The 67,681-nt window shown below is 43.5% G+C and overlaps 1 protein-coding gene across 4 annotated transcripts; it reads left to right on the top strand.

The window, feature by feature from the left end:
- Positions 1–7,224: 7,224 nt before the first annotated feature.
- LOC147891152 (AIG2-like protein D) lies at positions 7,225–56,843 on the top strand. 4 transcript variants are annotated; one of them, XM_087389951.1, is made up of 5 exons: positions 7,225–7,475; positions 29,642–29,714; positions 45,667–45,759; positions 46,812–46,922; positions 55,028–55,174. In XM_087389951.1, exons 1-5 carry the CDS (start codon positions 7,360–7,362, stop codon positions 55,061–55,063), a joined length of 429 nt encoding a protein of 142 aa, XP_087246077.1. In that variant the 5' UTR covers positions 7,225–7,359; the 3' UTR covers positions 55,064–55,174. The 4 variants fall into 4 exon arrangements, with proteins under 4 accessions (XP_087246077.1, XP_087246078.1, XP_087246079.1 ...); XM_087389950.1 differs by lacking the exon at positions 55,028–55,174 and adding an exon at positions 56,456–56,842 and having other exon boundaries at positions 7,227–7,475; XM_087389952.1 differs by lacking the exons at positions 29,642–29,714; positions 55,028–55,174 and adding an exon at positions 56,456–56,843.
- Positions 56,844–67,681: the final 10,838 nt, after the last annotated feature.

The following is a 67,681-nucleotide window of genomic DNA, read 5'->3' as shown; positions in this document are numbered from 1 at the left end:
GGAGTATCCTTCATACCATTTACAAATCATTATCATAGCATTAGATGATAAACCAAACTCAAAAGTATGGGCAACAAGCCATAGGATACTATACCACCTGCCTAGAAGCAATATTTGATAGACTTGTGTAGAATCTGTGGTACACCCAAATGTTGCATGCCAATATGAGGGTTGCATGCTTTATTTGATGCTGTCGATGCAAGATGATGTGATACATGACGGTGCAACATGAGATGATGCATGATGATGCTACATGATAGGATGCAACATGACATGATGCATGATGATTTTACATGATAGCATGCAACATGTAATGATGCATGACAATTCTACATGACATATGCCAATTTTAGGAAAGTAGAATCAAGAGGGTTAAAAAGAGACTCAAATTTTGATTTTATCATATCATTGTAACAAATGTATATACAAAGAATTTGTATGCATAAAGAGTTTGTCTTTTATTTCTACTCGGCAAGCCTTAGAGCAAGATTCATCTTTTGAATGGCCACATAGCCAATTGCCCCTCACAACAAACACTTGGAGTTGTCACATTGCATCTTCATGTGGAAGCCTTTTCGATAGGGGAATCTGTCATCATGTGATCAATGTGCAACTCAATAGACTGCAAAGTGATTGGTTAGGCATAAAAACACCCAAGTTTAAATATTTACAGGCATCAAAGAAATAATTCACCATTTTGGTGATAATCCAACCAAGGACATACACATCAAATTATGGAATTTAGTTTCCTTGTAGTGCAAAATTCCATAGCTTTAATGCAAGAAAATTTTTTTGAGCTTGGTCTTACTCTCATTAGAGAATCTGCTATTCCTAGTCCTCTTCATGTTTGTCCTACCATTGCTTCTTTTTTTGAAGGCTCTTCTATGGTCCTCTGAAATGTCTTGTCCCATTCCCGATTAATTATTCCAACTCTCGACATGCACTATTTAAAATAAAATCAAGCACGATGTTGCCAGGGTGAAGTCTATATGCAACCATTAGTCCAATGAGAAGAGCATGGATTAGATGGTGCACATTGGCACTAAAGAAGTTGATTCTCTACACCATATCACCTCCTTTTATTGCATCCTCTAGCTTGCCTATTGGCTATGCCCTCATTTCTACTCCTCCCTTCAAGTGTGGATCCCCGTAATACCTAAAGGACCCTTGATTGGATGGTAGATTGAGGAGAAAATGCAAAAGGATCCCACCATGAAGTATGGTGTGATGTTCCATAAGGTCTCCTATGAAGTAGAGAAATAACTCAAACGAGGACAGGGTGTGGTCTCTGCGTGCTCCTCATCTAATTGTCCCAGCAGTGCCCTTATACTGCTTGTTAGCATACCTGATGTGTTGTAATAGACCAAGGCACCCTATTAGAGGGACCCGATTGATAGTCCCATATGCTCTAGATCCAATCTATCCACCACTGAGCCAAATCTATTTCTCTTTGATAAATGTCGCAAAAGTAACATTCCTTATGTGGCTAGCTAACTCTTTTTGCTTTTGTGCATCACCTCATTGCTTCTTCCCTTTCACAATTGTAGGGCCTTCTTACTCATCTTGCTTAGCTATCTCCTCTTCCATCTTAAATATTAGTCCTAACTTCTTCTCCCAACTCTCAATTGAGAGGGTCTTCTTGTAAGATCATAGAACTTTAGTTTTATGAAAAGCTCTACTTGGATCCCATCATTCATTCTGCAATGCATAGATGTCATCGACAAATGTCGGTCTTACAAAACATGATACTACAAACCTTGTGTAGACATTGTCGAGGGATTCAATCCAAAGCAATGCATCAGTCTCCTTTTGCACAGTGCTGGCAAGCCCATGGGTTTGGGCATCTATTTCTAGCAATCTCTTTGTGTCCTTTATGACCTCGGAATAAACTTGCTCTTCAACTTGCTCTTCAAATTATGAAAACTATCTGTGCTCTCTATTGTGGCCTACATTTCTCTCTCAAACATGCTATTTACTTGCTCTAGCAACATCTTGACCAAATCAACTAGTTTGCAGTATGCCTTCATTAGCACAGCATGCTTATGCTTAGAGCCAGCAAACCTTACATCTCAAAAAAATATTGTGTTATTGCAATTTGTGTTCTACAAAATGTAATTCATGATATAAAATTTAACAAAAACCACCTCCCCCTTTGAGAGAGTCTAGGCATCTAACCTTAGAAGTAGTCCCATCTAACCCCCATCTTGTGGGCAGAGGGACAAGAAACCACTCCCTCAGCCAGCAGGGCCTGGGAAGGGCTTAGGAGAAGAGAGGAAAATTCTCTCTCATGTCTAAAGCGCATCACCTCATTGCTTCTTCCCTTTCACAATTGTAGGGCCTTCTTAATCATCTTGCTTAGCTCTCTCCTCTTGCATCTTAAATATTAGTCCTAACTTCTTCTCCCAACTCTCAATTGAGAGGGTCTTCTTGTTAGATCATAGAACTTTAGTTTTATGAAAAGCTCTACTTGGATCGCATCATTCATTCTGCAATGCATAGATGTCATCGACAAATGTTGGTCTTATACAACATGATACTACAAACCTTGTATAGAAATTATCGAGGGATTTTGGCAAGCCCATGGGTTTAGGCATCTATTTCTAGCAATCTCTTTGTGCCCTTTATGACCTTGGAATAAACTTGCTCTTCAAATTATGAAAACTATCTGTGCTCTCTATTGTGGCCTACATTTCTCTCTCAAACATGCTATTTACTTGCTCTACCAGCATCTTGACCAAATTAACTAGTTTGCATTATGCCTTCATTAGCACAGCATGCTTATGCTTAGAGCCAGCAAACCTTACATCTCAAAAAAATATTGTGTTATTGCAATTTGTGTTCTACAAAATGTAATTCATGATATAAAATTTAACAAAAACCACCTCCCCCTTTAAGAGAGTCTAGGCATCTAACCTTAGAAGTAGTCCCATCTAACCCCCATCTTGTGGGCAAAGGGACAAGAAACCACTCCCTCAGCCAGCAAGCCCTGGGAAGGGCTTAGGAGAAGAGAGGAAAATTCTCTCTCGTGTCTAAAGTAGCAAAAATGGCCTAATGGGCTCCTTATATAGGTAACGTGTTGAAAAGATCTTGTAGCTATTACCGGTGGTAAAGGCTCTATTGCCGATGGCAAAGTATATATTGCAAGTGGGAGAGTCACCATTACTAGTAATAAACATAACATAATCGTTGGTACTATTTAATTTTTTTATGGTAATGCATGATCTATTGGTAGTAAAAGCCAACAAACATAAATCACACAAAAAGTGCACGTGATCTCAAGAGAATATATAATCCTTTCACCATCCTAGCTTAAAGGTGGATGACGTGAGCTCCTCTGCCACCTTGAATGTGAGTTGCCAATGTCTCTTTCTGAATGCATCCCACCAACACTTGCCTTTTGTGCTAGCTTTTTTTTTTACAGAGACAAGAACTTTGTATCATTGCTTGACAAACCAACCATACAAAATTGTCATAATTGTTTTCCAAAGCTTTGACTCTTTGCTTCTTGCCCGATTGTTATTAAATGATATGTAATGCCTTCAAGCCTAATGAGATAATCTAGACCTATTTCTATTTGGAAAAAACTAGCATTGTTAACTTGGTTATTTAACATAACAATTCTTGACATGTTCTTTGTATTGAATCTATTGTCTAATGCTTTTTAGGCATTAGTATCCAGCTTTTTGTATCTATGTTTAGAATCATCACATATTAGACATTAAAGTTCATCAAATTGAGTGCAAGCTTTCTTTTTCATCCCATGCAACCTACTTTTGCATCACTTCATTGATTTGATCCTATGCTAATGCAAATGTGCTAGTCATATTTCTGGTCTCTCACACTTTTCTAACAATATTCCACATTTTCCCACCTGGAATATGTTCAAAATTTAAACTTCCAATTTCCATAATAAAGTTTATCCATTTTAGTATTTTGATCCAAATACATGATAACCTCATAAGATTTTTCCATAATTATGTAATTGGTGAGAAACGAGGGCAAATCACTTTTTCAAATTTCATAAGTTGATGTGAAACAAGAGCAAATGAGTCTTTTGGATTCATAAATTGTTAAATTCAATGATCGAAAGTTGCAAGGGAAGAAAAACAAAAAAAAAGGTTGCAAATGAGTCCTTTGTATTTCAGTAAATCAAGGTCATGAGGGAAAAAAACCGTTAAAAAAGGTCACAATGATGAGGTTGCCAAAAAATAGTATCTAAGATTAATGCTTGAATAGAGATAGGTAATTACATCCAAATTTTGGAAAAGTGGGTATAGAATCATGCCTGTACTTCGGGCGAGGCACCTCCTTGGTGAGCACGATGAAGGAAACTATAGAGTCGATTCTAACAACCTCCATGCGAACATCTTGCAGCATACCCAAAGGACATACTCTCTGCTGTGATCGGTGGCCATTCGGACCAAAAATGGCACCAGCTCCCATTCCTTCCAGCCTAATTCTTTGCATGTCTGCAGGGCGATGATGTTAACCCCATATCCACCATCGACCAGTACTTATGAAAAGCTTCCTCTATTTATGCTCGTGGAGATAACTGGTATTCACATGTTAGTGAGAGGTATGGCAGCAACTGGCACTGATGGGGCAAGTTGTAACCGTTGACTAAAGGGTTGCGGCCACTTGTTCCCCTTGGGATTTGTGCTAACTCCTTAGGCTATCAATGCCTTAACAAGTCTCAAGGACTTTAATCCCATTGGCAACTAGTACGACATACCTACATCTATGTGTTATCTCCTAAGGAATCAAGACTGTAGGATCAATCAACAAGGGCTATTGCTTTTCTAAGGAGAAATGTTACCTATGCATGAACAAAGCCCCCCTCTAGCCTCCAAGGGCAGGTGATGTGGATCCTTGTCTACTAGCCTACTTTGTGGATCCTTGTCTACTATAAGCATTTAGTCTACTTTGTGGTTGAAATCAACCCATTGGCTCTAGATGCCAAACGTCTTGAAGTCTGTACCTGTCGAATTCAATCCATCAATTGTACTAGATGCCAAACATCTTGAAATCAGAGCTTGTCAAACCATTTAGGGTCTTGCTCTCTTTCTCTTACTCATCATGCCACAAATCTACATCATTGAGCGTTGCAACATCTCTATGCTTTATGGGAGGTTCAAAATGTCCATGATAGACCAAAGGGAACATATTGCCCCCATAGAAATCAATTCTCCAAGAGATCTGCATCATCAATTGCTTATGGGTCGTTGGAAGACCCATTCAAACTTGCTTTCTTAGCTAGGGTGCAAACTTTTGTTCCAAGGCTCCCAAGGCATGGTATCTCTCACAAGGGTGCAGATATCTATCACAAGGCATTGGTATCTCTCAACCTTTGCAATGCTCTACCAAGTCCTAAGATTTGTGACATAAGTAACCTATTTGTTATCTCCCTTGGAATCAAGAGTCTTAGGACCAATCAACAAATAGATTTTCCAAGGAAAACTATTGCTTGTACAAGAACAAAGCGCCCCTTTAGCAAGCGATGTGGATCCTTATCTACTGTTAGCATTCGCCTACTCTGTGGATCCTACTTTGCTAAGAGAATTAGCCTACTCTATGGTTGAAATCAATCCATCAACTTGGTCTGATTTTGGTTCCCGTAGACACTACCATTGTCGGTGGGCAATGTGGAGGGATTGGAGAGAGAGTCAAGGGAGGGAGGAGGATAATTTTGGTTGGGTGGGGGAAGGGGGGGCATTGTATTGATCGAAATGGAGGAGGTAAGGGTGTATCCACCTTTTATTGTTGGAGTACTATCATCCACATGGTTGTGATGCAAGGAGTCATAGCATATATCCTTTATATTCCTCAGGTTGCATCTCTTCGTAGACAAGTGTAACAATGTCCTATTATGCTTCATTGTTCCACTATCTAAGCCATCGAAATTGTCCGTGCATAGAATCTTATTAGTAGGCTTGGGCATTAATTTCAAATTTAGAGCCAATGGTTTGACCAAGAAGTCTAAAGATATTGATGGTGCCTTCCATCCTCCTTGTGCTTTTATCCCACCACTTTAGAAGGCACCTCCATGAAGTTAAGAATCTCCTTATATCCCACTGCATTTGAAGGCACCTCCATGAAGTTAATAATCTCATTGCCATACCACCAGTTACACGGGGTAGAGGTCTCTTCCTTCAAGGTGACAAGGTTTTTCCTAGCCTTGAGCATGCACATATTGGCCCTGTGATAAGTTTAAGGTCCCGTGGCACGACAAACCTTAGCATTGATGTTAGCCCCCTTGAGATGTTTATCAAGGTCCCCCCTTGCCCCCCCCCCTCCCTTCCCTTCCCTTCTGTCACCCCTACGCTATTCTCCCACCCTCGCCATGCTGCCCCCTCTTTCATTATTGCCCTGCCCCCCTTATCACCTCTGTCTCCCTTGTCACCTCTGTCCCCCTTGTCCCTTAGTAAAATGAAGGCCTCCCTTTACCTTTTTAACCCCTCCCCTCTAGCCTCAATTATGATTGGCATAAAATAATTTTGGTTTTTTGTTGAGAATCATATGGGGACATATTATAGTATCAAAAGCAAGCCATGATGGGCCGCATGGCCAACTATGAGGGCACATTTGCCTGTGACAAGAAGCAAGGGACAACCGAAGGGATTTGAATGCGAGCAACTAGCTCAGGTGGGAACATGAGAGTTGCTGCTGCTCTTCAGTCGTCGTTTATGATCGGGGTCGGCGGAATCCAAATCTGGACTATTTGATCTGCCACCATCTATAACCGTAATTCGTCATGCCGCTTAACCAGTTGATTTCCAAAATACATCGACTAACATTAGTTCCAAACCAGTACCCTTAGATGGAATTCCAATTGGATGGTGCACGCGAATCGACTCTTTGCAACCATTAGATCAAACCTGCAATTTGATGGCTCGCACGAGGTGCCTTTATTCAAGCCGTTAACCCCCCCTTGATCCAATGCTACATCCATACCGGTCGTCACACAAACACATGCGCACCCTCCTCGCCCAGCACACTTGGCCCACTGTCAATGAGTCACGCTACACACTCGCTAAATCCACAAATCACATGCTGCCAAGTGTCTCCCCAAGCCACTTGTGGTTGGAAACTGCCAGAGTGGTGTTCGGCACCGTTCGGGGGTGGGGTGGGTTTCTATTGAGGTAGGCTCTCCTCACTGGAGGATGGCCATGAGTAGGGGAACTTGATAGTAAGGGTGTTTACAGACTAGAGCCGCCCATGCCTGCCCATCGTGCATTGAATGCATCTGGGCGGTGGGCTAGACGTGGGCAGGTAGTCCATCATCCGTGGGAGGTGCCCGTGGTGGGCAAGTCTGTATGTGAACAATCTTATGCATATGCATGAAGGCAAAGAGAGAAGCTCATGGGCACATCAGGTGTGCACAACGTCTTCGTGTATGGCAGCCTCCTCGCCGACGAAGTCGTCTCCATTCTTTTGCGTCGTCTGCCACCTTCCTCCCCCGCTTTCCTCCCAAATTTGTGAGTGCCTGCTAATCCCTCTCATTGCTTTCGATGATTTTGCATTCCCACCGAATTTCTTTCATCATAGCACTTATCCAGTCGATTTCTTGGAACCCTTTCCGATTTCGTACGTTCTATGTACCAACCCAGAATTCTAAGAGAGCTCACTCTATCACCAGAAATGTCAGCTGCGCTCTTAACATTGAAATAGATGTTATGATCAACTTGGCACGACGAAAAGAAGATCACTTAGCAATGAACGAAAAATTAGAAAGTAGAAAAAGGAGAGTTGACAAGTGTCTTCAGTCGTGACGGCTATCCTGCTGAACGGGAGAACATTGATGCTTGCTCTTTGGTTTGACTTCCTGATACGGTAGAGCTGGCTGAAAGTGCTAGAAGCGTTAAGTCTAATCTATCCTCATCATTGAGGTTGTGCAGCCATAGGGGACGAAGACAAAGGGTTTCAGTTCCAAATGCTTATGATATGCAGCCGGAGATGTGGGTTATGATGATGAACTGGTGATGTGGCCGGAGCGGTGCATCTAGAGTGGCCAATCGCATTGCACCGCATCAACCCTGAACAAGAAATAAAATTATCGTGCGATACCTGCCTGAATTACCTTATTCATGTTCTATCTCAGCAAGTTGGGGCAAACGTATGGAGGACTCCGTCAGGGAAGGCTGAGAGAGCTTCATGTCCTTTGCTTTTGAAATGTGGACTGCTTGCACAGCTTAGCGCTCAGAGATAGATGTATATCAAGGAATGCTTAGGAACGAGTGGTTACTGTTTGGGGACTTGGGTAAAGCAAACATATTTTGGAAGAAAGAAAGAAGGAAAGTTTGTTAAAAGTCTTGAAAGACGGAAGGTTCTATGAACATGATACAATAAATTAAAAAGGTGAGCCTATCAACACCCATGACGAATACAAAATGGCCGAAGTCGTAAAGACACCAATGCATGAAGAGAAATCTCTGAGCTCATGGAGACAATGGGAGCTGCTAGCAAATGATCATTTGGAAGCTGGCAGAGAGAAGAGGGGGATAGGCTGTCTGCAAAGTTTTTAAGAGTAATATTGGATATTGGAAGACAACAAAAATTCAGATCCAGAGTAATCTGCATGTGTGCAGCCATTTTCTAAATGTACGTGTCCCTATTGATGCCAATGTTGCACTCCGAGGAAGGAAGGACAACGACCAATCTATTGTTCTCAAATTGAAGAGGGAATGATCGTAGGCTTCTATGTCCAAACACTGGTTTTGATGGGCTAGTCATTGAGAAATGGGCCACGTGTCCAAGGATGCACTGCATATGGGGATCCTTAAGCCCCGAGGTCTAGTTGTGCGTGCCATCGGAGCTCTGTTAGAAATAACTATACAGAAGGTACCCGCAGCGGAAGACTGATAGATAGCCCAGGAATTCACATAGAATGTTTGACTGTGGAATTCAAAAATTTTCAACTATATACTCAAAATACATATGTGCAAGCCAGTAAATAGACAATGCTCCAACAGAAGATATAGAACCAACAAAATATATTTCTGTTACCAAAAGGTGTTGGTCCTACTACCTTGGTGGCACTTTTAGATCCCTAAGCCTACGTGCCCCTCCTAGAGCTTCTGTAGACTTTAGTTACCGTGCCTTGATCCCTGCACCTTGCTGCCCTGAATGTCAGCTTAGGTGTGCAGCCTCCTGTGAGCTCTTTGTCTGCATGTCCTTGCCACCTTCCTTGGTCTTGTGGAAGCCCTTCAGGCTGGCTGTGTGCTGCTGCAATCTGTGCTTCAACTGCTGCTCTAGTGGATGTGATATGAGCCCTGAAGGCTCACCTTTTATAGGGCTTGAGGACCCAGCAGCCCTTTACCAGCCCATATGCTGCCCAACCTGGTTGGTCAGCCAACCAGCCAGTCTGGGCCCTTGACAAGGGCAAGGGGACTGCCCATTGCAGCCCCTTTCCCTGCTGTACCTGGCCCATGCCTCTGTTTTCCTGGACGAGGGTCATTTTCTTGCCCTGATCTGCTTCAAGCAGTCTGCCACCTGTGCACCTTCTGTTTCGGGACCTGCTCCAGCCTTTAGACACTTGTGCTAGGCCCGTCTTTAGGCTTCCCTGCTCCATACTGTTGCTGCAGGCCTCCAAACAGCCGCGTGGCAGCTCCATACTGTCCTGGGCCTCCAAAGGAACCCTGCCTTGCCAAGTAAGATCTCCTTTGTGCTGCACACATGGCAGCCCATGTGCTTCCCCATGGGGCAGCTCCGTGTGCATTCTTTTTCTTACTTGTATGCTGCCCATACAGTAGCCAATGCGCTGCCCATGTGGCAGCCACCTAAGCCCACCTCCCCCATGCTCTCCTCATAGGGGGGCTTACAGATGGGGAGGTGACTTTTTCAAGACTCCCTCTCACTGACACATTTTGGCCCGATGCCATCTCGTCAATGAAGATGCTCTAGTAGTTCCCATGTCATAGCTCTCTGGAACATTGCAGTGTCGATGTTGATTCCTAGCTTTTCAACCAGTGGCTCCTCCTCTATCAGGTCCGGCCCCGTGGGACCAAACCACCCTGTTAAACAGGTCTATCGGGCAGTGCCAGATGGCACCACCTCCTTCAGTCACGTTCCCACCTTCGAACTCGAGCAATCTAGATACCAACATCCTCCAACTGCACCCTCACCACATTAGCTGTATTCTTTGACGACTCTAAATCTGAGCTGGCCCCGTTCTTCTTCTGATTTGCCTTCTTCTTTCTACAATCCTTTGCAAAATGACCTAGTGTATCACAATAGAAGCACTTTTTCTTCTGCTTCCTCTTCTTCTTGTTTTCTTCATCTGAACAGTCCCCTCCATCATCAGACTTGGTCTTTTGCTTGGGTACTGCTGAGAACATAAGGGTAGCTTTGCTTACTAAGTCATTTTTCACTTTTACTTTAGCTTTGTTCCATGCCTTTTCTAAATTGCTTTCTTCACCTTGTCTCTTTTCCTCTCGCCTCCCTCTCCTCTCTCTTTTTCTTATTGTTCTTTCATTCATTACAAAAAACTAATTTGTAAGTTTGGATATATTTTAGCCTACATAAATATATATTTATTTTTAGAGCCATTCCACCAAGTGGGTCGAGAATCTTACAAAGCGGAAGCCACACAATAAGCTTACCAGGGCTGACTCCATCTATCTTGTTGCCTCATCCAGCTGATGCTCAAGCTAACACCTAAGAGTGGGCAGCTCTGTCTTCCGTGCAACCTGTATTACTCAAGCTGAGATTTAGTCCACCTAAAGATCCTCCCTCAGCATAAAAAACAGCAGTTTGATTCTTTGCTATTTCTGTCCACCCTTTGGTGGCCATCTTGATTTTGTTTGCATTCTTCTGAGTTTGTTTGGCCAGCTTTCTTTTCCTTTTGCATTGCATTGGGGAACACCACTTCAATTTTCCTTGTTTATAATCTGAAATGTTGGTCTGCATAGTCATCTTGCTGGCTTCACTAACAACCATCCTCCTCAATGCTTGCCTTACATCTAGTAAGTTGCCCAAAACTATGTACATGTAGGCAAACCTAGTGTCACAAGGCTTTAACAACTCATGCTCACTCAAAGAGCGGAACATATGCAAAGCTCTTTGCTTCCTTGTAATGAATGTTACAATCATCTGTGCTATGTCAAGCATATGCTTCACCCAATCTAACTTGCCGATGTCCTCAAATAACAAGTCAAACGTGTTACGCTCTAGCCAAGGTAGCATGACCTCGGAAGAATCAGTTGACATTTCCCTTAAAGGATCTATGTTTGTAATATATCTGTTTGCGCTTCATGTAAATGATCGGGAGGGAATTAATGTCAAGGTCCTAGGTGAGGACTGATAGCACCAGACTAGGTGGATCTAAGGCTAGGGGCCTAATGCAAGAAATGTGCCTAGGGGCAAAGGAAATTAAAGTATCCCAAGAGAGGGGTGAAAAGATGCATTAGGAAGGCCCTATGATGATGACATGTGGCATCTAGATCCATCTAGGGAGATGGGGCTTGTTGGAGTTAGTGAGAGAAGTTGAGTACCTTCACGAAGGATTTGGCTGAATTTGATCTCTCTGTCAGCTCTCAAGCTCTAACAGGAATTGGCTGGGAGGATACTCGTGGTGCTACTCCCGTGATATGCAGTAGTAGAATAGGAAAGTTTGTGACATTTGGTATCAGAGCTTAGGCTAGGTAAGAGAGCGGTGATCTAACGGAATGTGAAGAGGGGTTCGTGAGTTGTGAAGAAACTACGAACGGTCTATTGTTGCTGAATTGAAGTGAAGTCGCGTATGAAGGAGGTGCAGGCGCGGGATACGTGACGTGCAAGAGCGGGATACGTGACAAAAAAACAGATAAGCTCCAGGCTTCTAAGCTGTTGCTGGAGCGGAGGGTCCCCGTAAGGCAGGTTGACGAAACAAGACAGATGAGGAGCGCAGGACGACTCTGCTACTCGTGACCTCCACGCGACAGACTCACTCGACGAAATACAGATAGTGAACGACAGACTAGCGGGGTAGACTGACGCACAGACAGCGTGTTCGTCTACGATCCACCTGTTTCATTAGTGAAACTTCATCGACAAAGATCTGGCTTATGGGAGGAGTCGTCAGCGCAGCAAACTCTGGTTGAGGAGCGCATCAATTGGTGGTACCAATTTGTTCACCAAACCAGAGCCAGTTGGTCCAGTTAGTGTAACCAGACAATTATCCATCCAATTACTGTGGAAAAAAAAAAAAGAGTTTTCTTTGGGCACCAGTTTCCACTTATCCGCTGTCAGTTGATTTCCTATCAGAAACACAGAGTTTTGCTGAAACCTAGAGACTTGCAAAGGCTTTGGCAGAAGAAGGCTTCGGGACATTTGCGATACGTGAAGACTCCAGGGGTATTATGGGTATTAAATCGGGTGGCAGGAGCAAGACCAGGGAGCACTTTACCCATTTTCCCCTTTGTTTTTGTCATTTCTGTTTTGTTAGAAACGGATTAGGCTTTTGTGGTTGTAGCAGACTTGGGATGGACAGTCTTTGAGACTATGCCTGTGTGCTTCAGTCAGAGTTAATTTGCAGGAATTTGCCTAGTATAGGGAAAAGCGGTATTTGGGTTATGCCTGTGTCAAATGCCTAGTCAGTGTGAATCTGGGATTGCAGGTATTCCCTAGTATAGGAAATTGTGTCAGAATTTTGTCAGTTTGTAAATACAGTGTTTTAGCGGTGTTAAAAAAAAAAAAAAAGGAAGCAAAACACTAATTGACTTGAATGGAAGCAGAAGAAGGAGCTTCCAGGAGGGACCCTGGTGAGTTAGGAGTCCGGCTGACCGAGCAGGTGTCGCGCCCAGTAGCTCACACTTTATCTGGCAGGATTGCATTACTTGAAAATGCCTTGCAGCAGTTGTTAGCGCAACAGTTACAGGCCAATGCAGGGTAGTTTGAACTTAGAAGAGTGATACACAGTATGTCTGCCAGACCTTCTCGAGATGAGAAAGGAAAGGCTTCAATGGAACCGGAGTCTAGTGTCCATACGGTCGAGCCTAGAAAGGCTGAAGTACCTAATATTGCCAATTATAGGCCGGAAAAGTATTCTGGTCGGATGAATGACCGTAGTTCTGATGTCATTGAGACCTGGTTACACAAATGGGACGAGGCGTTCGCCATTTGTGAAATCAGAAATGATATTAAGAAGATCCGCGAGGCCACCCACATGTTGAGTAAGGTAGCGGATCGGTGGTGGATTAAACAACAAAAAGATGGTATAGCATCCACTACCTGGGAGGGGTTTAAAAGAGAATTCAGGAAACACTTCTTACCTTCTGACGAAGCATCCCAAGCTTGGGATCAGTATAGAAACCTTCGTCAGAGAAATTTATCAGTGGCAGAATACACTGATAAGTTTCGAGAGAGTGTAATGAAGGTTGATGAACCCCTACCTTAATCAATCTAAGTGAAGGATTTCATATTTGGATTGAATGATCGGATTAAAATGGAAGTTCGGGCTAAGTATGCGAACACGTTGGATGATGCAATAGCCATAGCCCTGAACTATGAAGATGCCAAGGGCAGCAGGCCAAGTGGGTTTGCACAGGTCGGAACCTAGTATGGGTACCAGAAGAAATCTGGGTTTAAGAAGAAGTGGATTAGTAAAGGGAGTGGTTCTCAGCCTAGTGGTCAAGCCAAGCCGGCGAAACCAACTGAAACTCCTAAATCAAGTACCACCATTGAAGTGAAGAGGAAAGTAACACCAATGGCAGCCCGGGCTTGGTCTAAGTCTCCCTTAAACCCAGAGCAAAGAGAAAAAGCGAGGAGAGAAGGCTTGTGTTTTGGTTGCCTTCAGCCTCATCACTGGAAGGATTGTCCACGGAATAAGGATCGTCGGATGGCTGAGATGGTAGTCTCAGAATGCGACGTGGAGATGGAGGGAAGTCCCAGAGCGGAACAGATGCAGATTCAGCTAGCGAGATCTTCTCAGAGGTCAGTACCTTGTTTGTTATGTGTGTCTGTTTCTAAGCTAGTAACGAGTGCACCTGATAACATCCTATCTAAGCCTGCAGCAATGGGGTATACAGCCTTTAATGATACGGAGTTAATTAAGATGAAAGGACAAGTGGCCAATCATGATGTCATTGTGTTGTTTGACTCGGCGTCAACGCACAATGTGATTAACTCCAAGCTCGTGAAGAGGCTGAAGTTAAAGACTAGTCCATCTGACTATGCGTATACAGTCAGGATGGCAGATGGAAGTTCAATTGAAGTATGGGACCAAAGGGTTACTCAGTTGGAGCTTCGTATTCAGGACTATGCTGAGAAGCTTGATTTTGAAATAACTAAGCTTGCTCATGCAGATATAGCCCTGGGTATGGCGTGGCATTCTAGGAAGAATCCAACCATTGATTGAAAAAAGCACGTATATCAATTCAAGATGAATGATGTGCTTTATGTCTTACGAGGTGAAAAAGATGTACCTCAAGGACCGTTGGTTTCAGTGATGGAAATCCGAAAAGCTCAAGAAGAGTTTTTATTCCTTTGTACGGCATCGGTAGAGCCGGTTGATGATTCTTCGGCTAGTACTGATGTTGTTCAAAGTGGTGAGATGGCCAAGCTGGCTAATCTAATAGTAGAGGAGTTCTTTGAATGTTGTAGGGATGAGTTACCTTATGGGTTACCTCCAGAGCGGAATGTTCAGCATAAAATTGAACTGATCCCAGGGGCAGAACCCGTAAATAGACCTCCCTATAGAATGAGTTTTACTGAAGAAGCGGAGGTGCGAAGGCAACTGGAAGAATACCTCAAGTTGGGGTAGATTCAACCAAGTTTCTCACCTTTTGCTTCGCCAGTGATATCAAAGAAGAAAAAGGATGATACGTTTCGCCTCTGTATAGATTACAGAGCATTGAATAATATCACTGTTAAGCACAGGTATCTGATGGCTCAGATTGATGATTTGCTAGATGCATTACATGGAGCTGTGATTTTCAGCAAGATAGATCTTAAGTGTGGCTACCATCAGATCCGGATTAGAGCTGCGGATGTGCATAAAATCGCTTTCAGAAGCAGGTTTGGTCATTATGAGTTTTTGGTAATGCCCTCTGGACTTACGAATGCTCCAGCTACATTCGTCATGCTTATGAATGATTTACTACGTCTGTATATCGGAAAGTTTGTAGTACATTTTATTTACGATATTCTGGTATTCAATAAAAGTATTACTGAGCATCGTGAACACTTAAGAATAGTGTTCAGTACTTTGAGGAAAGCCAGTCTTTATGTAAATAAAAATAAAACTATACTGTGTATGGTTAGGCTTGAATATTTGGGATTCATAATTACTCCAGAGGGGGTAGAAATGGATTCAAAGAAAGTGGCTGCGATACTGACTTGGCCAATTCCTCAGAGTCTGACCACTTTGCGATCATTCTTGGGATTTGTCCAATTTTATAGAAGGCATATGAAAGGATATTCCGAAATAGTATCGCCATTGACTGATCTGACCTCAGATAAAGTACCTTTTATATGGGGACAGAATCAACAAGAAAGTTTTAACACCATAAAACAAGCTGTGGTCACAGGACCGTTGTTCCTGGAAACCGATGCAAGTGGCATTGCGGTAGGAGCAGTTCTCCTTCAAGAGGGAAGGTTAGTAGTCTTTGAAAGCAAGAAGCTTTCTCCCTCTCAAAGGAATTGGCCAACTCATGAATTAGAGTTGTATGCTGTTATCCATGCTTTGAAAACATGGAGGCATTATTTGTATGGTTCAGAGTTTTATGTGGATGTGGATCATGATACTCTGAAAAATTTTTGTAAACAGCCTGACTTGAGGGGCCGCCAAGCTAGGTGGGCAGAGCTCTTGCAGGAGTTAAATTTGATGATTCGGTACCGAAGAGGGAAGGATAATAAGGTTGCTGATGCGTTGTCTCGCATTATGCACGATATGAGTTTTACGGTATTAGAGAGTGCTCTAATGACCGAGATTAGAGAAACTCAAAAGGTGGACGAGTTTGTCCAGAGCTTATGGCCTAAAGCTCATGTGTTTAGACCCGGGAAAGAAAAGGATGACATGGCATCCAGAAAAGGCCAAACATATGCAAGATATACCATAAGGAATGGTATGCTGAAAAGAAATAGCAAGGTTGTAGTACCTAGTCAGAATGATCTCAGGTAGAGAGTCATTCGACAGTGCCATGATAGCCCATGTGCGGGACATCTGGGAGTGGAGAAGAGATATGATCTCGTGAAGCGAGATTTCTTTTGGCCAAAGATGAAAAAGCATATTCATGATATGTGACACGGTGTTTTTTGTGTCAGGTAAGCAAGGCCGAGCGGGTGAAGCCACCCGGACTTTTATAGCCCTTGGAAATCCTGTGTGTACATGTTTCCTCGACATCGATCACACATACATTTGATTTTTTGCTCCAACTACATTTCGCGATGGTGGATACAGAGGGATTCATCCTCATTGGAGCTACTTGTTGAAGATGAAGACATCCTACAAACAAACAACCCAAAAAATTTGCTCTTCTTCAAATCATTTTAAACTCTGTGGCACATCTATAGGCACGTCTAAAAGCACGTCTGTTTATTCTGTGGTGCGCATCTAAAAGAACGTCTGAATGCGTGTCTAAAACTGCATCTACTCTGTGTATTTAGATGCGCCTATAGACACGCTTTTAGACATGCCTATAGATGCAGCTTTTAAACCTGCTTTTAGCGTGCTCGCTTCACGTTTCTTCACATTACTTATACTTCGCGAGTACTTCGCGTGGCTTGCTTGCTTCCTTATTAGCAGATCCACAGTTTCGACGCTTATCAGAAGCTACCTGGGAATCTGTATACCAGTTGCGGAGAGTGTTTCCAGACTTTATCATCGAGGATGCTGATGTCTGAAGAGGGAAGGAGTGTTACGCTCTAGCCGAGGTAGCATGACCTCGGAAGAATCAGTCGACATTTCCCTTAAAGGATCTATGTTTGTAATATATCTGTTTGCGCTTCATGTAAATGATCGGGAGGGAATTAATGTCAAGGTCCTAGGTGAGGGCTGATAGCACCAGACTAGGTGGATCTAAGGCTAGGGTCTAATGCAAGAAATGTGCCTAGGGGCAAAGGAAATTAAAGTATCCCAAGAGAGGGGTGAAAAGATGCATTAGGAAGGCCCTATGATGATGACATGTGGCATCTAGATCCATCTAGGGAGATGGGGCTTGTTGGAGTTAGTGAGAGAAGGAGAATGTACCTTCACGTAGGATATGGCTGAATTTGATCTCTCTGTCAGCTCTCAAGCTCTACCATGAATTGGCTGGGAGGATACTCGTGGTGCTACTCCCGTGATATGCAGTAGTAGAATAGGAAAGTTTGTGAGAAAACGCCTAAGTAGTTGGCATCTTCATAGACGTGAGAAAATCATGTATTGAACTAAACGTCCCACGCAAGAGTAGTTCGCGTACAATTAAGTTCCCTGGCAGCTTACAATACAAGATCATGGAAGAGGATCTCCCTCACCATGCTTTCAGTTCTGAGTATAGTGTCTTGTATGTTAATGATCGATCAAACCATCTCTCAGGGATCTATATTAATGCTTGATCAAGCCATCTCTAACAGATCTCTAGCGCCATCTTTAGTTCAATAATGTTTATCTCCATCGAATTCAACGCTCTTGTCCCTAGATTGTTCACCGTCTTAGGAACTAGGTGTAAAGGATCGTATGGAGAGTGGGGTGCGAGTCGATACATGCAGAGCATCGAGTTGGGACTCATGGGGGCTGCAACTGCATACAAGCTTTTGCCATATGTGAATAGATGAGTGGAAGTGGAACTACATACAAGCTTTTGCGATATGTGAATACATGAATGAGGACTGCAACGAATTTGCAAAACTTAGAAGGATCATTTGACGAATAACAGAATTTCCTGATCAACATTCTTGCTTTGCTTCCACTTACATAACTTTGGTGTCATTCAAGTTGGTCTCATGCAAATAAAAGCATGATAGGCCTTCAAAGTGAAACACAAAAATTGCTGAAAGTCTCATAGGGACCTGTTTTCATCGCAAATGCGTACTTGGAAATTTCCAATGCCGCAATTCAAGAGAAATAGAGAAACACCTACAGAAATTGGCGTAGTGAATTGGTGGTTATGGTTGGTATGGCATGGAGGCTGGCTGCATCATACTTGGTTCTTTGTCCGTCCCATCCATTCGTTCCCGTGCAGTGATTCGGCCACCAAAAAGATTGCAGATACCTAGAAGAAATATTAGTAGTGTCGGTAAGGTAATTGGCTCCCATGGACTGTTATGTAATAGACCTGGATGTATCTTTCCATCCTAGTGCTGATCTATCTCGCCAAGCATCTCAGTTCTGGGAAACCAACCAGCACCCTTGCATTCTATCTCGAGGTTTCAAAGCGTATTCCTCAGCTCCGAACCAATGAGCTTGGAATCCATGTTCGCTTCTCATGTCAACTGTCCCGACTGAACACGTAGTGGACGTAAAAGAGAGACTGTATCCAATTAATAAGCAAGGAGATCCGCCAATTTTCTAGACCGCCCTTAGAAGTCGCTTATGATCACCTAAGCCGTGCATCCTACAATTCTGAAACAATTTCCAGTACGAGAATCGTCACCTGACTTTGAAACGATCTCCGTCTCCATTCACTTGTAGTGATCTTTCAAAGAGCTGCTAAGCAAGCTGATGTCTTCGCAAAGCGCTAAGTAGTTGTAGAGCAGTGAGATTGCAATCCAGCTCCCTTGCTTAGCTAAAGGGCTAAAGGGCTCTCTGTGAAGAGGCGCAGTGATGATTGATCAAAAGTCCAACGTCGCTCAACCCGTGATGATTTCGGGAGTGGAGAGATGAATTGGGAAAACTCTTGTGACGATCGTAGCAGTGTACAAAGTTCCAACCCGTGATGATTTCCGGAGTGGAGAGATGAATTGGGAAAACTCTTGTGACAATACCAACAGTGTTGAGCTTGAGATAACATTAGATAGAAACTCTTGCGACGATCCTAGTATGTTGAGCTTGAGATGACGTTAGATAGAAAGGATGTAAACTACTTGGTGCTTTCTATCAATTCAGACAACGGATTTTGCAGAGGCGTTTGAATGAGATGATTGCGAGTTGCCAAACACATATACTTGAACTTAAGAGTTTGCAATTAAGCTGGAATTAAGACTTATACAGCTTAAACACAAAGTGACTTCATTGGGAAATGCAATATGATTGAGGGGCCAAGACGGCCCCCCCCCCTTATCTAGGCTCACTTTATTCTTGAAAATGAAGATACAAGACCAAGGTGCAATGCACCTTCCAAACCGATGAACTCAGTGAAAACCTAGGATCTAGATACAAGACTCAAGAGCATATGTGCAAGGTAGATAACAAAAAGGAGGACTTCAAGCTCAGGTTTCAACTCTTGGCTTGCCCAATCCACAAGGAAGAAGCCTGCAACAATCACCACTTACATCCAACATTAGAGACAAGCACTAGTTTCTAGAAAGATAGTAGAAACAACATGAAATAGTGCTGTAAATGAGATAAACTTGACAATACAGGCTCCCTTCGTGACTTGACCCTTTTGTAGGTGAAGTCCTTGATGCTTCTGAAGCTACCTTGGGTGAGGAGAGTGTGGAAATGGGGCTGGAATGAGAACAGCTTAGAAAAACAGCCTGTAGGCTAGAGAGAGAAAGATTTTATGGAGTGATAGCTGTAGAGAGAGAGTGCCAATGCTGATCCCAAGAGAGGGGATGTAAGAGAGGAGCTGCTGCTGTTCCAGAGGTGCACAGAAAGGCAGATTTCTGCAAGGGAAATGGGCTGGAACAGTAGAGAGAGAAATTCTGCAGTAGAGAGAGAAAGACTGCAGTAGGAGAGAGAAAGGGGCTGTGGCTACTCCAGGCTAGGAAAAGGAGAGAGGATGCTGCTGCTGTTCCAGAAGAGCTGAGAGGTGGTAGATTTCTGGAGAGGAGGGGCTGGAACTGTAGAGAGAGAATGTGCTGTTGTAGAGAGAGAAAGTGCTTGAGAGAATGGCCTGGGGAGAAGCTGGCTGCACCCAAGGAGCTGGAGAGGTTCTGCTGCATCATCCAAAAGGAGGGAGAAGAAAAGTGACGAATTTTTCATGTGAGGAATGAAGGGGAGAGGCCTTCTTTTATAGGCTCAGCCCCCCCCCCCAAGACCTAGAGTGGAAGGTGGACACTTGTCCCAGATTTTTGGTGGGCTGCAGTCCCAAAGAGGACAGCCCACAACCTGCCCCAAATCCCAAACACTTGGCCTGCATGCCCTGCCACTTGCCATGCATGCTGCCACATGTGTGGGACAGGTGGACTGACCTGCCAGCTCAGATTCCATGTGGCAGTCTGCCACGTGTCACTCCCAAAAACCCTTAAATTTCAAAGTTAGAATTCAATTCTGATCGCACCCACGGGTTCCTAACAGCGTAGACTATCTATTGACGTACTCTAAGGTCATAATTGAGCCATACTGAGCTCATTTGTTTGTCGTCTTATCTTGTATCTCCATTACTCTTGGCATGCTGCCAGGCCCACACCCAAAGCTCAGGGAACATTCTCTTGAATGGTTCCTAGGTCGGTATGCAATCTGTGCATTTGATTGGTCCCATGTTTGGGTACTCAGGTGGGGTGTGGTTTCCAGATGTCCCTCTCAAAGAGAGGCCATCACTCTTGTGGGTCACTAATGCCCATAACCCCAAGCAAGGGGGTCCACCCTCAAATATGACCTTTACGGACTTGCTGCTACAGACTAAGAGATAGAGCGTGTAGGGACTTAGAGACAGCCATATCAAGTTGTAGGAGGTCAGGAGGGCCATCACAGACAAGTGGTTTGCAGATGGAGAAGGTCCGCACTTTTGGGTCCGTATCTTCACTAGACACGAGATTTTACTTTTGGTGGTGGGTACCTCATGATACTCTTTCCTCATATTTCGAGTCCTAGAAAATGGCAGACTCCTTACACAGGAGGACAATAGAGACCAGTCCCATACGAAGGATGTTGTAGGCTGCTCTGTGTAGAGTGTCCAGATAGCAACTCAGTGTCAGAGGAGGTGGTACATAGATCTAGATCCCATTACCGCATGGCACCAAATTGGAGTTCTTGGATATGAGAGCGGAAGCCTTTGCAGAGTTAGGAGTTGGACCCAAGCCAGTGGTGTTGGAGAGATCCTAGTGTTTTGGATGTGCCAAAGATCTCCTTTTTTGTCTATTCAGTCAAACTAAGATGCAAAGGATTGATAGAGCACCTACGCAGCAACGGCTCCTTGGGAGAGGCATGCTTTTTCTTAGAGATTTCTAGCAGCATTTTGGTACAGGCTATGGGACAGTTTTAGGCCCAAAAAGATCTGTCTTTTTCTTTGGTTGATAGCTCATAGAGATTTGGTAGTGTGGGCACATGGCCACATACATGTGGCTTATTTGAGGTGTGACTTTGGAGAGGGGTCACTGAGGCATTGTATTTGGGATTGCCTACATGCAAAGGAGTTTTGGAGGGAACCCTTGAGGTTGAAGTGATGGTGTTAAGCGTCCAGGTGTGGGGGAAAGCAGTGTAATCTGCTTCATTAAAAGGCTCTGCTAAGATCAAATCCATAGTACTTATTCCACATGTAATGTATTTTGTACATAGTCACTCATGATCTTTCTTATCACCGTTATGAAGCTTCAAAGCTATGTTTCTAACACCGCCGGCTTGCAAGAGGTAGGGCGGGGTAATTGTGAGAGGTTGGGTGATGGCTTGTTAGGAATGTTGTACAGTGTTTGTGCATAGGAGTGCCATAGTGTGGTGTTAATGAGAAGAGAGGGGACCGTTGCTCGAGAAACTACACCTGAGAGTTGTTACTAAATAGAATGTTATTAACTCCTCGTTTTGGTGAACGAAGGCTTGCTTCTCCCAGCGGACCAAGCAGTGGTACCATGTCGTCTCTGGCTCACTTGAAAGGTGATGCTTAGGGAATCTGAGTTGACGATGTAGATCCTTATAATCATTATCGTATAGACTATTGCAGGGTACTGAGCCAAGATGTGGCAAGCGAGTGGAGTGCGTGGTGTGTGTGTGAAGGGGTGTAGGGTTGCCTTATGGAGAGAACCGGTGATTAAAGTGACTCGATCTTCTAGGAGCAGGATGCCCTCTAGGTCTGTGAGTAAGGTGGAAAGGTATCCAAAGTACTTAGGGGAGAGGCTATAATCAAAGTGGATGTCGTGATATATAGTGTGTATGGGTCGTGTCATGGTGTGCTCGTGAGGTGAGTGGTGGATAAAGAAGATTTAGGTGTGCTCAACTCTTGGAAGTCGTTGGCAAGATAGACAAGTTAGTGATATATGAGGCGAAGGTAGGGGTCCCATGAGGTAGTCAACTATACTAGAGCCCCCTCCATGTGGAAAACAAGTGGATCCACCTGAGGAGGGCCACCATCAATCCAAACCATTATAAATGACAAGATCATGTACCTTGCCCATGCCCAAGAAAGCATACTCGTAAGATGTGACTGCAGAGACCATGGACACAGTGTGTACCAGTTTTCGTTGTTTGAGGTTCCTGGGACATGATGCGTCCACTAGGGGCGTGGTTTGTTCCATAGCTCATCATATTACACTTGACACTCATTGTAGACTAGCATGGGAAATCAAAGCCGAAGAAATCTCATTTGCAGTTTGAGGTGGCATTTTGCTTCGAGGATCTAGGCTCTCAGGTGCTATCACCTAGGTGAATCGAGCAGGTGCACCATTGGAGTGTCCATGGTAGCATCTTCATCGGCTTGCGTCTTCAGATAATTTTGCTCACCAAATTTTGCTCACCATGAGCTACAGAGAGGGTGTGGGGCTTCTTTGTGGGTGTGCCTGCTCGAAGAGAGGTGTGTAGATAAGACATCTAGGCTGGTTGCAGGCCTGACAAAGGCTGGCTAATGGAGTCCACATAGACCTTAGGATTGGGCAGGGTTGGGTCCCAGTTTGGGCTACTAGGTTAGGTCAACCTATCTAACCTGACCCTGTCAAGCCGACTTGTTGGTTGGCCAGTCGGTCATCTCCTTGCTGGTCGACTAGGCTGGGTAGAAGCCAAGAAAAGGCTCCTCCCCCTTACACTCGTTTTCGTCTCACATAGGGTCACTTGAAGCATTCTTTCACTTTGGCATTCCTAAGGCTAAGGTTGTATTCTTGGATATATACAATTGCTATTTCCTACTTTTGCGTCTATGTTTTACTCTCTCTTTCTTGCATTCTTCCGCACAAGCACTACTTTCCCACTCCAAACTTCTTGTGAGACACATAGTCTGAAGGTCAACCTTGGTGATTTCAACATGTCCTGAGTATAGTTAGGACATCGTTTAGATTCTATCTTCTTGTCCAAAGATCTTCTGAGAATAAAAAACCAATCTCCACATTAATGTAGCACGCTTGTACTTACATAAAGTATTGTTTCTTTTTTCTATTTTCTCTTATTTTCGTGAATTTTCAACGTTACGTTGGCCCTCTATTGATCGGTTGAGAGCTTATTTTTCCAAACCGTAAAAGGCCCCAAAATGAGCTCCCTTTTCTCCTAATGATAAGCCCTAATTTTTTTGCTTTAGCCTGGCATGCCCTAGCCTCTTCTAAGGCTTGCCGCTTCATCCTTGCAACCTCTAATTTTAGCTCCTTTTCCCTATGGATAGCTTGTAATGGGCAGCTCAAACACTATATAAGTGCGTATCAGGCAGAGTCAGAAAGTCGACTGGTGGATCATGAGAACAATTTGGGATCAAACAAGGCTGTCCTTTATCATGACCGTATTTGGCCTATATATTGATGAGCTCAAGTACTTCATTATGATATTAGGAAAAATCCTTAGTTGGTTCCTTGATCTTGATTCTACTATATGCAGATGATGTGGTTTCTCTTCTCATTAGTTGAGAGTCTTGAACAACACGGGTCTCAAGGACAGTTGGATGCACTCTAGGCTTTCTCTGGGACACATGATCTGAAGGTCAACCTTGTTAAAACCAAGGCGATGATTTTCAACATGTTGATAGCTGCCCATCAAGAGCAGTTTACCTTCGACGGGGCACTAATGGAGATTGTTGCATCTATAGGTACTTCGGAGTCTTTTTCTTAGGCCAGATTTTCACGTGCCGGCCTATTTGAGCAGAGGGCCACATTGCCAAACTCGTGTGTCAGTGCTTTCATTGCCTTTGTTAGGATCCCAAAACCAAGTCTCTTCTTTTGGACTCTCTTTCGTTCACCTAGGATGTATGGGCGTTCCTCTTCAGGGTTACATTTATTTGAGACAGACTAGCCCCATTTTCATGCGCAGGCCCATTTGACCAAGGGGGCCGCACTTACCAGAGTCGAGTGTTAGTTCTTTTACTCCCATTTCTAGCGCCCAAGAACCAAGTCTTTTGTTCATCCAATTTGGATGCATGGTAGTCCCTTTTGGGGAACAGATCTATCTGAGACAGACCGGACCGCGTCCAGAGACCACAGGTTCTACTTCTTGCTCGGATGATACATAGCAAGCCATCTGTTTCCACAATCAATGTTAGCAGACTTTGGGGCTACCCCTCTGCATTATATACACATGTGTATAATATATATATGTATATATGTGTGCGCACGTGCGCGCGTGTGTGTTTTGCTTGGGTTTACATCACAGGCCTATTTGGCGTATTCTTTCTGATATGCTGCACCCTTTTTTGCTGATCCGTCATTTGTTTACTTCTCTTCCACTTTTGGATTGGAAGTTTGATAGAGCACTCCCAGGCTATTCTTCATTCTCATTTGCTGATCTTTCTGCTAAGAAAGCATATCATCTTTTATTACCACAGCCAGGAATTCAAGAGCACACGAATCCTTTATGGCATCTCAATAAGCCTCTTGCTTGGTGGAAAGGGTTCGGCACTTCAGGGGCAGTAAGCTTCTTCTCAAGCAGAGTGTTTTCTTATGGCAATTTTTGTGCAGGAGCCCATATTGGTTGGATCTGTATTGGCTGCCAGGCGCATAGCTTCTCCGACATCCCTTGTAAGTTTGCATCCCAAGGAGTCTGTGCAGCATCTTTTTTGGACTTGTCCTACCGCCCGTGATTTTCTTCCCAGGCAGAGAGCTACTCTTCATGCTCATTTCCCGGAGATGTCCTTTGGCAAGCAGTTTTGGTCGTTTGGCAGATATGCCTCCAGGCCAGATTATGATCAGTTCTTCTGTTGGTGCAGTTATCGGGCTTTGTGGTCATTATATCATGCTCATAACATTCGATTGTACGAGCACTCTCGGTTGGATGTTAATCGTTTCTGCCGTTCCTCCTTACATTGATCTCTCCAAGATGTGCATTCTCTTGGAGACATTCCTTTGGCGCAGTTAGAAGTCTTTTACTACTGTTTTTAGTTTTGAGTAGTAGCTGTCTCATTTTGGGACAGCTACGAATGTATTTTCGTTCTAAATGAATACCACTTACACAAAAAAAAAGTGTGTTTTTTTTACCAGCTTTGAATGTACATTCTTCTTAATGAAGTTCTTTTACGTAAAAAGTGTATGTGTTTTATAGTTTCTTGTAATATAATACAAATGGATCTCACAAAAAAAAAAAGAGTGTGTGTTTTTCTTACAAAAAAAAAGGTATGTATGTATGTATGTATGTATGTATGTATATATGTATGATACGACTAAACTATTAACGCCAAACTTTTCCTGCAAATCACTGGCATAGGCATGACTATGTTCCACCCAGCCAACCCCTACTGTAGCAAGCTCCAAACATACGTAAGTAGAAAAAACCTGCATGCTACACGTAGAGCCCACATATCCCTAGATGGATCTAGTCCGCCAAATGTCATCATTTGAGGGCATCTCCTAAATGCATCATTTACCTCTCTCTTGGGATATCATTTAAATCATTTGCCCCTTGGCATATTTAATGCATTAAAACCCCTTAGCCTTAATCCACCTTCACCAAGGACCTTGACCTTGATTTCTTTTGATCATTTACATGAAGCCCAAACAAATATAATACAAACATTGATCCTTTAAAGGAAAATGTCCATTGACCCTTCCGAGGTCATGTTACCTCAACTTGAGTGTAACATTCCTTCCCTCTTCAGGCATCATCGTCCTCGATGATAAAGTCTGGGAACACTCTCCGTAACTGGTATACGGATTCCTAGGTAGCTTCTGATAGAGGTAAACTATGCCATGCAACCAACACCGTGGGTATATTCTGATTGCGTACTTGCATTGTTCGTTGGTCCATGATTCTTGTTGGTTTGCATCCTGCATTATCCTCTATCTTCTAAAACAAAACAACACCCTCGATTAGTGAGTCACCTGTATGCAAAAATTTCTTTAAACGAGAAACATGAAACACTTCGTGCACCTTACAACCCTGTGGTAATGCTAATTTATAGGCCACCTTGCCTATTCTTTTTAGAATTAACCACGGCCCACAATATCAGGGTGATAACTTAGCACACTCTCCTGTCGTCAAAGACTTAGAGTGCGAAGGAACTCTGAGAAAAACTTTTTCTCCTTTCTTAAATTCTCTAACGGATCTGTTTTCATCCGCATATGCCTTAGCTCTATCCATAGCTTGGCGGATTTTAGCTCTCGCAAGTGCTAGCATCTCCCGCATTTGAACCACAAACTTCGTGGCACTAGGCACTTTTTGAGGTACTCCAACTATAGTTGGATTTGCTGGTCTATAACCATAGTTCAGCTCAAACGGATTGAATACTGTAGAGGAATGTTTTCTATCATTGTAGGCAAATTCTAACAGCGGCAACCACTTGTCCCATGTATGTTGCCTCAATGACACATATGCTCTAAGCATATCCTCTAAATTTTGGTTGATTCTTTTCGTCTGACCATCCGTTTCTGGATGATCCCCACTACTCATTCCCAACTTAGTCCTTAGTGTCTCAAACACTCCAGTCCGAAAATGATTGGTAAATTTGACATCCCTGTCTGACACTATGGATTTGGGTAATCCATGCAAACGAAATATATGTTTAATAAACAAATCTGCCACTTGCGGGGTACTAACAAACTCTCTAGTTGGAATGAAGTGAGCCATCTTGGTAAGACGATCAACTATCACAAGGATAGAATCATATCCACCTTGTGTCGTAGGAAGACCTACAATAAAGTCCATGGAAATGCTCTCCCACCTACCTAGTGATATTTCCAAAGGCTGTAAAAGCCCAGGTGGCTTCACCCGCTTTGCCGTACTTATCTGACACGAAAAACAACGTGTCACATATTCATGAATACGTTTTTTTAAATTTTCGGCCAAAAGAAATCTCGCTTCATGAGATCATATGTTTTCTCGACTCCTGGATGTCCCGCAGATGGGCTATCATGGCATTGTTGAATGACTCTTTGCCTGAGATCATTCTGATTAGGTACTACTACCTTGCCATTTCTTTTCAGCATACCATCTCTTATGGTATATCTTGCATAATTTTTTTTTTTTTCTGGATGCCAGGTCACCCTTTTCCCCGGGTTTGAATACATGAGCCTTAGGCCAAAGGCTCTGGACGAACTCGTCAACCTTTTGAGTTTCTCTAATCTCGGTCATTAGAGCACTCTCTAATACCGTGAAACTCATACTATGCATAATGCGTGACAACGCATCAGCCACTTTATTATCCTTCTCTCTTCGGTACTGAATCGTCAAGTTAAACTCTTGCATGAGTTCTGCTCACCTAGCTTGGCTGCCTCTTAAGTCAGGTTGTTTACAAAAATGTTTCAGAGTATCATGATCAACATCAACATAAAACTATGATCCATATAAATAATGTCTCCAACTCTAATTCATGAGTTGGCCAATTTCGTTGAGAGGGTGTTGCTTTCAAAGGCTACTAGTCTTCCCTCTTGGAGGAGAACTGCTCGTACCGCAATGCCACTTGCATCGGTTTCAAGGAAAAATGGTTTTTGGAGATCAACTATTTTTAACACCGGTCCTGAGACCACAGCTTGTTTTATGGTGTTAAGACTTTCCTGTTGATTCTGTCCCCATATAAAAGGTACTTTATCTGAGGTCAGATCAGTCAATGGCGATACTATTTTAGAATATCCTTTGATATGCCTTTGATAAAATTGGACAAATCCCAAGAATGATCGCAAAGCGGTCAAACTCTGAGGAATAGGCCAAGTCAGTATCGCAGCCACTTTCTTTGGATCCATTTCTACCCCCTCAGGAGTAATAATGAAATCTAAATATTCAATAATAATGAATCCTAAATATTCAAGTCTTACCATACACAGTACAGTTTTCTTTTTATTTACATAAAGACCCTCAAAGTATTGAACGCTATTCTTAAGTGCTCGTGATGCTCAGCAATATTTTTGCTGAACACAAGAATGTCGTCAATAAAATGTACTACAAACTTTCCGATATACGAGCGTAGTAAATCGTTCATAAGCACGACGAATGTAGCTGGAGCATTGGTAAGTCCAAACGGCATTACCAAAAACTCATAATGTCCAAACCTGCTTGTAAAAGCAGTTTTATGCACATCCTCGGCTCTAATAGAGATCTGATGGTAGCCACATTTAAGATCTATCTTACTGAATTATGGCCCCGTGTAACGCATCTAGCAAATCATCTATCCGAGCCATAGGATATTTGTGCTTAATAGTGATATTATTCAATGCTCTGTAATCTATACAGAGGCGAAAAGTATCATCTTTCTTTTTTTTTAAATATCACTGGCGAAGCAAAAGGTGAGAAACTAGGTTGAATCTGCCCTAGCTTGAGGTATTCTTCCAGTTGTCACTGTCGTCCCGCGTTGACTCCATAATCTCTTCTGTCCAGTTCATCACGTGCACTACCCAAACACGTCAACCAGGTACGTAAATTCACAGGGTCTTATCCCCCTTCCCTGTACGTGATAGCTCTGTGCACTTCTCCAATAGAACTATGGCAGCAGCAAGAATGCTTCACCACAATCTTGGATCGACGATCATCTTGACCGCTCTAATACTAAATGATACGACTAAACTATTAATGCTAAACTTTTCCTGCAAATCACGAGCATAGGCACGACTATGTTCCACCCAGCCAACCCCTTCTATAGCAAGCTCCAAAGATACGTAAGTAGAAAAAACCTGCATGCTACACATAGAGCCGACATATCCCTAGATGGATCTAGTCTGCCAAATGTCATAATTTGAAGGCATCTCCTAAATGCATCATTTACCCCTCTCTTGGGATATCATTTAAATCATTTGACCCTTGGCGCATTTAATGCATTTAGACCCCTTAGCCTTAGATCCACCTAGTCTTGTGCCATGTCACCCTCACCAAGGACCTTGACCTTGATTCCTTTTGATCATTTACATGAAGCCCAAACAAATATAATACAAACATTGATCCTTTAAAGGAAAATGTCCACTGACCCTTCCGAGGTCATGTTACCTCAACTTGAGTGTAGCAATGTAATCATTGCCAAGAGACCCTATGATAATGGAACAGCCCTTTTACTAAAAAATACATTGCCAAAAAATCAGACTGACCTTTGCCATGCTCCAATAAAAACCATGTTCCAAGAAGACACATGTTTTGTGCTTTTGTGAAGAGAAACAGTGATTTTGGCTTCTTTTCTTCCTCAATAGTGGTCATGTTTTGACATTGTACAGCTTGCTTGATAAAAAAGTCAGTGTTAAGGCCTTGCTTTGGGACTAAAATGTTCAAATAAAGTCAGTGTTTAAAGGCTTCTTTGATGTTACTAACGTTCAATTTTCTCATTTGCTGCAGCCATCGTTGCAGTATAAAAGACCGAGACTACCCAGCAATCATTCCTGCAATAGGAGATAGAGTTGATGGGAAGGTGAATACTATCCATAGCTGATCCAAAGGCCATACATCTATAGAATCTATTTATACTTATTCTTTCCACTTTGCAAAGTAATGCCTATATTTTTACAGCGAACCAAAGTGATAAGGCATTGTTACTTTGTGCAGTGGTCATTGCCGACATGATGAATTTTGATGCTATCGTGTATTGATACTGAGTTTTTCCCACCAGAAAAAATAGTCTGTTCTTGTATGTCTAGAAATGCATGGTGTTGCTTGGCTTACGGCTTGCAATTTCTCATGCTCAAACAGCGATGGGAGGCACATGGAAGGGTGATATGAATTTTGACGTGTGAAGAGTTCTAAAGCTCTTTTCTATACAAACTACATGATTACAAACTGCTTGTGTCATTAAAATTTGTAAAAGTCGTAGTGAGATCCCATCTATAACTAACAATCCATGCCGCAAGGCTAAATTTTGACTTGTCAAGAGCTTCTAAACCTCTTCTCTATATCCCATCCAATCTATTCGCCTCTGCTTCACTGAAGAGGGTAAATTAGGGAGGGGGATCTCGCTGACAATTCCGAACGGCTCTCCTGTCAAAGTGAGTAGCCGATGGTATACTTGAGGAAGGCCAAGGAACCTGATGAAGAGTGAAGTGCCGTGACTATCCTCTTCTATTGGGTCAAAACCCTACTCGCCCTCATTGCCTCTCTGCTTTGGAGACGATTTAGCATTGCTTATAGGATTGTAGACAGGCGAGGATGATTTGGATGGGGGTAGCCAGGATTTTCAGTCACTTTGCCCACTCCCCATTCTTTATGACATGGGGCTCAGTGGCTTGGCTTTCTCTTACAGGGCCTCAGGTATTCTATGAGAGACTTGACTCCTCTCGGGCCATTTTGATTCGACATCATCAGGTTGAGTCCTGTTCTTTGGATGTGATACCACACCTTCCTTTTGCAGCTGTACATGCCTATGTCGATACCTCTTGGGAGATTCTTGTGAGCATAGCAGCCTGGCATATCTGGAGAGCGAGATGCATAGAGGCATTCGAGGGAACTCAGGTTCACCCCTCGCACACATTGGCTAGTATTTGGACAGACACCATACATACCTTGATGGCCGTATGGATGAGTATGCAAGGAGACTCCTGTGCAGCCTTAGCTAGGAGGGCTTCTTTCTTCAGGGAATGGAAGGATTTTCCTTTCTTCTCTGAGACTCCTACAAAGTTGAGGTGGCACTTTCAGCCTCAGTCTTGGTTGTTTTCCACCTCATTTTGAGGGGGTTTATTTATCCTCATGATTTCATGATGTATTCCGCTTTGAGCTTGCTCTCGCGGGTTTTTTCTCTTACTTAATAGAGGTCTCTTTCTTGGAAAAAAAAAAGAACCCCTACTTGAAAGAAGCCAAGAAGATTCTCCTTCAACCCAACTGCAATGGGTTTGGCTTTGAGCACTGTGCCCGTAGCCTCTTGAGAATCGACGACCACCTAGAAGAACCCTCCTCCCAATAAACGAACACATCTTTAAGGCCTTGGGCGAGGTTGGAGGGTAGCTTGAAGTCTTGAAGGGTGAGAACCAAAGATGCGAGCAAAAATTGTGGTGGAAGACTCCAATTCCACATCTTTATGAAGCTGCAACAACTCGTATTTCGAAAATTTGCACGTTCTTGGGGCTGGTGGGCGGACGAGGATTGACCAAATATGCCATTTGTCAATCAAGGGTGAAAGACTGACTCAAACTACAAAAAGTGAGGGGGCTGAAGGAGAGAGAGAGGGAGAAAGAAAGAAAGAAAGGGTGGGAAAGGGCTGAGAAAGAAGAAGGGGGAAGAGGAAGGGGAGGAAGAAGGGGGCAAGGGAAGGAAGAGGAAGGCTGAGAAGGGGGCGGGGGAAGGGGAGGAGGCGGGGAGGGATGAAAGGGGGGCGGGGGGGGGGCAGAGGAGTAGATGGGGAGGGCTGAAGGGGGTGCGGGGGGCAGGAAGGGGCCGAGAGGGTTGGCGAGGGGCAGGAAAGGGGGGGTGGGGGGCAGGTAGAGGAGGAGGGTGAGCAGGGATGAGTGGCGGTTGGCGGGGGGGAGGCGGGTGAGCAGGGAGGAGAGGCGGGGGGCAGGGGGGGAGTGGGTAAGGGGGGAGTGGGTGAGTAGGGCTAGAAGGGGTGCCGGGGGGCTGAGAGGGGAGGCGGGGGTGCTGAGAGGGGAGGGAGGGGGCTCAGGGAAGCTAGGAGACAGGGAGGGGCCACGAGCCTCACCTTAAGAACCAGGTTCTAGCATGAGTTTGACAATGAAAAAGGCGCTTAGCTTTGTTGACTTGCATGAGCTTCGACCACTGGGCCTACACCTGTCCATACGAGGTATATGATATTTATTCTTAATAGTCAATTCATTCAAACACTTATAATCTACACACAAGCACATAGATTGATCGTTCGTACTTAACAAGAAGCGTTGGTGACTTACTGGGTCATACTTGACCCACATTTGGAGGTATTCTTGGGAATTTCATCCTCCTGTTTTGAACTTGTCTTGTATGATTGCTTGAACACAGGCTGCACACCAACAGGCGCCAGTTCAGTCTTGTGATCAACACTTCACGTAGGAGGCAGACCCAAGGGTAGAGCCCTTGGAAACATGTGTGAAAACTCAAACTTAATCTCTCGAATTAGTTGATCCTTAGGTTAATCTCTCAAATTAGTTGAGCCTCTGGGGAATCATCGCTTGCAAGAGCTCAGCGTACCTTGTGACATGAGCACAAGTTTCAGCTGGCTGGTTTCCTCATAGATATACTGAGCAGTAGGTCTGACCAACCACACACTGTGCCATTGACGCATCAATGCACGTAGCCATAGCCATGGCTGAACCATGTCTACTAGAAGACCCAATGGTTTGAAAGTTAGGTTGTTGATTGCTGTCTCGTATTGTCACCATTGTTTTAGGAGGGTGGGAATGGATTTCAGAACTTGACCTTTTTACATCCCACTCTTTCTTTGACTTTACTGCCAACAATGCCTTGCAAATTTCAACAAGCTGGAGACCTCTAGAGCACCACACATTGGGATGGATTTCAGATCTGGTTGATTCGTAGGGTCTTTTCTAGAGGAGGGTGTGTAGATTTATAGGACATAGGAAGATTTCTTTGGATTTCTATTCATGGTGGTAATAAATAGAGGGAGACTTTTAAAGCATATCCGCTGTGCCCTCGGTGTTCATATGCTTGAGAATTTATTCAGCACTGCCTTTGGGACTGTGAGCAGGCCAGGATTAGTTGGTCTGGTATTGCAAGCATTATGGGCAGATTTTATCCCCTTTGTCCTGGCGTAAGATCATTTTGTTTTGTTCCTTGGAGACAGTCCTAGACTCCCTAGTTTGGAGCTCTCCAAGGGCCTTTAGAGATGAGTTGGGAAATCATTGCAAGATCACTACTTGGCACATGTGGAGAACTACGTGCCCAAAGGCTTTAGACTAAAGCACACACAAGTCCATCCTTCTTTTGCATCTGGACAGATATTGTGAATACAGCGAGAGCTACTTGGTTGAGGATCTAGGGCTCTTCTAGATCAGTAACTTCAAAGAGGATGGACTTTCTTAGAGAATGGAGACAATAATAATCATGGTAAGTAGTTTAATGGCAAACTGTATGGTACCATACATGAGCGAAAAATAAGCTAATGGGTAGAAGAGCAAGGAAAAAGAGAACCATATCAAAGGTTGGGCATCCATAGAGGATTATTGCTTGTACAAGCATGGTGTGTAGAAACTTTCTCATTTCCCAGTTCCATATGTGCACCTTCCTGCACATGTTTTGGAGTTTGTATAGAGCTTTCGAACTACCCACAATTTGTCTTTCCACGTATGCATTCTACTTGTAATCATGCTCAAATTCTGGTCCTACGTACTTGTATGTGGTGACTATGTCCAGACTCTCTCCTTCGAACGTGAAGTCCATTTGTTTATTTTGAGTCCCAATTACCATTACCATTGAGAGAGAGAGAGAGAGAAGAAAGAAATATGTTTTAACGTATGCAAGAGGCCTCGCGGGCCTATGAGACAAAGTGCAAAACCAAAAGATAACTCATACAAGTCACTGAGGGCTGAAGCAAAGGGTTCACTAGGACCCTTGCTGAAAGCTAAAGCGCCAAACTAGTGAACAAAATACTAGAGTAGCAAAATAGCAGAAGAGTGTTAGGTGCTCAGAGCTAGCACTACTAGTACATGCTTAGTTTCCACATATCCAGGTAACCTCGTCGCTCTCTGATGAGATGTGAGGAGCTCTCGTATCTGTATTTGTCTAGTTGTCTCGCGACGTGGGGGAGGGCGTGGTCTCCTTGATCTCTGGATCCGGTGGGCTATGTCAAGGGTGATGCCTCGTCTCTTGCGGTCACCTCTAAGAAGGGATGAGATAGACCGGACCTCGATTGTGTGTGCTCTGATCCCTCTCTGTGTCTCACGTGGAGTGTGTGTCCCTTGTTTGGCAGCATCGTGGTGGACACTCCTACTGCTAATCCATGATGCTCTCATCTCATCAAGCTCCTCTCCCTCAACTGAGACTCAGATGCATAGAACTCTGTAACAAAAGTCCGTGATCTGTCGATTTTGGTGACCTGTGGCATTAGTCCATGCTGCTCTTTGGTCTGTCGCATCAATGTGTCTCTCCGTTGACGCATCTCGATCAGCTAGAGCCCAACATAGACCTGATCGTGAAAATGGATTAGCCGTGTGAGTGGACCAAAGCCATGTCCCTCCTGAAAGAGGCAGTGATATCATCCCCGGATCTCATAATAGATTGGGCAGACACATAGAAAATGCTCCTCCGTCTCAATCTCCTCCATCTGGCATAGTGTGCAAGTCCTCTGTTCTCTGGGTATGCCTGCAGCTCTCCCTGCCTCAATCCGCAGTAGCTGATGTGATGAGACTCGAAACTGACCAATGGCAATCCTCAGTGCATGTAAGACTCTCCTGCCCTTGAGATATTGAGGTTTGATGACAAGGCCATGCTCTGAGACCCTCAGGAAGTGGTTATGGTAGAACTGGATCTTGGTGGAGAACTCCTCTCCCCCCCAAGCCCTAGATGTATGGAGTTGGAGGAGGTCCAACCATATGATACAGATGATCTCATCTCGTGGGATCATCTCGGGTGGTGTGTCCAGACTGTACTGAAAGGGGGGAAGTTTGTCCATTTGAATGTTGTGACTACTAAACCATGTGGATATCCGTGCGTACCATGCCGTATCAACACCGCTCTCTACTAGTCGCATGAAGGACTCTAATGCTAACCTCAGTAGTCTCCACTGGGGTAAGGCCCAGACTCTGTGGAGGAATGCCATTGTTTGAAAGATGACATCAACCTGGAGAGGAGTCATGGCGAACTCTGCCTATATAATCTGATGGGGGACCGAGGGTTTACTCTGAATCATCCTGGATCCCATGGTCACCTGTAGCCTCTCAAATCTCTTCCACTCTGTCGCTAAAATATCACTCCCCTAGAAAGGTGCTGCATACATGATGGCGATCAGTCTCACCAATGTGTCAAAAAGCCAACCCTTTGTCGGGGGGTCCTGGAAGTGTGCCTGGAATTATCGCCTCTCTAGTTGGGCCAGAGCACCCCATCCTCGTGTGAGTTGTGCCGTACCCGCATGGATCATCGTGAAACCTAGTTCGCTGAACACTATCCCCAAATATGTGTAAGACTGCACTATCTCCACGGGCTCGCCATGGTATGTGAAACTATGCTGACAGGACACGGCTCGCGAGGTGTTGAAGGTCATAACCTTGGTTTTCCTGAGGTTAATTGTCAAGTCTCTCTTTGCAGAACATTTCCAAAGCCTCTAGATGTTTCTGCAGTCTTTCTGCTGAGGATGATATGAGGACTCTATCATTGGCATACATCAATATCTGCACCATCAAGTTAGCCCTCTCCACCTAGTCGATTGACAAAAGAAGTGATCTCGTCGATATTGAGCCTGAAAAGAGTCAGTGATAGGGGCCAACCTTGTTTTACTCGGATAGTGCTCTCAACCCAATCTGATAGGCCTCTTGGGGTGCGTACCCTCCCTTTGACAGACTCATACAGACTCATGACCCCCCAAATCATGATCTCTGGGAGCTGTAGCTCCTGCAACCTCTTGATCAGGCGAGAGCGTGGGACTGCATCAAATGCCTTACGGAAGTCTACGAAGCAAGTGTAGACTTTCTGATACCTCGACTTCGCCTCCTCAATAATAGCCCTCAGGGTGAAAATGTGATCCAGGGTGGAGTGTTGTCTCCGAAAATCCGCATGCCCAAGTGCCCGTTGCCCGTGACCTTCTGTGTGGTTGTTGATCTCCCTCTCTAGTACCGACCCCTGTATCGTAGCCAAAGTGTGGCCATTCATAAGAGTGCGGTAGTTCCCAGTGTCCATGTGTTCACCTGCCTTGAGAGAGAGAGAGTTTATTAATGTCTATGAAAGACCAAAGGGTCTATGAGACTGAAAAGGAGCCAGATATAATGAAGCCAAAGGGTGGGGCCACTAAAATGGGCATCCCTACCCAAGGTTGATGCCTGTGACGAGAAATAAAAGTAGTACATCCCGCTATTGCTGGTGAGAGAAACCCACAAAATGGGAGCAAATACCAAGGAGAATCCCCTGGTCGTCTATCAATCGGTCACTTGTCCCCGAGTTGCTAGACCTGTGTATGCTATCTATGGGACCCATACAAGTGGACGACTAAGGAGAGACAAGAGGAGCTCGTCAGACAATGGATCAGGATTTATAGAGGGTTGGCATCGAGAGAGAAAATCGGTGGCATCTATGGGACCCATACAAGTGGATGACTAAGGAGAGACAAGAGGAGCTCGTCCGACAATGCATCAGGATTTATAGAGGGTTGGCATCGAGAGAGAAAATCAGTGACAGAACGTTGGTGTCACTTCCTCCTCCTATGTAGTCTCTGTGATGTGGCCTTATGCTAGACAAGTGCCATTGTCACTCCAGTGGTCTATCTTCCACGTCGAAAAGAGAGGATATGTCTGCGGTCCTCATGTGAGTGTCCACTCAGGCGAGTCGCACCCTTTGGCTCTCTCCTATGTCTAATCCCCTTCTGTCCTTGGCTCAGGTCACCGGAGGAAAAATCCATGTGGTGCTCTAACTGGGCTTGGCGAATACCGAGTAGGCCGAAATCAGTCCGAAAAAGACAAAGGTGTTGTCATGGATCTCATAGTATACAAGGCATATGAAAGCATAAGAGTCCTCTATCTTGGTCTCTTGCATATCACATAAAGTGTAGATCCGTCGTATGGAATGCCCTTTGCTCGTATTATCTCAACCCATAGCCTATGTGAAGATACTCAAAACTGACAATCGAGATCCTCAATGGCATGTGGGAGATAAATTTGGGTGTACCTTGGCGGTTAGATGAATCCCTCCTCTGAGATCCGTAAGCAATGATCTTTGTAGATGTTGAGTTTCGCCAAAAGCTCAGTAGGTGCTAGCAGGTCTTGAATGTGTAGAGTTGCAAGAGATCCTCTCTGATGACTTGGTTTACCTCATGACAAGCAAGCAGAATGGATGGAGCCTCAAGGCTATATTGAAACGGTGGCGGTATGTCCATTTGTGGCCCTAGGCTTGCGAACCAAATGCATGTCAAAGAATTCTAGTTCCTTTGTTGTCTCGAATGCCATAGATGAAGTTAGGGCTAGCCATGGCAGTTTATGTCGTCCAGCTGTCGTGGTACGAAAGTCCCCGACCCCATGGAGATAAGTGACCACGTGGAAGATTGCATCAAGCTATAGACGAGAGGCCCCAAACTCTGCAAGTATGATATGATGTGAGACCGATGGCTTACTGCGGATCATCGGAGTGAGAAGAAGAACCTGAAGTCTCTCTATGCAGGACTAATCTATCATCGATAAGTCTGTCCGCAAAAGGGACTCCCGTATGTCCCTCCTGGGTAGACCAATGAGTTGAAAAGAAGCGACCTTGTTCTAGGATCCTGAGAATGTGAGTGAAGGATTGATGCTTGAGTCTCGCTAGTGCCTCCCCTACCCAAACGAGCGTACATAGCTGGTCGCATTGTGAAAATCAGACCTCAAAAGAGGACACCCAGGTATGTGTAGGATGCAACAATCTCTATCGGAGCCCTATCAAAGGTAAACTACTCTCTATGTGCGGCCACTGGAGATGTGGAGAAGATCATCAGCTTGCTTTTGCCTAAGTTGACCTTCAAATCATGTGTATCACAGAAAGGCTGGAATGTCACTCAGTTGAGGAGGAGAGTAGGACCACGTTGTCTACGTATAATAGAATCGGACTCAAGGAACTAGCTAATGCAGAACCTGCATCTCCCAGAGTCATGATGAAGGACTCGAGCTCGTTGATGTAAAGGTCAAACAAGGTCAATGATAACAGACAAACTTGTTTGACTCTGATTGTACTCATGATCTCCTCGGTCCACCTTGTTAAAGTCCTGACTCTATCTGACACCCACACCTATAGTGCTCGGCTTGTCCAGATAATGTTATGACTGTACCGAAGATCAAGGATGCATATGCAAAGTTGGGCTCGTGGTACAGTATTGTAGGCTTTGCGGAAATCCACAAAGCAATATTAAACCCTTTGCTTCCATGCTTGGGCCTCCTCAATGACATTCCTCAATGTAAAGATTTGGTCCAATGCAGCATGATCTGCTCGGAAGCTTGTCCTGCACACTCTACCTCTCGATTAACAAGAGTGTCAAGTGCTATTGCATAAAGGACATGTCCAATCATGGTGCTCCTATAGTTTTTTTGGACTTATGGGAACCCCTACATTATGAATTGGAATAATAGTGTTGAGGATCCAGGTGCGGGAAAAACAGGGTTCCCATACATTATGAATTGGAATAATAGTGTTGAGGATCCAGGTTCGGGAAAAACGGGTGTAAACAGCTTAATTGAATAGCTTTGCCAAGATTGGGGCTAGTGTGCTTGCCATGTACTCCATACAAACCTTCATGATCTTTGGCTCAGTCATTATGTAGCTTGAGGATAGCATCTTTGAGAGAGAGAGAGAGAGAGAGAGAGAGAGAGAGAGAGAGATGAAGGGGAAAAAGGGTATCCAAAAACTATGTCTGCGCTACCTGCTCTTCTCGAGAATGCAGGAGAGAGAGGCTGAGTTGTAGGGATTTCTGTACAGCACAAACACAGTTTTTGGATACCCTTTTCCCCCTTCATTACAGAGAGAAAGATAGAAAGAAAGAAAGAAAGTCATATTAACGTAGGTCATCTTTTCCCGCTCGTAGTGATGCCCTATGGGCCCTGGTATGTGCCTTGTAGGCATAGTTATACGCACTTTAGTGTCTTAGTGCCTTTTATGCCACATAGGACATTTAGTCCTATGTGACAACTAGGACACCTAGTCCTAGGGTCTATCTTCATGTACTTTGTACTTTCATTTCTCTATTCTAGTTGATGTGACAGCCTTCAGCTTCGACTGTTGTGCTTGCTCCCATGCTCACCGCACCTACAGTGTTATCAGAGATCCTAGGACCTGCTTCCCTGCCCTTGGACCTACAGTGCTCCCTGCTCCCTGCTTGAGTTGCGTCCCCATCCGTACAGTCATGGACGTCCGTACAGATCCTGCGTTGTGTCGTACAGCTTCATGTCTTCTATCAGTTGCCCGTCTGATCTGCTTGTAATCCTGCGGTCATCCATACAGTGGTATGTAATTGCGCAGGACATACGCCGTACAACTGTACCTCAGACGTACATACATTGTACTTGTTTCGTATAGGCGTATCTGTGTCATGCTTGTTCCGTACAAGTGTACCTGCTCCGTACATATTCAGTGTAGACGTACTTGCGCCGTACCTGCTCCATACAAGTTTATATGCTCCGTACACGTTTCGTACAATCTTCCGTACAGGTATACTTGCAGATCAGCTATTCGCAGCTTGTACCTGCCTTTCGTACACATGTAACTGCAGATCAGCTGTCCGTACAGCTGGTACCTTCTCCGGGCGTTCCGTACAGGTTTCGCACGTGCGAATCTATCTACAGGTTCCGTACTTGTTTTGGCATTGGCTGTGAACTAGGTTCTTGGTTCTTGCTTGCTATACCTTTTTTGGGTCTCATTGCAGTCATCTAAAGACATTGCAGTTTTGGGGCTTTTGCAGGACATTGGCAAATTTGGGATTTTCAGTTCATCTCCCTTCTTTTGGTTGCAATTTCTTGCAAGACATTGGAGCTTTGGGATTTGGATTGCAATTTCTTGTTCAGATTATAGGACATTGGGTCACATTTGCAGGGCATTGGGTCACAGTTGCAGGACATTGGGTCAGATTGCAAGACATTGGGTCACATTTGCAAAATCTCAGCAAAATTTGGGGCTTTTCTGTATTTGCCCTCTTTTTGGCTTCTTTGCCCTCATTACATTTCGGGCTTTTGCCAGATTTGCTGTTTTTTTGCAGTGGTCATTGCCTGACACAGTCACATTTGGGTCAAATTTGCATTTGCCCTTTGATTTGGGCTGGAAATTTGCAGAACATTTACTTGCAGACATTTGCTGTCATTTTTGGACAGCCAGCTCTTTGTAGTGATAGCCTTGAGGCTTTTGTGTTTTCAGGTCTTTTCTTTTCAAGGTATCCCATTTGCAATGGCTGGCAACAATCATGATCTATTTGGCATTCTTCGTGAAGATGATAAGTTGGATGGCACCAACTATCCGATGTGGTCTTATCTCATGAAACATATTTTTGTTGCAAGACATTTTTGGAATATTGTTTATGGGGTTGATTTGAAGCCAGCCAATGCTATAGTGGCTGCCCCTACTGCTGGTCCCTCTGCAGAGGGTACCCCTCCTGATGCTTTATCCTCTAGCACCCCTACTGTTGCTCCTCCAACCCAAGAACAAACAAGATGGGATGCAAGAGATGCAAATGCACATTCCTGTATTGTTTTATCATGCAAGAGAATCATTATTCCACACATCCGGTCATGCAAGACAACAAAGGATGCTTGGGACAAATTGGCTTCTTTTTATCAGATTCACAATGAGACACGTGCTGCATATTTAAGAAGGCAATTGTAGGAAGTCAGTATGAATGAAGGTGACTCTACGGATGCATACCTGACAAAGGTCAAGGACCTCATGGAACAACTTGCCAATATTGATGAGGTGGTGCCCAATTCTCAGCTTGTCAGTACCACATTGAATGGGCTGCTTGATACATATCGAGGGTTTGCTACAACACTTCGATTAGTGGCCATGGGTAATCCAGACCACTACTCTTTTGATCAGCTAGTCACTTTGCTTTTGCAGGAAGAGCAAAGTCGTGCTAATAGGCAAGCTACTATTCCTGATCATGCATTTGCTTCACAGCAGCTGAAACTCATCTTTGGCATGAGAGAATGGGTCATCTCAATTACAGAGCTCTTGCCAAGTTACATTCACAAGGCATGGCAAATGAGTCCCATGTGTGTGAGGGTTGTCTTTTGGGTAAGATGCATCGGTTTCCTTTTCAAAAGAATTGTCCAAAATTCTCACAAAGGAAATTGCAGCTAGTGCACAGTGATGTCTGTGGCGCAATGAGGACAAATGCCATTGGGGGGTACAAATATTTCATGACTCTCATTGATGACTTCACAAGATATTGTTGGGTATATGCTTTAAAAGCCAAATCTGAAGTGTTCTCATGCTTTCAGAGGTAGCTGAATATGGTTGAGAATGAATCAAGATGCAAGCTTGTCACCCTCAACACAAATAGGGCGGGAGAGTATATGTCAAAGGAGTTTGATGCATTTTTGTCTTCACGGGGCATTGTTCACTCATGCACTACTCCTTACACTCCTCAGCATAACCCTGTTTCTGAAAGGAAGAACATGTCCACTATGGAGATGGCCAGATGCATGCTTAAGGCCAAGTCCTTGTCCAATAAATTTTGGCTTGATGCAGTGATGTGTGCCAACAAGGGCATTGAGGACTGTTACATCTTATGAAGCATGGAAAGGCAGGAAGCCTTCACTTTCACACATGAGAGTTTTTGGGTCTCTTGCATATGTTCATGTACCATCTCAGCTGAGACATAAGCTTGATGACAAGGCAATCAAATGCATATTTATTGGTTACAGCCAGGAGAGCAGAGGGTATTGGTTATACCAACCAAATACTGAGAAGATTATTGTCAGTAGAGATGTAATCTTTGCTGAACATTTGGCTTCTCCTCTTGTGGACTGCAAAGCTAAGCCAGAAGTTGACATGTTTGATGCCTTTGACTGTTGGTTACCTCGGCTTCCCTCAGAGGGAGTCTTTGACCAACAACATGAGCCTCGATCCCACTATTCATGATGCAGTGATTGAAGAAAGAGGTGTCAATAGATAGCAAAGGCAAGTTCCCAGATGGCTTCTTGACACATTGAGGGACAGCAAACAAGATCAACCTCTTGCTGCCCAGACAAGATCAGGGAATAGACAGATGCATGGTCACTTTCTTGAGTTTGCACTCCTTGCTACAGCTTGCAATGAAGAGCCTTTGCACCATAAAGATGCTTTTGACAGCAAAGAGTGGATGGATGCAATGAGAGCTGAGCTACAATCTATTGCCAAAAATGACACATGGGAATTAGTAGATCTCCCTTTCGGCAATCATGCCATTGGTACCTGGTGGGTCTACAAGTTAAAAAGGAAGTCTGAGCTACAATCTATTGCCAAAAATGACACATGGGAATTAGTAGATCTCCCTTCCAGCAATCATGCCATTGGTACCCGGTGGGTCTACAAGTTAAAAAGGAAGTCTGATGGTAGCATAGATCGACACAAAGCCCGTCTTGTTGCAAAAGGTTATGCTCAACAAGGCATTGACTTTGAGGAGACCTTTGCTCCCACTTCCAGAATTACTACTATTAGATGTGTTATTGCCATTGCAGCCCATCACCATTGGCAAGTGCACCAGCTTGCCATCAAGTCTGCCTTTCTTCATGGGGATCTGCAGGGAGAAGTCTATGTGACACAACCTCCTGGCTTTGAGGTTGTTGGATCTGAAAAGAAGATATGCCGGCTGAGAAAAGCCCTTTATGGTTTCAAGCAGGCACCTCGGGCATGGTATGCGAAAATTCATGCACACTTACTGTCCCTTGGTTTTCAGAATAGCCACACAGAGTCCACTCTTTATGTCCGTGGGGGTGGTTTTGATTTTTTAGTGCTGATTTTATATGTGGATGACATGCTGATCACTGGCCCTGATACTCAGCATATTGCAGCTTTCAAGGTTGATTTGCAACAAGCTTTTGAAATGTCAAACATGGGACAGCTGCACTATTATTTGGGCATTTAGTTTGCTCATGTTGAGGGGGGTATCATGATGTCACAGTCCAAGTATATTGGACAGCTCCTTGGTTTTTCAGTTTGAGGATTGCAAGCCAATCTCTACTCCAGTGGACCCTGGCTTTAAATTTTCAGCTCATGATGGGAGCCCACCATGTGATATCACTCTTTACTAGCAGGCTGTTGGATGTCTCGGATCCAGTTCTCTCATGAGAGACGTGGCATTGTTATGTCTCAGTCCAAGTATGTTCAGAAACTCTCGGACAGATTTAACATGCAAGAGTGTAAGCCCATAGCAACTCCTATGGAGCCGGGGCTGAAACTCACAATGCATGATGCAGGAGAAGCAGTTGATGCCACACTTTACAGTTAGGCTGTTGGATGCCTCATATATCTCTGCAACACTAGACCTGATATTCAGTTTGCAGTATCTCAGGTGAGCAGGCACATGCACAGCCCAAAAACTATGCATTGGCAGGCAGTTAAGCGCATCTTCCGTTATTTGCAGGGCACAAAGTCTTTTGGCTTGCTATTTCCCAGGGGGGGTGACTTGTAGATGCATGCCTACAGTGATTCAGATTGGGCTGGTGATTATGACACTAGGCAGTCCACTAGTGGCAATTGTTTCTTTTTGGGTAAATCTTGCATTTCATGGCTGAGCAAGAAACAATCTACAGTGGCTACCTCATCATGTGAAGCTGAGTACAGGGCAACTTTCACAGCAACAGTTGAATGTGTCTAGCTGCGACGTCTATTTGCTGATCTTCATCTGTCTTTGGAGGGTCCCTCTCCAATTCTCACTGATAGTCAGAGTGCCATTGCAGTGGCACAGAATCCAGTGTTTCATGCTCGCACGAAACACATCGAGGTTCACTATCACTACGTCAGAGAGAAGTTGCATGCAGGAGAGATCAGTATGATCTTTGTGTCCACACATGACAACGTTGCAGATATTTTCACCAAAGCACTACCACGTGAAAAGTTTGAGGCATTTCGCAGTGCCCTGAACGTATATCCGTTTGGTGATTGATCAGCCTTGTACATGACATTAGCACTGCAGGGGGGTGTTAGAATTATAGATATAATTCAGCAGTGACCAATGTAATATAATAAGCTAGTTAGGGGCACTTTTTCCTCTTTAAGAGGTTTTTCCCCCTAACCGCAGTTAGGTCACTAACTATGGTTAGTGACTACTAAGGTTTTGTCACTAGGACAAAACCTTATCTTTCTTTCATTGTGTTGTACTCTCACACTCTTCTATTGCAACTAAGCTTTCAGCTTCCAAGCGTCCAGCTCTCACTCTCTCTTGCTCTCTCTCACTCACCCTCTTCTCACAGTGATGACCTGAAATGCAACATCTAGCTGTAATGGGGGTGACCCAAACTTAGCCTGAATGATTTGGTGAGGAATAGATGGCTTACCACGAATCATCAGTGATAACATGAGAATCTGTAGCCGCTCTACATGGGCCCACTCTGTATCCGACAAGTCTGGCCCCCAATATGGGCTGCCGTACATTCCCGTTGGACGGACCAGGGAGTCAAAAAGCAACCCCTTGGTCCGTGGATCGTGAAAGTGCGAGTGGAAGCACCACCTCTCTAGTCTGGCCAATGAAGCATATCCTCTGCTCAAGAGTGCCTGCATCGCAGGTCTCATAGTGAAGATGGGTCTGGAAAAGACAACCCCAAGATAAGTGTATGACGAAACTATCTCAACAGGTGACCCATCAAATTTTAACTGCTCCTGGCGCATGACATCTCGAGATGTATTGAAGATTATAACCTTGGTTTTACCCAGGTTGACCTTTAAATCATGAGACTCACAAAAGGATTGTAGTGCGTCAAGGTGTCTCTGGAGCCCCTCTGTTGAGGAAGACAAGAGAGCCATGTCATTTGCGTAAAGCAATATGCGGATCAGCGTGCCCGCAAGAGAGTAACCTACTCCCCCCTGTTTCTACATCACTGTCTCTAGCTCGTCAATGTAGAGGCCAAAAAGGTAGGTGATAATGGACACCCTTGTTTGATCCTGATAGTGCTCGTGATCTCGTCTGTCCACCCAGATTCTACCCGGACTTTGCCTGAAACGCTCTGGTAAAGTGCCATGACAGGCCAAATGATCTCCTGGTCATAACCCAAATCCCGTACGCGCTGTATGAGGCACTCTCAGAACCGTGTCAAATGCCTTGTGGAAATCCACAAAGCAACAACAAACCCTTTGCTTCCGTGCCCTCGCCTCCTCGATGATACATCTGAGCATGAGAATGTGGTCCATGATCACGCCGGAATCTGGCCTGTCCTGCTGCTGTCCTTGACACTCCGTAAATCTGCTGACCTCGGAATCAAGTACTAATGCATATTTCTTGGACATGACATGACTAATCATAATGGTCCTGTAGTTCTCCGGGCTCATGGGATCCCTTGCCTTGTGGATGGGTGAGATAGTGTTAATGGTCCAGGTGCGTGGAAACCCCAAACAAACAGCTTCATTAAAGAGCTTTGCTAAGATTGAAACTAGGAGGTTGATCCCATACGCAATGAACTCAGTGCATAGTCCCTCGTGATCCTTCGCTCGGCCATTATGAAGTTTCATTATGACATCCTTTACCCCCCCCCTAGAGTGAAGATTAACAATTTAGCTTCAAGTGGTACTTGTGCTCATTTGGTTGTGACAACCTCAATTTCTCCATCATCATGATCTGTATCTTTATGTCATGGCAGGTTCTATTTAACATTACTGATCAAGAGCTACAAACATTGGATGACTTTGAAGATGTGGAATACACTCGGCAAACTGTAGAAGCTTTACTTCTGGTAATTATTCCAACACTAACATGTGATATTGTCACATAAGTTTTGGTTTTGGCAAAAACTGCAGTATCTAATGATGCTAGGTGATCTAGTTCTATGCAGGCACTTGCAATTACTTCTGTATTATACAATGATGTTTCAAAGTTTGAGGAGAAGCGAAGCACACTTTGGAAGTAGATGTAATGTAAAAAGTAATATCACAATAGGTTGGTTTGATCAAATGAGAAAAAGTTCTCTTAAGTGTCTTGTTTGGCAGCAATTGCAAATAATTTTGGATGAAGCTTCTGGAAAGGTCACCATGTCCTATCAAGGACCGTAATCTTTGGAAGGCTTACATGGACACACTTTATGACATTCCTAACCAGCCATACCCAACTTAGAAAGCATCCCTCGCCCCACCACCTCCACACTCTTCAGAATAACACATCTAAAAGAGGGTTGGTAGCAGGTCAAGTCTCAAGGGTAGCCTTTGAGATGCACTTCAAGTGTGGAACCTACTAAGCAAGAGTCTTACCCTGTATGGTAGAGGCGTTTCCTCCAAACACATGTAGAACACATAGCATTGTTGATTTTACTTTCTCTTCACCTTCGGGTTGCCTCTGGATCTACCTCTTTCCAGTACAGTAATCCTAGTTGTATACACAAGGGCTCAGGCCTCCAGCTTGTACAGAATTTATGTTTTATTGGGCTACACCCTAGTATCATCCTGCTATGCCTAGCATTGTCTCTATTCATGACTTGCACAAGGGTCGTCATATTCTTAACTTCTCGTTAGTGTTCAAGTCCCTCCTCCAACTAAATCCTTTGTAGTTCTGATTGTCTCTTTATAATTAGGGTTTCCAGCTAAGCACTAGCACGAGGAAATCTTAGGACAGCCAACTTCAACCAAGTGAATTCCATGAAGGACTTTTTTGTCGGTTTGTGATTCTTTTTCCCCCAATTCTGATAACTTATGTATCCATATTTATCTGGGTGTTTGAAGCTTTACAAAAGATTGAAAATTATCAAGTTTGAAATAACTATCCTAATCAAAAAAGTTTGTTTTGCTCACACAGAATGGACATAAAGACAAACCAGAAAAAGAGGAGTGTTGTCAGCTGCAGTCCTATGCCTATGTTTGGGCTACTTTGAATGACGAAAAACTATTTGGTGATTGGGATTATGAGGTAAGAGGTTGTGCTTGCGTTATAGCGTTTATCAGGGTCTGGTGATGCATTTTAGAGAGCTTATTTCAGACTGTTGCATGCTCGTTTTTGTTCTTTAGAAGGCAAATTGCATTGATTTTCGGCCTAAAGATAATTACGGTAAAATAGGCATCCACTTGGTCCCCAAAAGGTACTTGGCAGCAGACAATGATTATTAAGGTTTAAGAATCTCTTCCATTCTGCTCTTTCCACTTATTTTTATTTACAAGTGACACGTCCAATATTTACTGTCAGAGAGGTGCCCTTATATTTCTGTTCTAAAACCTAGAGTGTCGTGTATGGAAGTGAGTGATGAACTATTGGATTAGTTCATTGGTTCAGCCTTGGGGTAGCTTGGATGATTAGAGTTGTTAAAAGGTTCAAAGCATGGTGTCTTAGATGCTCAAGCCTAGGGAGGACGATTATATGTCACTGGCATGGTTAGTTATTTCTAAAAGGCTAGATGACTTGGCTTCTATTCAAAAGATCCCTTATTGATGAAAGGAATAGGTGCCACATAAGCCTGCACATAGAAGGTGGGAAAATCAGAGAAGCAAATTTTAGTGCCTTATGAAGAGGCAATCTATGAGCAAGGGAAGGGAACTGCTCGCATAGTAGCAAATCCAAGAAACGATCGGTCTCCTGCATGAGAGGGTCTCCTTTTCTTTTTTTGAGAGGCTCTTTCTTGATTGCATACTAACGCGTGTTTTAATTAGCCAGTCTCCTGAACAAGATATTGAGGGTAGCAGTAAAGTTTGCCAATTGCAAACCTTAGAGGGATCTCTTATTTGGTGTTTGAGTACATTGTAATCTGCAATCATGGTGAGGGATTGTGAAAATAGTATACGTTATCCACTTCTAGAAGACCTTTGAGTTAGCTTCTGAAGCTTGCCTCATCTCACAACTTTGAGCCTTGGCATTGTTGACAATGTCATCTGGAGCTTTCTAGGAGTCAAAGGTAAGTACATAAGATGTGTCAGAAGAGATGAGTAGCAACATGATTGTGAAGTAGTGGCTCCCTTCATCCTCTAGGAGGTGGGATTCAACATTGACATTGGTTCACTTTATTCCCCAGGAGACAGTCAACACTGACGAAGACCTTGATGCCAAAGATGCGGTGTTGATCTTAGACCTAGTACAGGGCTTGCAAAGACACCTAGCAGCTTTGCATATATTTAGTGAAAGTCCAGACAGGAAGGTTACCTTGTTAACACCAAGGTCATTATCTTCAATACTCGCGATGCCCACACCAGCACGAGGCATTCACCTTGGGAGGAGTGCCATTTGACATTTTCACATCTTATGTGTGAGCTGCATGCATCCTATGATATTGGAGCTAGATATCAACTACATTTTTGACGAAGTTTTTTAGACTTGAGTCGAGTCATTGATTACTAGGATTTGCACTATGTTGCACTAGGACTTTGAGGGTTCTCCACCCCACCCTCGATCCTCTGCTAAATGCCCTTGCTCTCGGACTTAACTCCTTTCCTCCCCCCCTTCTCAATGTGCTACTTAGGCCTTGTGGGCATTGAGCCTCGTAGATTGATGAACTGCCTTCTGGCAATTCTTTACCCATTTTGAGCATCAGCCCCCCTTTTGGCCTTTGTGGACTTGAGATTTGCCTTCGGGCACTTTTTCGGTGCCCTTCTGTCCCCTCGGCCTCCCCTCCCCTTTCACTGCCATTTACCTCTCAAGGCTGTCTCCCTTCCCCCCTTTTCCCTTCTTCTTCCCTCTTTCCTTGTTCCCGTCCTCTCGTTTAGCTGCCTGTAAGGAGCCCCATCTTCCCCCTTGAATTCTTGAGTCTCGCTTTTCCCACCTTTATGCCGTTCTTTCGCAATCAGTGCTAACTACAAAAAGTTTTTTTTGAAGTGACCTTGCACTCTAGCTAGAGAAGACCGCATGCCAGCTTCCGTGGCTCCAACTACATCTGGATTTCCTTTTTCTTAGAGGAGGAACAAGTTCATCAAGCACTAAGGAACTCCAAAACAAGGCAATCTTAGGTCACATTGTCCGCCCCCTCCCCGTAGCCTCTCCGCCCTTCTCGCTCTCTGCCCCCCCTCCCGTAGCCTCTCCGCCCCTTCTCCCGTAGCCTTTCCTAGCTGGGCTAAACCCCCAGCCCAACTAGGGGGTTAGCTTAGCCAGGGGGTAACAGGAAATATGGCCAGCAAAGCATGGCCCAGCCTACCTTCCTCCTCTTCACATTCCCTCTAACCCCGAGTTGGGCTAAACCCCCAACCCAACCGGGGGGTTAGGTTAAGCCAGGGGGGTTCATCATACAGCCAACTGTGGATTGGCCTACCCTCTCCTCCAAGTCCCCCTCAACCCCCTCAACTCCTTCAACATCCACCAGGACTCGGTACTCTACAGTTGTGACCATGACACCCTCTCCATACGCACGGAATTACCAACAAGAAGGCTCAAAACGGCCCATCCTCGGGCAACAAGATCAGATTTTTTATCTGCAGCAGGCAATGAGAGAGCTACGAGTGGAGCTAGCAAAAGTAAAGGCCCGACTTCACATCTTGGAAGGGCCTGGTAAGCAGGCAGTAATTGATGAGGCTGTAAAATCTGGTAAGGATTCCCCCCCTACCCCGCAGCTAGTCTCTACAGTCAAAGATCTTGTTCACACTGAAGTACAAACTGCTAGGAAGGAAGTGTTTGTGGAAGTGGACAGCAAAGCAATTAAGTCTGATATCCAAGCAGAGATTAAAGAACACGAAGCTAGATGTGATAATGTGCTGAAGATTAGAATAGGGGGGCTCCCAAAAGATTGGTACAAAGAGGAGGATACATATAGTGAAATATTGACAAAGATCAAATCAAGTTTACCCAACATCGAATGGGTGAATGATGATGAGCAGGATGATGACGACTCCAGGCCAGCTTCTATTTTACACTATAGAGGTCATGCAATCCTTACACTGAAGTCAAAAGATATGCGGATCAAGCTTCTTCGACAATCTTACAAGCTGAAGGGCACCAAAGTATGGATAGCAGAGGAGCTTACACAAACCCACCTCAAGATTAAGGCAACTGAATTAGCTAAACTCAGGGCTGCCAGAAAGGATGGAAAATGGGCAGTTTACCGCGAAGGGGTAGCACTAATCAGAGAGTTTAAATCAAAAGCAAAAGACTCTCAGTCTTAAACTGATGTATGGCTGTTTACTCTCCAGAATATCATGTAGGTACTTTAAATAATTGGGATTGGTTTTTGCACTCTTTGGGAGCTGCCATGTGCCCTCCCTAAAGCAGATGTACTAGAGGGTTTCTTGCAGTCCCATAGACCTTTTGGTTTCCAGTGAACGTTAATAGAATTTCTTTCTTTCTTTCTTTCACACCTACATGCGGGCAAGTTAGTGCTCAAGGGTTACCACATCCAATAGGCCACCATCTATGGGAGGGGAGTCTTACTTCTCTAGGTTTGTGACCTGAGACCACCTAGGCCCTTATTGAGGAGAGTCTCGTGTACTTGGGCCCACACTTTGTCTTCCTCCCATGGTATTGTGGTTTCACAATGTATGATATGGGCACAAGTCACCATGTACCAGGTTCCTGATCACTTCTGATTCCCGGCACTATTAAGTTCTCATGCACACAAACCACTCTTGGTAGATCCCTAGCTAAGAGTCCACATATTTGTTAGACCATGAAAGGATCAGGCGTAGGCTCACGTCCTAGCCATAGACCCATAGAACGTAAAGTCATCCCCAACCTGAAGGTTAGGGTTACCCTCTTGAGCTAGAGCATCCAATTGGAATCCATAGCATCCAATACCACCATGACACACCTTGAAGAGTGTCGTGCTGAAGTCTAATTGAACGGGCAAGAGTCCAGCCACCACAATAATTAGGGTTGGGACACTAACCTTAGCCCCTACGGCTATATTTAGCAAGGCTTTAATAACATTCCTAAACCTCCCCTTAGATGCCAATCAACCTTGGTCCTTAGCCTCAAGAGTTATTCACTTTGGCTAAACCCATTACACCTAGGTAAAATACTTGACCCAAGATAGCGAGGGTTAGCTTGGGATGTGATGTTATTTCTTTACTAAATAATTCGTGGATCAAGTATTCGTGACAGAGATTGTTATGAGGGCGTTGGTCTTTTTGAATTAAAACCAATTCAGGCTCTAATGAACATAGGTAGTCAAATCTTGCCATCAAACCAGCTCCTCCTTAACACAAAGCTGTCCCCCCACATAAGCATTTCTTTTCACCGGCTTATGTGAAAAACTGGATGGAATTTGTTTCTACCGGGGAGTTGCAATTAACTTGCAATATCATTTATCTTCTTTATATGGAAGAATGCACCACAAAATCTAGAAGATACTTATAATGCTTACCCATATACGTAGTCTTGGAATCTTTGGTAACACTTTTTGCAAAAAAAAGGTTTCTCAGCCTCTCTGAGAATTACTCTCTCAATATCTCTCTCTGTCTCTTTATTCTCTTCTCTCTCAGACACAACACTAGGGCCTAGGACAATAGTCAGCTGGACCCCCCTGAAGGTTTTTATTGCTTGTCAAAAATTCTGAGTACAAAATTCAGTTCAGCACACAGGCTGCTTATAAAAATCCATCGTGAATGATTTTTATAAAAGAGCTCTCCGCTCTCTTTCTTGGCAACATGCCACTTGTCATAATCCTAGACTAAATTTTAGTTACATGCCATGAAAGGGCAAACTCTGGGATCTTCTTAGCCCTTGGTCTCATGGACACCTCCTGGATGCTAGCTAGGCTTCATATAGCTTGGGTATTAAACCACTCTCTTGTACTTGCAACAATTAATCAAATGCGCATAGCCATGGCACCCATTAATCGTTAGCGCTTTGCTTGCAAAGTAGAAATTTGTGGACTAATCCTAGTCACTGTGGGCATTCCCACCAAGCAAACTCTGGGATCTTCTTAGCCCTCGGTCACATGGACACCTCCTGAATGCTAGCTAGGCTTCATAGAGCTTGGGTATTAAACCGCTCTCTTGTACTTGCAATATTTAATCAAATATGCATAGCCATGGCACCCATTAATCGTTAGTGCTTTGCTTGCAAAGTAGAAATTTGTGGACTAATCCTAGTTACTATGAGCGTTCCCACCAAGCGAACATGTGCACATAACATAGAACAATTTCTGCAGTTGACCAATGTCAACCCTCTGGATCATAGTTAAGGGGCTTTTGACTGAGAGTCGAGGTGCCTTAATTATGGCCAAGTCAAAGTAGGCACATCTTGGTTAACCCTCTTTGCGTAAGCCAAGTCTCGTTGATGCTCTGGTTAACCATAGTTAATCCTCTTGGCCTAATCCAAGTCTCCCAAATCGGAGGTAGGCTTCCTTAACTGGAGTTAAATATCTTTGATTGTAGTCAATACTTTGACCGATAAAAGATAACTCTTTGAACATAATTAAATAAATGAAGAACTCTTTAATTATGAGCAAATAAATGGTCAAGTGGAACTTTGACTTGGAGTATTTACAACTTGGTGACATCCCCTTGGCTTTTATTTAGTTGACCTCAATTGAAAAGCTTCCTTGTAAATATCTAAGAGCTGTGGATGATCATAGAACGTGTCTTCATCCATCTATTTGGCATCCAATGCCGAATAGTTCTTGAATTTTACAAGGTACTTGTAAAATTCCTTGCCTTGAGGGCCTTTGTGTACAATATGGTACACAATCTACTCTGGCTAAAGGACATCCTCCAACTCATCCACTTCCGGTGGATCTTCTGTTACTGGCTCTGTAGGCTCGAGTCCTTGATAAGACTCACATGAAAGGCATTGTGAATCCTCCAATGCTGTGGCCATACCAATCTGTATGCAACCTTATTAATCTCATCTGTAACCCTGAAAGGGCCATAATACTTGGGAGATAACTTTACTTGCATACACTTTTTCTTTGCCCTTAAGCTTGCTGGCTTTTTTGAACTTTAAAAGTATTTAATCCCCTCACTGGAGATCTAGCTGTCTCCTATGCTTATCTACAACCTTCTTATGCTTTTCTTGAGACCTTTCTATGGCTATCTAAACCTGGTCTAAAAGCTGTCTGGAGGTCTCTGACATATCGATCAGCTGCAAATATCTCGTCTTTGGTCCTCGAGATAGGTGGCATAATCACGTTTTCATAAATGACCTCAAATGGGGCTTTCCCTGTGGAATTGTGAACAATATTATTATATGCACTAATGGAAGGTACTTTTCCCAATCTAATTTTTGGTCAGCCTCGTAGCATTTTAATAGATCCAACACTATTGAATTTGCTACTTCACTTTGACCATTTGTTTGAGGATGGAAAGAAGAAGAAAAATGCAGATTTACCTCCATATTATCAAATAAGGCTCTCCAGAATAGGCTGGTCATTGTGGGGTCTCGGTCACTGACAATGGACTTTGGCATTCCATGGTGCTTAAAGATCTATGCCATAAAAACCTTGGCCATATGATCTGCCCTAGGATCATCCTTCCTTCATCACCCAACCTCCCTCCTTCTCTTGTCCCCCCCTTTTCTTGTCACTTACTTTGCTGTCCACATAGACCTACCCCTGATGACTCCATCTTATGCATTTGCCACAGTCCTTCCTACCCCTTCTTTGCTCGCTAGCTTGGACTTGGCAGCTTTGGAACTACAATGATGACACATTAGGGAAGGACGATGTCAAAGGGGCAATGGAGCCTAGCTCGATCCTTCTAGTTATTTAACTTTGCCACGGAGTGTCTTGATGTTTGTTGATAAGATGATGGACATTCCGGGTGATTGGTTGGGCCTGCCCTAGTGGAGCAGTCTGCGAGGACAATGTAGATGCCTTTCTTCTTGTACATCGCATGCATTGGTAGATGTCCATAGCTAGCTGCCTCCCTTGGACACCCTAAGACACCGATTGGAATAGGAAGTGTTGCACCAGGTATACACCATGCTTTGGTTTGGGCTATGGACAACCTTTGGGCATGGAGAGGATGGCGGATCCAATGCTTGTTCATGTGTGGGATGACAAAGGGACAAGTACGCCATCTCTCTATAGAGATGGTCTCCGTTGCCCATGTAGTGGATGGAGTGAATTGGAAGCAAGAAGATTTAGGATGCTATTCCATCGTCTAGTAGAGAAAAGTGTTTGAGACATAGTTGCCAGCATCATTTCTTGGAACGTTTGCTAGATATTATTTACATGTTGTAAACTGTTTGGGAGCAAGGTATGAGGGTTCCAAGAAGACCTTTTATTGGCATAAGGAATGGTTTGTAGGTAACCTCTATTTTCAAGGAATCCAATTTTTCTATACCCCACCGCATCGATTGTTGGCACCTACTTCCTTGACGTAACCATAGGCAATGAGTTGGAGCCCCAAGAAGTAGGTTGCAATGCAGCGAAGATTCTTAGGGAAATCCTCTTCTCTAATTCACACTTGGTGATATCCTAATCTTAAGTCAATTTTAGTAAAATATTTTGGTCATTGCAATTGATCAAAGAGCTCATCAATGCGAGGCTTATTTTTTATTATGATTTTATTTAAGGCTTAGTAATCTATGCATAAATGCATAGTACCATCTTTTTTATGTACGAGTAAAATTGGCGAAGACCAAGGTGAACTACTTGGTTGAATTTGCCTTCTCTCTTGACCTCATGTTCTTTTGTTTGACTAAGTCTACATGGTAGTTTACAAATAAGGGTAGATCTAAGAATTATGTCTATCTTATGAACTACATCTTGCTTAGACGGTAAACCATCAAGCAAACCAAATGGAAAAACATCTTAAATTCAACTATTAAATTACTAGATTGATGCTTTTTAACAACATCAATAGAAAATTAATTCTTTTCACACGTAGTATAAATAAAGTCACCAATAAAAGTAAGTTCATAGAGATATACTTTACATTCTTGTTGTTGTAGAATTCATTCCAATTCCATTGAACAAATAAGGGAATAGTTGGTCACATCATGTTCTCCTTGAATCTAGAAGAATCTACCATATTTTTCAAATATAATGGAGTTATCCAGATAACTTTGTTGCATGTTATGTCCAAGACTATCTTTCAATGTCATGGAAAACAATTGTTGTTTGTAAATCTTTCAATAGAAATTATTTTTTCCTTTTGTAGAGGGAGGGGTGTGGGGGTTCCCACCCTTGTGAGTGACATATTGCGTAAAGTCTCAATGGATCCTTAGGGTTGGAATCTTGCAATCGCCTGAATCCAAGATCGACGAGATGAGCTCGAGATACTGGCCGATGGTGCATGTGTGACATGAATGTGTAGGTGTTCTAGTGTCTAAAAGAATTAGTTCTTAATCAAATGGAGAAATTGATATTTGTAGGATGACATCTTAGTAGCATGTGGTCGTGATGGCGAGACCAGTGCTTGCTAAATGTATACTTGCTATACATCAACTCTGAGTCTTTGGTGGACCTCTCGGTGAGTCGGGTGTCCACAGGCATCTAGAGAGTACTACTATGATGGGAGATGGTATATGGACATATTGTGAAAAATAAACCATCTAGTATTGAATGCATACCAAAGTCTTCATCTTCCTTTGCTAAAGTGCTAGAGACAAAGAGGAGTAAGAGAGGGAGTGAGAGATTATTATTTGTTACCCACATAAACCCCAAAAGAATACAAGTAGGCCTATCTTATGTATGTGAAAATTAGCTAGTCTGTCCTTTGTCTATGTCTATTGGTTTTCCCATGAATGGTCCCCTAGTTGATTGAAGAACACATCTTACCATAAGCATTCAAAGCCTATTGGAATGTTTGGTACGATTTGAAGTGTCCGATAAGTACCTTGGGAAAAAACCCCTGAAGACTTATCCTGAAGACTTATCCTATACTACCGTGATTCCTTCCTTTTGCCATTCCATGCAGCTTCAATCTCTCTTAGTCCTCTCTCTAGCTCTCTCTTCTCTCAGCCCTCTCTCACCCCCTTGCCCTCGTAGTTCTCTCTCAACACGTTGTCCTCTCTTATCCCTCGTAGTCTCATAGACCCATAAACTTTCATTGTTTTTTTTTAAATCTTAGCCATCTCTCATCTCTTGCCGTCACTTATCCTCACTTAGCCTTCTTTCATTCTCTCACCCCTCTCTTAGTTCCCCCTTCATTCTCAGCCCATTCTTTCAACCCTCTTTCATTCCCTTTACCCCATTTGTCACATGTCACACTTCATAGGATGCATGCACTTATTTAGTTACTCGAATCTATTATCACATATTATTATGTATGATAACAATGGCAGATGCATGCTTTTATTAGATCCTCTCATGGTTTCTTTGATCTTGATGACTATTTATGCTTGAGTATGGATGTTCGGGTCCCCCCCCTAATGTGCACCTTAATGTGCACCTCAAATTCTCAAAAATAAAATTCTGCCAAAGCTTGCACTTAACATGTCTCTAATGCTACGCTTCGAAAGACTTGTACAACCATGAATGGTCCTCAGCTATGTTTGTCCTTCTCAATTTTGATATTGCTTGTTGGATTGATGAGATGCTATATCTATCCTTTGTATTGCAATAAAGTTTTTTGGTTGGCTGATAGGAATGGAGAAAGGTGCACTTGACAGAATTCACTCAAATGTGCTCCAATTTCGCATCTAATGGAGTATCAAGGCCCATTTGAAAAAATATTTGCACATAAAATTTGCATATCCAAAGAAAATTGAGGAATGTTTCCTTCATGTTTATTTTAGGCTATTATTTTAGTCAAATCTATTGTGAACCTCCATCATAGCTTATGAAACTAGTGGTACCTACTGATGAACTATCAAGGACTAGTTTGAACCCAAAATCCACCTCTGGCAACCTACGTACAAGGACACTAGTTTTTCCAATGCTTGAAGTGTTATAAATATGTATTAGAATCTAGATGGTTTCATTCAAAATTCGTACACCCTTGGTTTTAAGCACTTATTTGTTTGTTATTGCTTCCTTGTTAGTGAGCAACTCTACTAGCTCCCATGTGCCTTCCTTTTGCAAATGTATGATTTTCTCATTATTTCTTTAACCATTATTGGTATAAATTTACATTTCAAAAGTACAAAAGATTTTTTTTAAAAGGATGTAACATCACAATTGCAAATTTCAAGTTATAACAAAAGAGAGATTGCCTTTTTATACGATAAATAGTGAACGAATATGCCCAAACATATGAAGAACCTTATGATGAAACTTGGGAATAGTTGCCAAATGATATCCATTAGATTCCTTTTATTTTTTATAATAATTTAGGAATGGAATATCTATTATGTTAAAATTGTCTTCTAATGGATACCTACACAAGAAGGTATACTTGCATTAGGTACAAGAAGGTTGATCTATTGTGCATCAATGTAGAAAGCTCAAGTGGAAAAATGACACATGGCACCATAAAAATTTCCAACACAAGGATGTATTCCAATCAAACCCAAAACGTTAAATGAAAACAATTTTTATTTATTGTTCATTTGTTTCATACTTACTAATCAAATTGTAGTTAGCTCTCTCAACCTTTTATAGTGTCTAATGGGTAAAGAATGAACTTTCAATTTGTATATAAGTCATTGGTTTCTTGGTAAGAAACAAAATATTTATAAAAGGGATTGGGATCAAAATATGAGCTTTTAGCTCTATACCTATAGCAATATATTTTTTAAAAAGCATTCGACATTTATGTAAATGCATATGTGAAAGAAAATGAAATAGGACAATCCTTTAATTTTTCCTATCTAAACTAGGTACCCAAACTTTGATCATTAGGGGAGAATTGGGGTCTTCAAAGAGTCCCCAATTAGTGTTTTCTAATTTCAAGGGATTAGTGAGGTATTTGAGGTGTATCAATGGGAGTGCTCCTTTTTGTGGAGCAATGCCATGTTGAGATGGAGGGTGGGCAGACTTGCAAATAGTCCCTATTGGCTACTCCTTACACTGGGGATCACTCAAACCATCCTTCCCCTTCCCTCTCTCAACCCATGCTTGACCCTTCTCCCATATGCACCTCCCCCAAACAAACCTACAAGTCATTCAAGAGGCGGTGGGCCCTTCTGGGCGAATTTTTCTCCCCTCTCAGCTTGTTACAGGCCTGCTCCCTTCTTTTCTCTGGTCCGGCTCCATTCTCCCTCCATTTTTTAAAGTTGAGAACTCATTTGGCATCTTCTTTGTCCCCTCCTGCTTTGGTCCTTTGTGTTTCTCCCTCTCCAGCATCTCTTGTAGTAGCTGCTCATTCTATCTCCACTCGTAGCTACAGCACCTGTTACATTAGCAGCTGCTCATTCCCCTCTGCTCTTTCTCCCTCCATTTCTAGCTACAGTACCTCCTGTAGTGGCTGCTCATCCCCCTATGCTTTTTCTCCCTCCATTTCTAGCTACAACATCTCCTGGAGTAGTTGCTCATCCCCCTTTGCTCTTTCTACAGCACCTCTTGGAGCTTCTCTCAACCTTCAGTTGCACCCTCTATACCTTCTTCCTCTCTCTCCCTCTATCGGAGCTGCTCTCTCCCTCTAAGCTGGACTTTCTAGTTCACTATTGCTGTTGTGACCTCTGTACAAGCATGGTGAGGAGACCATACATGTACTTTGTGTCCCACAGGAGCAAAAATGGACTGGGTGAATGGGTGCCTTGTACCTACAGCTTGAATGATTGGATAGTCATGAGAGGACCTGCCAAGGGTCCACATAAGCTTCCTAAGAACAAAAGAGGTAATCTTTTGCACGAATGGAAGGGCCACATCATGAAGTTCAAGCTTGGGAAGAAAGGATGGCTTGCAAAGGTGCAACACATCTACATGGGAAAGGACATGCGCCTTCCTCCGTCAAGCAATCAATCGACAATACCATCGCATTGTAAGTCTACATTTTGTGTAAGATTTTGAAGTGTAATGAGTCAGTTTGAAATTATATTTTGAAATAGAACCAATGTAATGAGTCAGTTTGAACTTGTATTTTGAAATAGCACTTGTGCATAGCAGATGTATTTCCTTCAGACTTTGAGGAGTGGGAACCAGTCGAGTGCTTCTAAAGGGCGCTTTGTGGCTATCCACAAAAAGTTTTCTTCACATGGCACTGATGACCTCCTGAAGTGCAAGGCCTTGTCACGAGTGATTGGTCATGCTGACATCAATCGCAATGCTGACAAGGTCATTTTGGTGAATTGCATGGCTGCCCTCAATGCCTTTGGAACCAATTTTCAAGGTATGGCATTGACGGTAGCAGCCATGTCCCTGGCCAGCAACGACAATAGCGTTGACTCTCTATCGACTAGGTTTAGAGCTAGGAGTGTATTTGGGAATTCAAAGCCCGATGTTCTCAGTGTTTTAGAGAAGAGAGAAAGGCTCTGAATCCTTATTGTATATAAATTTTATTTTATATGAATACAGATATACTTTTTATACAATGCCCCATTTTGTGTTTTTTTACAAAATTTATTTGATATTGTCATTGTATTTTGTGACTTTAATTGTTGTTGGCATTAATATTTTCATTCACTATTCTGTTCAAAAGCATACTATCAGATAAATATTTGCGCTATAATCGTCATTTCTGAGCAATAGACCCCATACGCACCATAGCGAGTTTTTGCATTTCTGGGCTCCTCGCGCGATGCCAAACACATTTGTCTTCTGGGCCACGGTGAAAAAACATCATTTGACTTCTCAAATTCACACTGAACTTGCATAAATTGATGGAAAGCATCATGTAACGTATAATAACATGGGAACAGTAATAGAACATAAAAATATATTTTATTCATTGGCCTCAAAGGGCAAACATTTACAAAATGATTCAAGTTACACCAAATGAACCCAAACAACATCTAGGGCCTAAGGGAGGGATCGGAGCGGATGTGCTTGGCGAGGGTAAGATCCTTGTCCATCACTGTTACTCTTTTGGCATGGATAGCACATAAGTTCGCGTCTTCAAAAAGACCTACTGTCATCTGCTCCATTGCCTCCTGAATTGCTCCCATAGCGCCTGAACTGAAACGCACATCATCCTTGTAATGCTGTGCTATTTCACATACAACACGTTGGAAGGGTGCACAGGGAATGAGATTGTCCACAGTGGTTTGGAACTTGCGGATCTCCTGAAGGGCCTTCACGCCTGATTTTTTGCGCCTCTTAATCTTTGGGGGACCCTGCACTGGCCTCTGGACATGGCTTCATGGCTGCTTGTCTGCTTTGAACTTCTTTCGCCTCTCCTCCCTTGCAACCACCTCTTCAGACTCCTCTTCCTGTGTCTGGTGGGTCCTTTGAGGTGGCTTGTCGCGCCTAGGGGTTTGCTTTGTCCTTGGTCTCTTCTCCTTTTCATGAGGCTGTGAGACAGCAAGCTGAGGCTCTTGCTCAGCTCGTACTAGAGGCTCCTCATATCTGATAATTTCGAGGCACAGAGTGTTGATGATGCTCTTCCGTGCGGTCTGCTTGGTTGGAGGATTGAGGCCAAGGTTCATTATATCTGCCAGCCCGCCAAATACTTCCTCTTGTTGTGGCTCCTGTAATCTCTCCATCTCCTCTCTTTGCCTTTCTTGCTCCCCTTGTTGCTCTAGATGCTCCATGCCAGGACCCGACAGAGGAGAGAGGGGCAGTTGATCAGGATTGACTGGACTATTTTGCCCCTCTTGGGAGACCTCTCTACTTCCACGGTTAGTTGTGTGGAAGGACTGAGAGGACCCCTGATCGTGCTTGGATCCTTCCTCATGCTGGGATTCCTCATGGTGCTGAGATCCTTGGGATCCCCCATGAGAGTCAAATAGTAGGGACTCGCGTTGCTTGGACTCCTGATGATGAGAACCGCCTTTAGATCCCTCTTGATCATTGCCCTCTTGGCCACTGGGGCTTGCAATGTGTTCGGAGGCCATGGAGTTGTGAGGAGGACAATGGGTAGCGTCTAAACAGCGTCGAGTGGGTCCAGCAGTTTGTTTAACTCGTGCCATAGAAATGAGGGATTTTAGGGTTTTGAATTGCTTTATATAGTCTTTTTTAAAGCACTTTAGGGTTTTTCTTTTAAATTAGGGTTTTTTGAGTGCACCCCCTCCCCCCCAGTCTTTTGTCGTCACCAGTTTGGTAATACTTAATCTTCACCACCCTCCCTCCCAACCCACTCACCCCTCCGCCCTGCCATGTCGCACATGCAATTCTACAATTTCCAAACAAATTTGTGAATTTTGAAATATATAATTAACTCAAAATAGTGTTAACTTTATTCATCAAACATTTTACATTTGGGACTCTCTTAGGACCCAATGCGTCCCCTGTCTGACTCTACGTTGCAACCAAAGCGCAACCCCTTGGCTCCCTGTTGAGGACTTCCAAGCAGCACATCTCCTTGTCTTCTTGACATGTTGAACTGCTTTTGTGAGACTTGAGACCTCTACCTTATCACGCTTGAGAGTCCTGGCCTCGAGACATCTATAAAACCAATCGAACATTTCGTGTAGTGCATTGCTTCACGCGATACCACCCCCATGCCTTGTATTCTTGAAGTATGCTGCCTTTGCTCTGTAGTGTGATTTCTCCATTCCTTGAATATTCCAAATGGACAGAGGGCCCCATTGCTCCACAAACCATGGTGCATGTGCGTAAAGAATATGCTGTAAACAAAAACATTGTATTAGAAACATAAACTGACTCAAGTTTAAAGCACAAAATTTCAACCTAAGGAGGATTACCATGTAATGTGTAATATGTGACTCCCCCCATGCTTCTACCATCAATGATATGAATTCTCATAATGCTGTCGTGAATCTCTCATAATAAAGCCCATCTGTTTGACCTTGTCTAAGCAACTTTATAAATGCATCAAGCTTTGTCCACAGTTTTGCTCTCAAAGTAGCGATTCACGGATGTGAAGCTTGATTTTGTAGTGCGCTCACACAAAGCTTTCCAGTACTCCCACCAACCGAGGGTGCTTTGAGCCAATGTATGTTTTTCTTTATCAGCATTGTGGTTGGACAAGAACCTCCTTGCCTTTCCTCCACCCATGGACACTTTAGCAAGAAGATTTTGTGTCTTTCCTGATTGTTTCTTATCCTGCTTAAGCTTCACATTGCCTCCGTGAAGTCCCATTAGTGAGAGTAGTTCTTTAGCTTTTGTAATGCATTGTGCAGATACTTGCTGTGGCCTCAAATTCCAAGCATAAACTAGATGGAGATAGAGTAACTTATCAAGTATACGCAGTACAACATGCAAAGTACACACGTGTACCCCTCAGGGGGGTCACTATGTATAAACCCTCTATATCACGTGCGTTCAAGGCCTATATTTAAAATCCCTTATCTGTAAATTTTTTCATTAATAAAATGTTCCCCTTTTCTATACAAATCTGTAAATTTTTTCCAAAACTATTTTAAATAGTCCCTTATGTATATTTATTTCTGTGAATTTTAGGAATAAAAAATATCCTTCTTTTGAACTCACGTGATAGGGTTACATATGATGAGTGACCCCCCTAAGGTGTACCCGCTCCAATGGAATTGGTAGAATGGGGTTCCACTTAGGATCCTTTTTGTGACGATCAGGGGCTGCACTTTGGTTGCAAGAAAGGATGCCATTTTCCCACTGTAGGCTTCCCTTTTGCATCTTCTGAGAGTGGGTGCAATACAAGCATGTCCATTTTGCATCTGCACTTGTATCACAACCATACAAGCACTTGAGGGTCTTCAAATCACCAGCTAGATGCCATTCAACTTGAAACGTTCCATGCCTATCCACTATTAATGTTTGCCCTGCCTCTTGTCTTCGAATAATCGACGGGATGCCGGTTCTCTCCAAAACCCACTTCAATGTCTCGTGGCACTCCTTTGGGGTCTCAAAGGCTGCAAGCCACCATATGTCTGTCTCAGATTGGACTGAGAAACCCTGCTCAACTTCCTCATCCCCTTGAGCAAAACGCAAGGGTCGTTCATGATACAAATGCTTACCCTCTCTAGCTTATGCTCTTTTACCAACTGAGCTTCATCCATTTTTATCACAAATACTAGCTTGCCATCTATATAATGAAAGAGAAATACAGTAAGGATATAGAAATGAGAAGAAATAAAGTTGAATATGAAGAGGGAATTTCTCTTACCTTCTTCTCTCATCCCATAGAATTTGACCATGGCTCTCTGCAAATTCTCTACATCCACGTAAACATTATTGAAAGCATTTATCTCAAACGTTTGGATGCCAGATTTCTTTTTACTCTTTCAAGTCATTGTGCCACTTACACAATGGTATTCTCCAAGCTTTTCTCTAGCACATTGGTTTGTTTCTTGATGTGCAAGCCTTATAGACCACGGTGTTGAAAATGGCATTGTAGATATCTTATACTTTTCCTCCATAGCAGACTTGAAAATTTTAAAAACAGAGTTGTAAGCTTCATGACTTACACCAGCAGCATCACAAGCTCCAAGCACCTCCTTTGCTTGCACAAGGCCCTTGAAATCCTTCATTACCTCTCTAGCAACTTGTTTACGTAGCCCTTTTTGTCTAGGGTCCTTCAACACTTCCATGACATCACTTGGCTTTATTAAACTTCTTAGAACATATGAAGGATCAGTATCATCCATTTCCATTGTTCCCATCACATCCTCCATGAAATTCCTAAAGTAGAGTACAAATGAGTCTTAGTGAAAAGAATGCAACACCACAAATATTTTGGAGTAAGAAATTTCATTGAAAATTTGGGGAACTAACCTTGCAGCTTGTATTCTCCTCTTTCAGGCACCACTATTGGTTGACAATGCATCCATAGATTGCAATTGTCTTTTCCTCTCCTTCAGTCCCAAAGGTGTTCCCTTCAACTTTTGTACTCGTTCTATCGACTTCTCTCATTCCTTCTCCACATCATGTTGAACTTGGCCATAGATAGACCTTTCCAAATCTTGTTTGCTTTCACCGAGCTTCTAGATTGATTCTTCCAATTCATGTCGCTCTAAGTCCAGTGCATATGCTTTATCACTGAGTTCTTTGTTTTGCAATTGGAGATCCTGCATACTATTATGCATTGCCACAATAGTAATATTTCCCAAATGTGCAAGTTCTTCTGCTTGGGCTCTCTGCACCTCGCTTGCTTGCATAGCCAATGTTTGAAAATGGTTCAATTGATTGCAATAACCGAGAAATCCAGCATGTCCCTTGCCAACAAACCGAACAACATCATGCACTGTATGAAAAGGAGGACTCTTTGGGGTGGCAGGGTCTAAAGGATACAAGTTTCCATCCACCCAAAGGTCAAGATTCTTCTTCCCTTGCAATCGAAGACTGTGGAGCACACTTTGAGGAGTTTCACTATATCCCAAAGAGCGTGTGCTTGCATATCCTACCTCCAGTTGTAGGTTCACATGGTACTTGTTGGATATGTCCTCGAATGGTGCCATGAGTACTCAAAGAGAGGTATCAGTGATGCAGGCTAAAATGTAAGGGAGAGCTGGCAAAGATGGAGCAGTGAGAGGGAGAGAGTAGCAAGGAAGAGGGAGGAGGAGACGCAGATGAGGGAAAGAGGAAGAGCAAGAGGAGTAGAGAGACAGGTGTAGAAGGGAGGGAAGGAGCTGCTGCAGAAGGGAGGAGGAGGGGAGAGATTCTACAGGAGGGAGGAGCAGAGGAGAGGGAGCCTGGGCGGCTGGAGAAGGAGGGAAGAGGAAGGAGGGAGGAGGAGCCATAAAAAGGAGGAGGATGGGAGAGGGAGGAGGGAGGAGGAGGAGCAAGATGGAGGAGGGGAGAGATGCTACAGGAGGGAGGAGGAGGGGAGAGATTCTGCACGAGGGAGGACCAAAGGAGAGGGTGCCTGGGCAGCTGGAGAAGGAGGGGAGAGGAAGGAGGGAGGAGCCAGAAGGAGGAGGAGGAGGGGAGAGGGAGGAGGGAGGAGGACCAGTGTATACTGTATCCGAACATGTCGATAGAAGGGCTGTGGAACGAGCTGGTCGAGCACTGAGGCTGGACTAAAACTTTCATTATTTCATAGCGCAGTTATAGGAACGACGGGTGACTGACTTCGCGACGATCAATGGGACCCTATGCAGTAGTGGTAATGGAACTCTTCGCATTGTTTTGCAGATCGTACCTGAGGTGCCTGTTCGTGATGATTTTTTACTTGCTGTTTGGGTTCAAGTGATACGTGAGGTTGTAAAGCTCACGTATAAAGCTCATAAGCTCCAGCTGGAACACTTAGCCAAGAACTGGGTGCAATAGACGAATGCATCTCGGGCAAGTGTTGATCACGTTCTTAAGAGGAGGTGCTTGCCAAGTCGATAGCCAATTAATAGTATAGTTTACGAAGCTTGGATGCTCTCAGCCAACCCAGCAGTTCTGGTTTTGCGCATGTTTCGGTTTACATAGTTCTTTGCACTGATTATACTGATTATTAGAAGCTTGTATTACGATTATAAATGCTCCGCCATGCAACCCAAAGGTGTGCCTTTGAAGTAACAAATATCCGACCGTGAAACTGTTATGGCAACTCTCACTTGTATTGCAGACACAAACCATTGAACCACAACGCTCTACGTACGTAACGAGGCACTCCATACCATTGACTTCTCCCGGTAAGATAAGGGAGTCACTGTTCTCTTGCTGAACGACCATGAGGCGTGTCGCAGTATGATAGAATAGACTATAGAGGACTATGTGGCCTCAGAAAAATTTGGTATTGGGGGTTTTCAATCAACAGATCAGGTTGAATCAAAGGATTAGAATGCTAGCCTTGGTTGTAAATTGATAGAGAAGGGAGGGCCCAAACTCCTGCCTAGCAATTATAACGGTAAACGATTATAGGTTGCTACCTGGGGATGAAAGCTGCAGGGTCTACATAGGGTTATATGGTAGGAAAACCAGAAAAACGGCCTTTTACAAGAGGCGTTAGATCTTATATGAGACTAACTAATTAATGACTGCTAGTAAGGGCAGATTGTGGCTATGTATAATGAAATATAAGGTGGGTGATATGTCTAGTCTATAGACTAAGTGTTTAAACATCACTTTACTAATTTGCTTGGTGGAATATGCAGAGAAGGGAGAGTCGAGAAAGAGATAAATCCATTGCTGGCGTGTCTATATGACAAATTATATGCAAAAGCATACATGGGATATTGTTTACAAATTTTTATAGCTTACTTGGGTCTAAACAAGAATTTAAAGAGCTCAAAGGTTGTTCTAAAAGATTTTTGTGGAATGACATGGATGACAACTATGTAGGGGTTGTGAAGTCCGCCTTCCCATGGAAACCTAACTAATGTTATTTTTTGTGGATGGTGGCAAGTGAGTCCCTGCATTTTTCTACAAGATTCTTGCTAAACATCGGAGATAGCTCTTATGACGGGAAGGGGAGAAGAATTGCTTGAATACCCTTTTAAATTTTTTCTGACTATGAATGGAGCAGTTTGCTTTGATGGACTAGCTTATGATAGAGTCCTGGAGCTATAGTTTTTGAGGAAAATCTATTGAAAAAAAACTAAAAAAAGGATGCTTAGATAGGGCTTAGATAAATCCTTGGAGAACTTAATAGTGAAGTAGAACTTTAGTATACTTTTTGTGCATGCAACATATGAACTTTTTTCATGCAGTTGGGTTCAAACATGGGTATAGTTGCAGGAAGAATCATTGTACGTCTTTAGGCAAACAATGAGACTAAGAATTGACATGAATATATTATAAAATTTTGGATGGTATTTAAGTATAGACTGGTTATAATTATGGAAATATGCATGTTCATTGGACTTGGAAAACTAATGGAGAGTGCACTTGGGTTTACTGAACTTTGTACCTAGAATATTGGGTTCCCTTGTTTTAAAAAAAAAAGGAGTGTAAAGCTCATAACTTGTTTTGAGTGGCATAACTTAAAAGATAAGAGTGGGGTTGATACAATAATAGTATAAAAAAAGGGGGTGTTACAGTAATGATGTTCTTTTGCCAAGGGTCCCTAGGCCTGGTTGCAAAGATGAACTACTCCCAAGTGCTCCTCTCTTTTGCAGGTGTCTCAGAGAAGGAGGATCCTCCGTACTTGTGTTGTGCATGCTCTAGGCTATTGAAGTCACCTCCAACAATCCAAGAATCAACCTTTGGAAGACACTTTAATGGTCGTCGCCAAAAAGTAGGGTGGTGTTGTCAGCAACAAGCAAGTGCATACACGTTCAAGATCCCTATCCTGAACTCCCCTACCCAAATGCCCATCCAGGTTGTGCAATCAACTATGAGCTCCCCCTGATCAAAAACCTCCTTGGCAACTTCCTATGAGGCTAAAATACGCATCCCTTTGCTTTTGCCCTGGGGACCAATCCTCTAGGCCTTTGCCTTGCAAGAGGTGATGGTGGCATCCAAATGTCTGCTGCTAAAAGGGAATCCACTGTCCTCGCCTTTGCAACTAATGATAGATATCAAATAATATGGCTAGCTCCGTGTGCACAATCATGTAGCCCGTGCACATTCCAACTCACTTGGTCTAGCTTATGGGGAGGGTGAAGCAAAAAACAAGGCCCACCTATGCTTGGGGGCCTGTTCCAAGAAAATTACCTTTGCCAACTCTGAGGGGGGTTTGGAGGGCCAATAGTCCATGTCTGTGTGTGCAGGTATACCAAAGTGGCTGCTGGCTCTATGCTTACCTTCTATGCCCCCATTGCAACATGAATGAGACATCTACCCCAAACATCTCAGTGAACTGAACACTGAACCCGGAAAGTGGGAGCTTCATTCTATTGAGAGATATTTATATGCATTGGTCTCTACACAATCCATAGGTACCTCCAGGGTGGGACCTCTTTTGTAGGAGACCTTTTACAAGAGTCCCTCCACTTTTTGGGGGGGCCTTTTGGGTCTCTACACA

Source organism: Dipteris shenzhenensis, chromosome 18 (genome assembly GCF_047967505.1).
Source record: "Dipteris shenzhenensis isolate YYH24624 ecotype China chromosome 18, Dip_SZ_1.0, whole genome shotgun sequence".
NCBI classification, from domain to species: Eukaryota; Viridiplantae; Streptophyta; class Polypodiopsida; order Gleicheniales; family Dipteridaceae; genus Dipteris; species Dipteris shenzhenensis.
This window is presented reverse-complemented; position numbering and strand designations above follow the sequence as displayed.

Coding starts and splice junctions, on each gene's coding strand:
- LOC147891152 (XM_087389950.1), top strand. CDS start 7,360: ATGGGCACATCAGGTGTGCACAACGTCTTCGTGTATGGCAGCCTCCTC. Junction 7,476..29,641: donor CCCGCTTTCCTCCCAAATTT/GTGAGTGCCTGC, acceptor CATTTGCTGCAG/CCATCGTTGCAGTATAAAAG. Junction 46,923..56,455: donor TTGGTGATTGGGATTATGAG/GTAAGAGGTTGT, acceptor GTTGGCTGATAG/GAATGGAGAAAGGTGCACTT.